The sequence below is a fragment of the Marmota flaviventris genome, chromosome 7, assembly GCF_047511675.1.
Source record: "Marmota flaviventris isolate mMarFla1 chromosome 7, mMarFla1.hap1, whole genome shotgun sequence".
Classification (NCBI taxonomy): domain Eukaryota; kingdom Metazoa; phylum Chordata; class Mammalia; order Rodentia; family Sciuridae; genus Marmota; species Marmota flaviventris.
In genome coordinates this window covers 66,924,864-66,982,233 of record NC_092504.1, presented here as the reverse complement: position 1 = coordinate 66,982,233, position 57,370 = coordinate 66,924,864, and the positions used below count along the sequence as shown (strand labels likewise).

Here is a 57,370-nt window from a genome sequence, read left to right as displayed (position 1 = left end):
AAGAACATCTGAAGCCTACAGAAGGGATGTACCTTGCTGTAGCTGCTCCCACCAATGTCACTGGTAAATGTATTGCTTTATGATTTTTCTCTCTGCTGTGACTATAAGAGTTCATGTAATTTTTTCAAGGGTAAAACATATTCAGGGTAACTTAAATCCATGTTCCTGGGCAAGGTCACTCATATTGGGCTCATAATAAACTATTTTCTTCTGGTGGTGCTGGGGATTGAACTCAGAGCCTTGTGCATTTTAGGCAAGCACTCTACCAACTGAGTTATATCCCCAGCCCAAAACTATTTTCTTGTTTCCTTATTTTACCAGAACAGATACTTTCTCCCATCCCACCACTTCCTTATTTCCAAAGCATTTGCTGGACTTCTTCATTCTCTGCCCCATGTTTGGACTATTTTAACTGTTTGTGTTTATATTGTTTATACTGTTTACAGTTTACTGTTTATTGCTGAAGGTAACAATAATTAATGTACTACTTTACTTTATTATACTTTTGGAATGAGTATAATTAGTTGGGTCTCCAAGGGCCTTTATCATTTCAGAGACATATGACCAAATTTAGGCAACCAGCTTTTCTCAGAGGCCTTTTGAGTAACCTCCCAACTCCATAAATTATCTACCTGGTTATCATGTGTGGCCACTGGAGCACATTTTTTCTTATGATTCTAAGAACAATTCCTGCTTTTCCTGACATCTTCTGGTTCACAGTGCCAGTGCCCAGCTGGCTACAGATACAGAAATACATATTTCATATTGCATAGTATGGTATACATATTTATAGTGATACTCATACATTATATATACATATATATACTCATACATATACACATATTACAAACTAGAAATTCTGTCTGTATCTATAGAAAAATGCACATCCATGTACTATAAATAGTCATCAACCCCAAAGAGGAAACATTTACAGTTTATCTCTCTCTTTTTTTTTTTTTGCTTTTTGCTTTTTTTACAGTGCTATGGGTAGAACCCAGGGCTTCACATGTGCTAGGCAAGCACTCAGTTATACCTCTAGCCCTATAGTTTGCCTTTTAAACATACTAAGCTAATTATATAGCATCCCCCACCCTAGGCTTGAAGCCCTTTCAATGGCTTCCGGTTGCACCAGGGCTACTGTAAGTTTCTGCAGTGTTTGTCCCTGTGTCCCCAACCAACCCCTTGCTCTCTCCAATCCAGCTGCCTCAGCCTTCTCTCAGTCATACCCTCTCCTAAGACTTGAACGAGTTCCCCCATCTTGGACTAGTTGTCTACTCACCTTTCAGGTCTCAACTCAAGTATTACCCCCTCAGGAACCCTTTCCCTCACCCAGATGCAAATCCTCCATCACACATATGTAAAGCACCGCCATCTTTGGAGAACCTACTGCACTTGCAATTTTGCTTCTGTGTGATTTTTAAAAAATACTTTCTATTTCCCTAATAGAAGGGGAAGTCTGGGCCTTCCAGAGCACAGGAACCATTCCTGCTTGTGCTTACTGTTGCTTAGCTCAGTGCTTAGTACATGGTAGTCACTGAATAAATATTTGAATGAATTGATAAAGAAATGAATATGTGAAAACACTTTGAAGAACAGGATGGACTCAATAGATGTTAAATTCCTTTCTTTCAGCATCTAGCAAAGATTTTCTTTTAGTTTGTTTTAGAGGACAGTTTGATCAGCAAATAATTAAAACTTAAAGTTAGCTTTAGTAAGTCACAAACCAATAACTTAGAACAACATAGTATGTAACTATTTACAGAGCTTGGAAGTAATCACAAATGCCTAAACAAGTTTTGCCCCTGAAGAGATTTCTACATTAGGAAAACCTTAATTTTCTAGACAGACAATTGAAAAGATTGATATTTTCTAAAAACACTCTGAAATCAATTTATTGTCTTATAAGTGTTTATATTCATACCAGGCAAATCCCCAAACCAAAACCCTAATGAAACTACTGGAAATCAATCCAAAGTCCACATAGAAAGGATAGTTACTAGAGTCCTAGGACAGAGGGAGGCCTGACTCTGGGAATCCAACAAATCAGGTCCAGCTACTTGCCCCAAAAACCAAACAGAGAAGGTAATAAGGAAAAACATGAAAAGAACTTTCATCCATGTAGCTACATCCAGAAGACAAGGGGACCCCTGCCTTAGAGGGCTCTCAATGACTTTGAGATTTTATAAAAAGGGGAATGAGGGGAAGGGTTAGGGGATTTGCATAACTGGAGGCTTTTCACAGATGCCATAGCAGATGACCTGGACAAAGTGTAGTCTGCTTTATCATTATCTCAGGATTGGTCGGGTGGGCCTTATCAGCATAAGAAAGTTACTGTCTAGGGGGTAGTTTCTACTTATCACAAGATGTTTGTCAGACCTTGTTCCTGGAATCCAAAGTGAGTCAGAGCAAAGGAGAAAGATGCAAAATGAAAGTTGAGATATTGAGTTTTTAAACCTGCTTTTAGCCACCCACCAGACATTTACAGGCAAAAATGAAGAGGCATTGGCACATACCTGTAATCCCAGTAACTCAGGAGGCTGAGGCAGGAGGTTCACAAGTTCAAGGCCAGCCTCAGCAACTTTGTGATCCCCTCATCAACTTAGCAAGACCCTGCCTCAAAATAAAAAGTAAAAAGGGCTGGGGATGTAACTCAATTATAAAATGACCCTGGGTTCAATCCCCAGTACTGAAAAAAAAAATTAAAATAATGTGAAGAGTCTAAGTCTCTGTTACATTACCATATTATAATTATTAAGTGATTCATATACATTGTCCTAGTTTATTTGAAGATTTTTATTTCTAAGTTGTCATCACCACCTAATTTGTGAGTCTCCAAATCTGGGTGCTGCAGAGGAAAAGCTGGACTTGGAATCAGAAAGCTGGGTCTAAATTTAGTTGACAAATTTATTTTGAAGAATAAATTGTGATAATATTTTTTAAAATTCTCTTATCTGCTGAACTTATATTTCATATTGCATCTGAAGCTAGGTGTTTTACATGTACATGTAAGCCAACTAATTCTTTTTAATATTTATTTTTTAGTTATAGGTGGACAAAATACCTTTATTTTATTTTTACGTGGTGCTGAAGATTGAACCCAGTATCTCACACATGCTAGGTGAGCGCTCTACCTCTGAGCCACAACCCCAGCCCCTCAACTAATTTTTAATAAATGACTTTGAGCCCCAGGCTTGGTGGCACACACCCATAATACCAGTGGCTCTGGAGGCTGAGATAGGAGAATCACAAGCTCAAAGCCAGCCTCAGCAACTTATCGAAACCCTAAGCAACTTAGACTCTGTCTCAAAGTAAATTTAAAAGGGCTGGAGATGTTGCTCAGTGGTTAAGCACCCCTGGGTTCAATCCCTGGTTAATAATAATAATAATAATAATAATACATATTTCAAAGTCTTCCTTTTTAAAATTTTTTTTCTCCATATCAAGGAATGAACCCAGGAGCGCTTAACCACTGAACCACATCCCCAGCCCTTTTCATATTTTATTTTGACAGGGTCTCACTAAGTTGCTTAAGGCCTTGCTAAATTGCTGAGGCTGGCTTTGAAACTTCAACCCTCCTGACTCAGCTTCCAGAGCCCCTGGGATTATAGGCATGTGCCACAGTGCCCAGCATGAAATATATATAATTATTCCCACTTTACAGATGAGGAAAGTGAAGCCCTTGGATGTTGAAAAATTGTTCCAAGCACCATTTGATGAAGAGATTATCTTTTCTCCAATGCATGTTTTCGGTGCCTTTGTCTAATATAAGATAATTGTAATTTTGTGGGTTAGTCTTTGTGTGCTCTATTCTGTACCATTGTTCTACCAGTCTGTTTTGGTGCCAATACCATGCTGCCTTTGTTACTATTGCTCTGTAGTATAGTTTAAGGTCTGGTATAGTGATGCCATCTGTTCCAATCTTCCTGCTAAGGATTGCTTTATTCTGGGTCTCTTATTTTCCAGATGAATTTCATGACTGCTTTTTTTATTTCTATGAGGAATGTCATTGGGATTTTGATCAGAATTACATTAAATCTGTATAGTGCTTTTGGTAGTATGGTAATTTTGATAATATTAATTCTGCCTATCCAAGAGCAAGGTAGATCTTTCCATCTTCTAAGGTCTTTTTTGATTTCTTTCTTTAGGGTTCTGTAATTTTCATTGTAAGATCTTTCACCTTTTTCGTTAAGTCGATTCCCAAGTATTTTATTGTTTTTGAGGCTATTGTAAATGGAGTAGTTTTCCTCGTTTCCCTTTCTGAGGATTTTTCACTGATATACAGAAATGCATTTGATTTATGGGTGTTGGTTTTATATCCTACTACTTTGCTGAATTCACTTACTAGTTCTAGAAGTTTTCTGGTGGAACTTTTACATCATCTACAGGGACACAGCCACATCAATGTTTATAGCAGCACAATTCACAGTAGCTGAACTGTGGAACCAACCTGGATGCCCTTCAATAGCTGAATGGATTAAAAAAAAATGTGGCATATATACACAATGGAATATTACTCAGCAATAGAAGAGAATAAAATCATGGCATTTGCAGGTAAATGGATGAAGTTAGAGAAGATAACGCTAAGTGAAGTTAGCCAACCCCCCCCCCCAAAAAAAAAAAACAAATGCTGAATGTTTTCTCTGATATAAGGAGACTGATTCATAATGGGGTAGGGAGAGGGGAGCATGGGAGGAATAGACAAACTCTAGACAGGGCAGAGTGGTGGGAGGGGAGGGGTGGGAGTGGGGTTAGAAATGATGGTGGAATACGATGGACATTATTATCCAAAGTACATGTATGAAGAAACAAATTGGTGTGAATATACTTTGTATACAATCAGAGATATGAAAAATTGTGTCTTATATGTGTAATAAGAATTGTAATGCATTCCACTGTCATATAAATTTAAAAATTTTTTTTAAATGTAAGGTGTTGTTTTAGTCAGCTTTCTTGCTGCTGTGACTAAAAGATCTGACCAGAACAATTGTAGAGGAGAAAAAGTTTATTTGAGGGCTCATGGTTTCAGAGTCTTAGTCCATAGAAGGCTGGTTCCATTTCTTGGGGCTTAAGGTGAGGCAGAACATCATGGCAGAAGAGTGTGGCGTAGGAAAGCAGCTCACATGATGGTCAAGAAGCAGAGAAAGACCCTGGTAGACCCAGCCTGATTTTCTCTTAAAATTGGGAGCCATCTTACCCCAAAGCCATGAAACTATAATTTCGGTTTTACTATAAATTACTGAAAATTCTGAACTAGCTTAGAATGCCTGCCCGTGCCTTGAACTTACCCATGCCTGGCTCTCTGACCAGATAGCAGCCCTCTCTGAAACTTTAGTGACGCCTCACAAATCTTGGCCTTTCCTGGCCAGATAACAACTCTCTCTGAGGCTCTAATGACCTTCATAAATTCTGATGTCAGGGCCAGCAAAAATGTAAACTAGCCTTCATGTTATGCTCGTCAGAGTTTTGTTATCTGTAACCCCCCCCTTTGTGTAACTTTCTGGGCTATAAAGCTGGGCAGCAAGAAAGCTGCAGTGCTGTCTTGTTCCTGCAGTATTTGGTGGGAGAGGCAGCCCAGCCGGTCAAAATAATAAGCTTGCTTTAATTTGATTTTAATTGGAGTCAGTGGTCTTTTCTTTGCATCCTGGTCTAACAACCCCACTCTCCAGATACAAAATATTTACCCTAAAGCCACACTCCCAATGAACCATTTCCTCCAGCCATACCCCACCTGCCTCTAGTTACCACTCAGTTAATCCCATCAGGGATTAATTCACTGATTAGGTTAAGGCTATAACCCAATCCCAATTTCTCCAAATTTTCTTGCATTGTCTCACACGTTGTCTTATTATAAAATATCTTTGAAATTACAATTCTCTACTAATATTCCCATATATTCTTCCCTCCTATCTGCCTATATAAACTTCTTACCCAGCATAGTGGATCAAACCAACTAACCTAGCAGAGTCAAGAGCCAGAAACTTCTGATCTCAGCCAATGAATCATCATGTGAGCACGTTACTTCTCTTTGCTTCCTCATTTATGTTTTCTCAGTTACGAAATCAGTAACTTGCATGTGGATTACACTGACCCACATCTCAGAATGTCATGAGTGAATACTGAAAACTTAGAAAACTTTCAATGATCCACTTTTCAAATCACCCAAATATTCCAAAGAAATTGGTAAGATTTGTGCCCCATGACAACAAGAGGCAGGGATGTTGAGTGGAATGTAGGATCAATGTCATGACAAAGGTAGAAAAAAGAATCTAGTCTGCTTTTCCAACTCCACATCTGCTGTCATAGAATTGTACCCCCTGAACAGCTTGGTGATTATATATGAATTTTTTCATATGTACACTGTCATTGTAGAATATGAACCTGATTCAGATTGCAAAATTAGCTATGCATAACTTTAAAGTTGCTTAAGAAATAGGTTGATGTAAATCTGATATACACTACAAAACAATCCCTTTTTTTTTATTGCTAAGGGTTTTCTCAGCAGATATTTATTGGATGCTTACAAAGTGCCAAGCAGGGTGCCATGCAGGGGCTGTGGCTAGCACAGTAGACAAGACAAACCTTAACTTTGCCTTCAAGGAGTTTATAACCCAGTAGATGAGGTCAATGCTGAGCAAAATCACAGTACTAACAAATTGGTAGGTTCTCAAAAGCTCAGTATGCTATGAGAAAGTATTACAGGGGGACTCCAGCTTGCCTGAAGACTCAGGGAGAGCTTCCTTGAGGAAATTACATTTCAGCAGATAGGCGGCTGTCATCCAGGGTGTGTAACTACATTCACATCTCAGCTCTGACACTTGGACAAGTTGCTGTCTCAGAGCTTGAGGCCTCATGTGTAAAATGAGAAAAAAAAATGTGCTTTTAGCAAGGTTGTGAGAATGAGAGGTAACACAGGTAAAGCACCTCTCCCACAATCAGGCATATAGTAAGCACTAAGTGCTTGTTGCTTGCTATAATTATATATCAACATAAACATCAAAGGAAAACTAAAGAAAGTTTGGATAAAATTGAAAGATATATGCATAGAGGGGAAATTTGGCATAGTCTCCAAATCCAAGGGGTAGTCAGTACATCACAATTATATGGGGGCTTCTTTCCTCCGTTTCAGATCTCTGAGCCAATAATAATAATAAGTAATTATAATTATACTACTAATAATAAATAATCATAATTACTATTATTATTAGTAGTAGTATTTAGTGGATCTCTAAGATTTCACCAAATACTATTTACCTAAGTTGATAAAGAATTGTTGAGAGTTGATCTCTTTCTGGGTACAGTTTAGCCAAAGCAAACTTGGTCAGGTTTTTCAAGCAAAAAGTAAGATACCTGAGAAATAGCTTCCTGGCCCGAGAACACAGGGTTAATCCTATTTGGTAAGCTCAAGTGACAAGCCAGTGTTTAAACCAAATGGGAGGGAAAATGACGAATGCTCAACTGAAGGTTCGTTCAGAAGAAGTAGCGCCATCTGGATGGGACCTGGAAGAGGGAAACGACCCTGTTTCCCCCACAGGGCGCAGAATATTGTCCCTAAGGGAGTTCAGCTCCAGATGCTCAGCACTCCTTCCCGGGCGCTCCCTCCTAGCCATCTAGGCGCTTGGATCCTAGCCATCTGCGCACCCTTCAGGATGAGTGTGGGTGATTTCGTAAGTGGACGTGACCGCCACCGAGGGGAGAGCCTGCAAGGAAATGGGAGTGACCGGGGATGGCAGGGCGGAGAGAAGAGGGAGCAGTGGGAGGGATGCAGGGGAGGAGTGGGAGGGATGTAGGGCGCAGTGGGAGGGGTGAGGGCGTGAGACGGTGGAGAAAAGAAGAAAAGGGTGCGGTGGCCAGGCGGGAGGAAGTGCGCGAGCTGTCGACTCTCGCTGCGCAGCCGCTTGCGGGTGGAGCACCCAGGTGAGCCCGAGATGCTGCTGCGCTCCCAGCAGGGGCTGCTCCTGCTGCTCCTGGGGCCGCTCGGTCCTCTCTCCCAGGGCGCCCTGGCGGGACCCTGGCAGGCCAAGGACATCGTGGAGCTGGACTTCTCCACTGAGCGGCCACTGCACCTGGTGAGTCCAGCGTTCCTGTCCTTCACCATCGACGCCAACCTGGCCACCGACCCGCGGTTCCTCACCTTCCTGGGGTAAGCGCCAGCCTCCTGGTCCTGTCCCCTCTCCTGGCCTCCCGACACACCCGCCAGTCGGGCCAGCCACTCTCCTCTCTTCTGCGGTGAAACAACTTTACATTTGGTCTTGAGAACACCCTCCCCCACGACACACACACACCCCCTCTCCAGCCGGTTGCAGACAGCTTTCGCATTTTTACTTCATTCATTCAGCACGTGTTGGCTGAACGCCAACCAAGCACAAGTATTATGGAAATTTTTTGGAAAAGAAACTACCCACCTGCCTTAGCACCCCGCTAGCTGGAGGGGACAGAGACAAGTGCCCCTGGAGGGCTGTTTGAATTTTTTGTGCAGTATACAAAAAATAAATAAATAAATAATAAGCTCGTGGATCAGGTTTTGTGGTCCTTTAAAAGCTGTTAGGAAGATTTTGTTTTTAAAAAATAAATTAAAAAAAAAATCAGACGGAAAAGACCTCAAAGGAGAAGAATATGTGTTACTTATTTCTTTTAAAAATTTAAATGTTAGATAAGTGAGTCCTTGGAGACTACCGCAGCGACTCAGAGCCCTAATAAAAAGATGTCTCTCCAAAATGAAACTGCAAAATGTGGTGCTGCTTTAACAGTTTTAAATGGTTTGTTTGTTTATTTCCTCCTCACCTGTGGAAATGCACCTGTTGCAGGTTTATTGCTTTTGCCTCAGTCTGATCACAAGATGAACAGCTACAAGGACAGTCCTAGGTCATCTAGGCCATAGGAGCTTCCAGAGATGACCACATCTTGACCAGTCCATCATCTCACCATGGTCAAAGGCCTAGACTTGCCCTTCCTGAGCCCACACTGTTAGGCCATTGCTAATTTCACAGGTGGTCTAGTTAGTGGTTAAAAGATTGACAGGCAGAACACCTTGTCTCGACTCCCAACTGTGTAAAACAAGGAGACTCGGTTTTTATGGGCAGCTTGGCCACTCCAAGTCTTTGCTTCTTTATCTGTAGAATAGATTTTCTAGAGCCTGCCTCATAGAATTATTATGAAAATTTGATAATATGATAAGTAATTGGCACAATGTTTGACTTGGAGTATTTAAGTTCCTTGTTTCTTCCTGGGAAATAGTGTTCGCTTAGCCATTCAGCAGTTTTCTGTGTCTCTTTTCCCCTTTGTGGGGAGGAGGGGCCCCGCTTTTTGCCCTTCCCCTTAAGGATAGAAAGTTGACACCTGGCTGCAGCTGGATGGAGGATGGGAAGAATACTCTGGAGAAATGCTGAACGCAGGCCTCTGGATCTGAGGACCCCAAGCCTGACGGGGGGATGGGGGAGCTCACTGAAAACATGATGAAGTAGGTGTCCATTTACTTAAATGTGAGGACTGAAGTCCTCTTCTGCCACAGCTAGCAGATACCACGCTCCCTCTCCAGGAATGGGCAGGTGGGGATCCCCTTTGGAGAAACAGGTCCAAAAAAAAACATGGTATAACTTTTAGGATCCAGGGTCAAACACTCTGCAGTAAAGTTCACCTCAGTGAACTAGCATTTCCACCCCGAACACAGAACTTCCAGGTTACAATTTAGTAAGAGTGATACCTTTACTCTTCTTAACACATCTCTTAGCTTCCCATAACACTCTTTCTTCCCTCTTACCCCAAACCCTTTTTGTTGGAGATTAGAGGATAATGAAAATCCAAGAAACAACCTGGTTTGGTGTTTTTATGTTTTGTTTTACATTTTGATTTTGGGTTGTGTTTGTGTGCATTTATAAAAACAATTCCTCTCCATACAAGCTTCTTTCCAGGTTACTCATCTGCTTGCACTGTTCTCAGTTGATTAGTAGAGGTAGGAGCGCCTTCTCCTGAGCTCAGTCTTCGCTGCTAAATCTCCCCAGGGTTGTTAGCATAGGGCCTGGGGTGGCGGACAGTCATCTCAGAAGGTGACACTAAACTTATTGTCTGTTTACAGTTGTAGAGAAGGTTGAGCTGGTTGTTATTTTATTCCAATTCCTTAAAAGTAAAGATGCATGGGCAAGACTGGCAAGAGTTGAACAGCTGAAAACTAAGTAAGGAAGGAGGACAGTACAAGAGCTGACCCCTCCTGAGCGCTGATCAGTTTCCCAGGCCCTGTTCTAGGCCCTTCCTAATCTGAATTCATTTAGTCTTTCCTGCAGCACTATGAGATGAGTATGATTATCATTCCCATTTTAAGAGTGAAGAATTTCTGATTCGGGGAGATTAAATAATTTGGCCATGATCAGCCAGATAGCAAATGAAAGCAGAGTTTGAAAGTAGACTTTGATCACAGAGACAACAGTACACAAAAAGAAAGCAAAGCAATTTTTATTTTTTAAAGGAAATGGGACAGAACATGTTAGAAAAAGATTGTCCAGAAACAAATTGAGAGACGGAAAAGAAGCACTGACACAAAGATGCTGGGGAATCAGGACCGAAAAACCTCTAAGGTCCTGGAAAGCAGAACTAAGTAAATTTCATCAGATGTTGCAGTTCTGGCTTCCCACAATGGCAAACAGGTTCATCTGTGTTCTGATACATAAAACCAAAAAGCTAATGATAGAAACAATTTAGAATTGAAAAATAGAAGTTGTAATTTCTCCTCCTAGAGGCAATTAATCAACAAACCAGAATATTTCCTCAGCCTGACTTGGCGCAGAACTCCAAAAAGGACCTGGCCTTAGAAATAGTATGTGGAATAGAAATCTCATGTGAGCTTCGTGTTGCAAGGCATTTATGGAATTTTAAATTTTCTAGTAGTTATATTTTAAAAAGTAAGAAGAGGTCTGGGATGTAGCTGCGATGTAAAACACTTGCCTCGCATATGAAATGCCTTGGGTTTGATTCCCCAGTTCCAAAAAAAAAAAAAAAAAAAAAGGAAAAGACAAAAATAAATGAAGTAAAAAGAAACAGGTGAAATTAATTTTAATAATTATGTTATTGATTTGATTATTTTTAACATCATAACTGTAATTGATATAAAATTATTAATGAGGTATTTGACATTTCTTTTCTCAAACCACATCTCCAAAATCTACATTTTATATGCTTACAGCACTTCTCAATTTAGACTGCTAACATATGTAAAGTGGCTACTGTATTAGAGAGTGCTTACATTTGAGTCAAGACACATACAGAAGCATAATCCCCTCATGCAAGATAAAACAATGCATAGCTGAGTACTGTGCTTCATAAGAAATCATAAGTATTACAAAGCAAAAGTGCTGTTGAATAGGAATAATATTAACATTGCAGGTGTGCTCGCTTGTCATAGTAATCTGTTCTTTTTCTTCAGCAAAGTTCATCTTTTTTGTTTTTTGCCAGTTTAATAAATATTCATTAATAATAACTTTCAACAATTAGATTTCTGCCGGGCATGGTTATCCACACCTGTAATTCCAGTGGCTCTAGAGGCTGAGACAGGAGGATTCTGAGTTCAAAGCCACCCTCAGCACCTTAGCAAGGCACTAAGCAACTCAGTGAGACGTGTTTCTAAACAAAATATTAAAAAAGGGCTGGGGATGTGGCTCAGTGGTTAAGCACTCCCAGATTTAATCGCTGGTATCAAAAAAATAAAATAAAAACAATTAGATTCCCACATCATTAACAAAGTTGCTTTTTCATATTTGGAAAAATACTTATCACCGTGAAATGCACGTTTTTATAACTGATGTATAAAGAGCCACAGATCCTCCATGTGCCAGTTGCTGGTGGAAATGACTATGGAAAGAGAGACAGAGCTAAGAACAATGACAGTTCTGATCCCTGAGAAGCGCTGTCCCCCTGAGTGAGCTCTTAGTGTTCCCCTCCCTCCTGAACCTTTCCACTGTGTTCCTTTGCACAGTGACCCCTTTCTGTCCTCAGAATATTCCCTCCACCCCCTTGCCCAACTAAAAACATGGCACTTCCCTGAAGACATTCTCTTCCCCTGTAACCCTTTAGAATTCAGGTTGCACATTCTCCCACACTCCAGTCCTTTTCCTGTTCCCCCACACAGCTTCTAGGTAACAGCCCACTCGTTTGAACGCAGACTGCTGTAGTTCAAATTCCTTTTGACTTACTCCCTTGGACAAGTTAACTTCATTTCCTTTTGTTCAGGTTCTATATCTACAAAATAAGGATAATAATGACACCCACCTCATTGGGTTATTTTGAGACTAAGTGAAAAAAAAAATCTATGCAACATGCTTAAAACACTCAGCTTGGACTAAGCTGACACATATTAGAGATGATTGTCATGACACCAGTGTGAGGTTCTAGTTCTCATGCAATGCTCCTTGTCATAACACTCTGCTCCCCTCTTATTTCTCCTTATTGATTAAAGACTGGCACTGATCTCCCAGCTTCCTCTCTAACATCAAGTCCCGTCATCATCCTGGATGCCTTTAAATCCATCTGAATACACTTCTCCCTTGATTTCTTCACCCTACACATTATTTGATACTCTTCATTCAGTGTGGTAAGCAGCTTGCACCAGCTCACAAAATGAGTTCATTTCTTCTCAACTCTGCATTCAGTGACATCATACTGCTGTCTTGAAATGGTGGGGATTTTTACATCACTGTGGCATAAACGTCATGGTGGAAATTGCAAACAGTGAAAATCAGGGCACTTTCCTGAGAGCTGGCCTGGCAGCACACACTAATTCACACCACTTCATCTAGTGAATTCCATGAGCACACCTCAGTGCTCTTCATCACTAGTGATCTTCCAACATCCAGAAACTTCAATTCAGATTTCTCAGCTCCATATCCTCTCAGCCCCTTTATTCTATGGTAAGAGTAAGGAAGTACCTCCACTGAACAATTTCCTCCTCTCTCTACTTCTTCCATATTTGATTTGGGCTTCTTTTTTTAAATATTTATTTTTTTTTAGTTGTAGTTGGACACAATACCTTTATTTTATTTATTTATTTTTATGTGGTGCTGAGGATCGAACCCAGGGTCTTGCACATGTAAGGTGAGCATTCTACTGCTGAACCACAACCCCAGCCCATGATTTGGGCTTCTTTTTTACTTTTTTTTTTTTTTTTGTGTGTGTGTGTGTGTGTATACCAGGGACGGAACCCAGGGCCTTAATCACTGAATCACATCCCCAGCCCTTTTTGTTGTTGTTTGTTTTTTATTTGAGGCAGGTTCTCACTAAGTTGCTTAGGGCCTCACTAAGTAACTGGCTCCTGCTTCAGCCTCCCCAGTCTCTGGGATTACAGGCATGCACCACAGCACCTGGCATAGTCCTTCTTGATTTATCACTCAAACTCCTCTTGTGATAGTAATCTCAAATCCTGAGCCATTGTTCTTCCTGATAAAACTCCCAAATCTGACTTGTTCCAACTATATTTTCTCTCTTTGGAATCTACAGTGTGGCCCCTAAATCTGGAAATGGAAAAATATTGCTTAATGTTTGGTGCATATTAATAAACCATCTCTGCTCTTTGTGTCAAAGATATACAACTTATATTTGCACAAAAGCTAAAATAAAAACAACTGCAGACTCTTGGGTTTTCCCCCTAACAAACTGCTCTGGAAACGAAATAGCTGCAGCTGTTTTTATATATTCTTTCATTATTTCCATATCATTGTAGTAGGAGCTATTTTTCCCTTTCCTTTTTTCTACATATGATTGAAATACTGTACCTTTGATCAATTTTGTTTTTATGGAAAAGTTCTGCAGCTGTATTAAATATGTTTTTGTCAGAAGGCATCAATATTGTATTCTCAAAACATGGAAATATTCCAGTGCAAAGGAGACTTAATACCAAAACTTTGAAACGTGATTTCCTTTATGTAGCAACAGCCAAAGCATTGGGTTTTAATTTCATTTTGTTCAGAATATAATATTTGTTTGGTCTCCTTCCTCTTTCATCAGACTAGCCTCCCTTGTTCTTTCACTTACCACATATTTATTAAGTAGCAGCTGTGTGCCAGACATTTGTCTAAATACTGGGGAGAGTCTGATAAACCAGGCAAACAAGGTCCCCTGCTGTCAGGGAGCTTGCATCAGAAGTGAGGCTGGGCTAGATAGGAAACCAAGGAAATACATGAGGCTGATTTGAGAGAGTGGTGAATGCTGTGAAGGAAATAAGGCAGGGTGATGTGGCGAAGAGCTCCCCAAGGTGATATAGTTCGAACCTTTGTGCACCAGCTCTGGCATTTAGGTATCTGACCCAGACTATCTTTCAATGCCTGGGCTCCTTTCCCAGATGCTAGTTTTTCCTTCCATTTCCCAAAGAGGACCAATCTCTTGTCAAATCTCAATTGCTTACAGATATTAGCTACATGAATCTAAATGAGTTTTTCTATCACCAAATAATCACAATACCAAGAGCTAGAGTCAATGCCTAGCTAAAGGCAGTAATGGTGTCAGTCTTGAGTGACTCTCTCAGAGCAGGTTCCTCACATTGGTTTTAAGGCCATGTCTTGGGACCTGTGCCCTAGGGGTTACTAGTCACTGATCTTTATACTCACCAATCTGTATCCCTAGCCTAGATGTGTCGCTTGAATTCCAGACACACTTGGTCAAGGGCTAGATGGAAATAAGGTTTTTGGTGTTACTTCAGCATTTCAAATTCTACAAAACTAAACCTTCTCTCTGTTTTCTCCTTCATCCTTATCACCAATCTATTACCAATTCTTTATCTCAACAAATGATATTACCATCTTCCAACTCATTTCCCAAGATAAACCCTTGCCTCCTCCTCAACATTGAATTAATAACTAAACTTATAATTTCTGTGTGTAAATATGTCCTAAATGTATCCACTGCTCTCTATCCCTGAGGCAAGTTACCAAGTTAGAAGTCCAGAAATAAGTCTTTCAAAAGAAAATGAAGTAAAAACATTTGACTAGGTTGTCTTGGAAAAAAATAATTATACTTTCTTGCTTGTCTTCATAACAGTTCTCCAAAGCTTCGTACTTTGGCCAGGGGTTTGTCTCCTGCATACCTGAGATTTGGTGGCACCAAGACAGACTTCCTAATTTTTGATCCCAAGAAGGAACCAACCTTTGAAGAAAGAAGTTACTGGCAATCTCAAGTCAACCAGGGTGAAACTTTTTAAAGATTCTATATTTTAATTAACTTGTGTCTGTCATGAGAATACTGGGAGAAAAGTGTTATTGCTCACATATTATAAATTCACAAGAGATTAAGGACCCCAACTGATCTGTGGAGGTGCCTAAATGACAGGAGCAAGCTATGGACAGGTTTCCTCATTTGATCTTTTCATGACTGTGGAACCTTACAGACAAGGTGTGCTGAGCATAACTGAGAAGGAGTTGTGCTATTAATAGGACAGTGGTTGTAGCCAAAGGACAGGGCTGCTTGGAGGGAGCACATGGGCAAAAAGGTGACAAACTGAAGAGGATATTTCCAGCTTAATATATCCACACAGCAATAGATTTTTTTTAAATTTAGCACATTTATTCTGGAAATAGAATGTGGAAGGAAGATCTAACAAGGGGCACAGAGATACACTCTGCTTCTACAAATGGGTTTCAAAAAACTTGATTTCCTGGGCAATGGTTCTCAACCATTTTTGGCTGTTCATATCACTTGCTATGAATCTGAATATTTGGATCTCTGGGCTCCAGCCTTAGAGTCTGAGTTTAACGAACTAGTTAAGTGATTCTGATATTAGAAGTGTGTGGCTACTATACATACGGTGCAACGCTACATCATTTACAACCATAGAAATGTAAAGTTGTGCTGCAATTGTGTACAATGAATCAAAATGCATTCTGCTGTCATAAATACCTAATTAAAATAAATAAATAAGTTTAAAAAAAAAAAAAGAAGTGTGTGGCTTCACCTGAGAAACCTGCCCAATGGAGTTTTGAAGATTGTCCTGGGTCTTTCAGAAGTGCCACTAGATGTCAAAGGGAAGTTAAATCGCTGTCTGAGCAATTGATAAATATATACATCAACAAATTATGATAATGTGTATCTAATACCAATATTAATGAGTAATATTTAATTATTTTATGTATTACATATTTTCCTTTTGTTTATTTTCTTCAGCTAGGAAGTAGTTAGAACATTTAATCGGACATTGGACCAAAATTAAGTGAGTGGTAATTAGAAAAAATAGAAGAAAGGCAGGGGATTCTCTTTGAATAATGAGTTTTGGAATCGTTTGGATTTGGCCCTTTCCAGCAGTCACATGCCTTCAAAAGCTCTAAACCTTTTTAGGCAGGAAACTGTCCTTTTGTCACCAGTTTTTTTTTTTTTAATCTTTGGGGGGAGGGTTGTCACTGGGATTATCCCAGTTCCTCTGAAACATCCTTTATGAGTGCAGGGATAGAGGAGGCCCAGTTGCCAGCAAGTCACAATGTGCAGGTTCCCAGAAAGGAAGTGGTTGGCCAGTCAAACGCCCTGGCAGCAAGCACCCAGAGGCCCTGCTGCCTTGTGATAAAGAAACACAGGGTCCCCAGCCTAGTAGCAAGGTTTTCCAAGTACATGGGTTGTGGTCCCAGAAGCTTGGATGGTATGAAATGTAGAGGGGGGGAAAGTCAATAATCTCTATCTTCATTTTTTGGTGGGGGGCTGGGTGGGTACCAGAGATTAAATTCAGGGGCACTCAACCACTGAGCCACATCTCCAGCTCTATTTTGCATTTTATTTAGAGACAGGATTTACTGAATTGCCTAGCATGTCGATTTTTCTGAGGCTGGCTTTGAACTCCTGATCCTCCTGCCTCAGCCTCCTGAGCTGCTGGGATTACAGGCATGAGCCACTGCGCCTGGCCAGGCCTATCTTCATTATAGCAAGAAGAAATCACTATGAAGTAGACAGAGGCCGTGTATGATAAATGTCTACTATATATTTTAAAGTGAACCTTAACAGAACTGAACTAGGTTTTCTGTTAGGGTCCCCTGGTAATTTCATACTTCTGAGCTACCTTTTGGTTTTTTTGGGGTTTTTTTATTTTTTTATTTTTTTTATTGGTTGTTCAAAACATTACAAAGCTCATGACATATCATCTTTCATGCATTTGATTCAAGTGGGTTATGAACTCCCATTTTTACCCCAAATACAAGTTGCAGAATCACATCGGTTACACATCCACATTTTTACATAATGCCATATTAGTGACTGTTGTATTCTGCTACCTTTCCTATCCCCTACTATCCCCCCTCCCCTTCCCTCTCATCTTCCCTCTCTACCCCATCTGCTGTTATTCAATTCTCTCCCTTGTTTTTTTTCCCCTTTCCCCTTACAAACTCTTATATGTAATTTTACCTTTTGAATTATTTAAATAACTTGAAGCCATATCCAGTGTTCTATGACCAGTGTATGTCCAGTGTTTCTTAGGAACATTCTTCTTAGAGTTTTTTTTTGTTTGTTTTTTTTTTTTTTGTGGTGGGTGGTAAGCTGGCAAATTTGGCACATATTGTTCTCTGATCTCTTACCCAATAACCTGAAACTTAATTATGCTGCTTTAGTCATGTAATAGCTAACTAAACGTGTGTAGGATTTCAACCTTATTACAACAAACACACATTCTCTAATTCTCTTTTCCACCCACAGATATTTGCAGATCTGGATTGCTCCTTTCTGATGTGGAGAAAAGGTTACAGTTGGAATGGCCCTTCCAGGAGCAGCTGCTACTCAGAGAACAATATCAGAAAAAGTTCAAGAGCAGCACCTACTCAAGTAAGGAACAAAAGTCTCCCGGCAGGTGTACTGGCCACAAAAGTATTTGGTTAGGTTAAATTTGGGTTTGAGTCTGGTAAGCCCCACAACAGTTGTGAAAGCTATACAATATTTAAATGTTATCAAGAGTTCATGGGAGGGGCTGGGGCTGGGAGTGTAGCTCAGTGGTAAAGCACACACTTAACGTGTCGTGTATAAGGCCCCAGCTTCAATAACCAGCACCAAAAAGAAAAAGGAAGAGTTAATGGGAAATCTTGAACCCAAAACTTTATTTCTGGCTTTTTCCTTTTTATCTGACTTTGCCTACTAGCCAAAGATTCATGAACTAATAATGAATGACTGTTACTGCTCTCAAGAACTAGGGAGACAGGCACAGTGCACACTCATGTGATCCCAGTGGCTTGGGAGTCTGAGGCAGGAGGATCACAAGTTCAAAGCCAGTCTCAGCAAAAGTGAGGCACTAAGCAACTCAGTGAGACTCTGTCTGTAAATAAAATACAAAATAGGGCTGGGATGTGACTCAGTGGTCAAGTGCCCCTGAGTTCAATCCCCTTACCCCCCCCCCCCAAAAAAAAAGAACTAAGGAGACAGGAAGACATGGATATATTCCTCATGTAAAATGTGAAAATCATTCACAACTTGTTCATCTGTTTCCCTTGCCAGAAGTAACTCCTATAGGTTGATAATCTCTAATCTGAAAATGCAGACTTCAAACTTTTCCAAAATCCAAAATTTTTTGAGTATCAATCAGATTAAGCATTCTCAACTGGTAAAGCCTATGCGAATATTCCAAAATCCAGAAAACTCTAAAATTTGAAACACTTGGTCCCAGGCATTTCAGATAAGGGAGATTCAGTCCATGGGAAGAGGTGATATACATCATTAGGCAGGCAATCCTGGCTTGTACCGGTGTTGGCCACTAAGCTACTTTCTCATCTAAGCAGGAATTTATTTCCATTCATTGAAACACTTTTTTTAAGTCTTCAAAAGAGGACATCATTACCACACAGGACTTTAAAGCAAATGAAACAAGCTATCTTTAACTATGCAATGTATTTTTATCTGAAATTGATGTTTTCTGATGTCACTCTAAATCTCAATTAAGATAATCATGTGCTCAGATACTCTAAAACTGTCTTCTTTTGGCTTTTAAAAATATATATTATCATAACTTTATTTGGTTAGTTAACATTTCTTAAAATCATAGTCATATTTTATTGCCCTCCACAAATGTCAACTTTAAAAAAAAAAAAGTGAAGGTTTGTGACAATCCTGCATCAAGCAAGTCTATTGGCATCATTTTTTCAATAGCACATGCTGATTTAATATCTCTGTGTCACATTTTGGTAAACTTGAAATATTTTAAAGTTTTATTGTTCTTGCTATGGTGATCTGTGATCAGTGATGTTAGTATTTTAATTGTTTTAGGGTGCCATAAACCATACCCATTTAAGATAGCAAAGTTAATTGATAAGTGTTGTGTATGTTTTGACTGCTCTGCTGACTTGCTGTTCCCCCATCTCTCTCCCTCAGCTCAGGCCTCCCTATTCCCTGAAACACAACTATGTTTAAATTAGGCCAATTAATAACTTTACAGAATCCTCTAAATGTTCAAGTGAAAATAAAGCCAGGCATCTCCTACTTTAAACCAAAAACTAGAAATGATCAAGCTTGGTGAGAAAGATCAAAGCTGAGCTAGGCTGAAAGCAGCCAAATTCTGAATGCAATGGACAACTTACTGTTGGAAATTGAAAGTTCTATTCCAGTGCACACACAAATGATAAGAAAGCAAAACACCTTTATCGCTGATATGAAGAAATGGATAGTTTAGCAGTGTGGGTAGATCAAACCAGCCATAACAGTCCCTTGTGCCAAAGCCTAATCCAGCCTGAACTCTCTTCAGTTTTGTGAAGGCTGAGAGGACTGAGGGAGCTGCAGACAAAAAAAAAAAAATTTGAATCTAGCAGAAATTAATTCATGAGGTTCAAGGAAAGAAGCATCTCCATAGCATTAAAGTGCACAATGATCAGTAAATGCTGATAGAAGCTGCAGCGGGTTATCCAGAATATCTGCCTAAGATCATTGATGAAGGTGGCTTTGCTAAACCTCAGGTTTTCATTGTAGACAAAAGAGCCCCCTGTACTTAAAGAAAATAGTCATCTAGGACTTTCATGGCTAGAGAGGAAAAGTCAATGCTTGGCTTCAAAACTTCAAAGGAGCGTGGCTCTCTTGAAAGAGGGTGATACAAAAAGTGACTTTAAGGTGAAGCCAAGGCTCATTCACTATTTCACAAAATCCTAGGCCCCTGAAGAATTATACTAAATCTATCTTGCTTATGCTCTATAAGTGAAATAGCTCAACATTAGCGCTATTGCTTGACCTATTGCTCAAGAAAAAAAGATTTGTCTTACTGAGTGTGATAGTGCACACCTGTAATCCCAGCTATTTGGGGGGCTTAAGCAGGAGAATCACATGTTCAAGGCAAGCCTAGGCAACTTTGCAAGACTCTGTCTTAAAATAAAGCATAAAGAAGGGCTGGGGATGTATCTCAGTAGAACAGCACCTATGGGTTCAATCCCCAGAGCCATAAAAAAAAAAAGAAGAAGAAGAGATTTCTCCTAAAATATTATGGCTCATTGACAATGCACCTGGTCACCATAGTGCTATCAAACAACATTGTGTGTCTCAAATAAATTTTTCATGCAAGAAAGAGTCATTTGATGGGACAGACTTCACCTGGTCAAGAGCTGTGATGTGGATGTATACATAATGAGATTAATGTTTTCATGCCTGCTAATATAACATCCATTCAAGATACCATTAAGAATATTCATGATTCATGGAAGGAAGTCAAAATAGCAACATAATAGGAGTTTGAAAGAAGTCTATTTCAAACTTCGTGGATGACTTTGAGGGGTTCAAGATTTCAGTGGAGGAAGTAACTGCCAATGTGGTGAAAAGAATTAGAAGTAGAATCAGGAAATGTGATGTGATTTCTGTGATCTCATAATAAAACTTCAACAAATAAAGAATTATTTCTTATGAGCAAAAGAAAGTGATTTCTTAAGATGGAATCTTAATCTTACTAAAGATGATGTTGTTAACATTGTGTTGAACTAAGGATTTCGAATATTACATTAACTTGATTTAAAAGGCAGCAGGAGCCAGGTAGGGTGGCTGGTGGCACATACTGGTAACTCCAGCAATTTGGGAGGCTGAGGCAGGAGGATCATAAGTTCAAGAACAGCCTCAGCAACTAATTGAGACCCTTTCTCAAAAATAAAAGTATAAAAAGGGGCAGGAATGTAGCTCTGTGGTTGAGAGCTCCTGGGTTTAACTTCTAGTAAAACAAACATGAAAACAGCAGGGTGAGAGAGGATTTGACTTCAGTCCTGAAAGAGGGTCCTTCCTGGGTAAAATGCTATCAAACAACATTGTGTATCTCAGATAAATTTTTTATGTAAGGAAGAGTTCATCAATGTGGTAGCCTTCATTTTTGTTTTAGTTTAAGGAATTGTCACAACCACCCCAGCTTTCAGCAACCACCACCCTGACAAGTTAGCAGCCATCAACATCAATGTAAATCCTCCACCTGCAAAAAGGACTTGCTGTTGGCTCAGATGGTCATTAGCATTTTTAACAATTAAGTATTTTTTAGAATATTTTTAGTTGTAGATGAACATCATACCTCTATTTTATGCTTTTTTTTTTTTTAATGTGGTGCTGAGGATCGAACCCAGTGCCTCACATGTGCTAGGCAAGCGCTCTACTACTGAGCACAACTCCAGCCCCAAAATAAAGCATTTTTAATTAAACTATGTACATTTTAATGCTATTGCACACTTAATAGACTACAGCATATCATACACATAATTTCTATATGTACTGGGAGACCCCAAAAATGTGTGTGACTCACTTTATTGTGAAATTTGCTTTATTGCAATAATCCAGAACCAAATGTTCAATATCTTCAAGGTATGCCTGTACCTTACTTAAAATAGATTATTTATGTTTGTCAGATTTACTGTGTACTACATTTAAATACACACATACACACACACACACACACACATCTCAGAAAATAGCTTATGTGCTAATAGCTAGTGTTCTCTAAACATTTTTGTGTGTTCTTAAGAGGAGAGGAAACTACTCTGAAATTTTAATAAGCATGATTTGTTGTTGAATTCAACACAAAGCAGAGCTATCTCAGGTACCATTAAAGGAATAATAAACTACCAGAAATCTACAGTAGTAAGTTCTCTTTTTTATTTTATTTTTTTATTATTAGTAGTTGTTCAAAACATTACAAAGCTCTTGACATATCATATTTCATACATTTGACTCAAGCGGATTATGAACTCCTATTTTTACCCCGTATACAGATTGCAGAATCATATCGGTTACACATCCACGTTTTAATTTTTTTTCTTTTTCTTTTTTTATTGGTTGTTCAAAACATTACAAAGCTCTTGACATATCATATTTCATACATTTGATTCAAGTGGGTTATGAACTCCCATTTTTACCCCGTATACAGATTGTAGAATCACATCGGTTACACATCCACGTTTTTACATACTGCCATACTAGTGACTGTTGTATTCTGCTACCTTTCCTATCCTCTATCCCCCCTCCCCTCCCCTCCCCTCCCATCTTCTCTCTCTACCCCATCTACTGTAATTCATTTCTCTCTCTTGTTTTTTTTCCCCTTTCCCCTCACTTCCTCTTGTATGTAATTTTGTATAACAGTGAGGGTCTCCTTCCTTTACCATGCAATTTCCCTTCTCTCTCCCTTTCCCTCCCCCCTCTCGTCCCTGTTTAATGGTGATCTTCTTCTCATGCTCTTCCTCCCTGCTCTGTTCTTAGTTGCCCTCCTTATATCAAAGAAGACATTTGGCATTTGTTTTTTAGGGATTGGCTAGCTGCACTTAGCATAATCTGCTCTAATGCCATCCATTTCCCTGCAAATGCCATGATTTTGTCATTTTTTAGTGCTGAGTAATACTCCATTGCGTATAAATGCCACATTTTTTTTATCCATTCATCTATTGAAGGGTATCTGGGTTGGTTCCACCGTCTAGCTATTGTGAATTGTGCTGCTATGAACATCGATGTAGCAGTATCCCTATAGTACGCTCTTTTAAGGTCTTCAGGGAATAGTCCGAGAAGGGCAATAGCTGGGTCAAATGGTGGTTCCATTCCCAGCTTTCCCAGGAATCTCCATACTGCTTTCCAAATTGGCCACACCAGTTTGCAGTCCCACCAGCAAAGTACAAGAGTACCCTTTTCCCCACATCCTCGCCAGCACTTGTTGTTGTTTGACTTCATAATGGCTGCCAATCTTACTGGAGTGAGATGGTGTCTTAGGGTGGTTTTGATTTGCATTTCTCTGACTGCTCTTTTTTTGTTGTTGTTTGTTTGTTTAGGGGGAATACTGAGGATTGAACCCAGAGGCACTTGACTATTGAGATACATTCCCAGCCCTTTTTATTTTTTACTTTAAGTCAGGGTCTCACTAAGTTGCTTAGGACCTCACTAAGGCTGGTCTTGAACTTGCAATCCTCCTGGTAAGGTATCATTTGTAATAAATCATGATATAGGCCTGCTAGGAGAAGATCCCATGGTATTAGGTAATTTGGATTCCCAATTGCAGGGAAGTCATATTAAACATTTTACTGGTTTATTTTCATTTTCTAAAAAAGCTTCCTTCACTCCCATGATCTTGTTCTTATCAAGGTGTTAGGTATCTAACATCTTTACCTGCCTTGGTACTTGGACCTTTATAGTTCCTACAGCAACTGAATATACTTCCTTTGCTAACTATGCAGCTGGGTTAGCATAACTCCAGCCATCATGCTGGCAATGCTAAAATGGATAACCAATACAGATATTCCATTTGCATTGAGAAATATTTGACCTCTTTTTGAAATTCTCAATTTTAGTCTTCATGTCATGGAAACATAGATAGAAACCTATCATGTTTAATCTGGGCAGCTACTCATTATAATGACAAATATCTTAGAAGCCAATAAGTGTTTCCACACATTGTTCTGGATCCATGGCTTGGATTGGGAATGGTTAGTGGCTTGGGGGACATCATGCAATGGAAGGGATAGTGCCAGTTTGTTGTGGCAAGGGTGTGTTAATTGTTTGGTTAGTGGCCTACATCCTAAGATAGATGTCCTAGAAGATACAGGTAAGTTTTCTAACACAGGTGGTCTCAGATGGTATGTTCTATTTAAGCAGAAGATGTTGAAAACATTATGATATAATATAGACTCACACTGTAAACCTGTTTGGGCAGGAAAAAGCAGCAGCATTACAGATGTAATTCTAGGTGTGACTACAGAAAAAATTATTACACTCATCATATTTATGATCTCATGCATTGCTTTCCTTTTTCTCCTCCTCTCTTCCTCATCACTCCACTCCTCCACCCCAACGCCCTCTCCCATGCTGGATGTTAGACACCTTCCTGTGAATTTACATGGTACATTGCAAGGGAAAGAGTCAGTTATATTTTTTTAAAGTATTCTTACTGTATTTTCTATTTGGGGGAGGAAGTGAGCTGGGTGTTTTTTCTTTTTCCTTTTTATTTGAAGAATGAATTTGAACCCAGAAATATAGACTTTGTCTTAGAATATGTAACTGTTCGTTATGTTATAGGGAGATGTATAATAGAATTTCACACCACTTAAATTCAAAGTGCATTTAGAAGAATGAAGAAATAGTGAGAGGATAGAGTAGGAGTTGGATAAATTCTCTAAAATGCAAGAATTTCAGACTTTTTGAAATGCCATAATCTTTGGAGGCTAGGCAATAGTGTACTTTATACCTGTAAGGGTATTTTATGATTTAAGAACAATTTTCACATGTGATTCTTCAACCTTGGTTTTATCGGGCAGGCATGAGATGGTGCTTGTTCCAGGATTGTCAAGAGGTTCTGTAGGTTCTGTAGGATAAAAATATTGCCCCAATCATACTATAGTCTATAGGTGGGAGAGCTGGACCTGGGTCTTAGGTCTTACAATTTCTGTAAAAAAATACCTGAGAAAACTAACTTATAAAGAGGAAAGCTTTATTTTGACTCAGGGTTCCAGTCCCTGATTAGGTGGACACATTGCTTTCAGGTTTCTGGTGGGGGTGCCTATGGCAATGTCAAGGAATTTGTGGTAGAGCAAAATTGTTTACCTCATGACCAGGAAGTAAAAAAGAGAAAGAGGAAGAGACTGGGGTCTCACACCTCCCTTCAAGATGTAATGTTAAAGTGTTATGTGTGTTTGCAGCTCCCAAATTTGGCAGGTCAGATCTAATAATTAATAAAGACACTCTCTTTATGCAAGATAGCATTTATTTTAGCAATAACATGAAAGGTAAGAGAGAAAGAGAAGAAAAATATATCATCATATTGGAGAAACACCAACACTTGAAGTCATGTAGCTGGAGAACCCCAGAGCAGTTTTACATAGCCCCAACTATAGTAATAGTTGGCCTGAAGTCTTATTCCAAGTGGGGCTTTTTAAATACAAGTTAGAATGAAGAAATCTCCTTTATAACAGCCTGCATGATCTAGTGATCCCCTCAAGGACACTTCATCCCCCCAAGGGCTGGCCAGATCCCAGAAGGGAAGGAGTGTTTGCCTTGAGATAAGTGAATGTCTCTGAGTTCCTCTGAGTGAGTCAAACTCATCAAGAAGTCTGCATTCTTTAGATTTGCATGGTAGGTACAAGAACTAGGAAGATCTCTTAATATTTTCCTTAGCCCTTTATAAAGAGAATGCACCCAATGACCTAAAGACCTTCTACTTGGTCCCACCTCCTAATAGCACCACCCTAGAGACCAAGTCTTTAATAGAGGAGCCTTTGAGATACATTTAAGATTCAAATGATAGCACGGATCCAGGGCACTTTCTTTTTTTTTTTTATTGGTTGTTCAAAACATTACAAAGCTCTTGACATATCATATTTCATACATTAGATTCAAGTTGGTTATGAACTCCCAATTTTACCCCAAATACAGATTGCAGAATCACATCGGTTACACATCCACATTTTTACATAATGCCCTATTAGTAACTGTTGTATTCTGCTACCTTTCCTATCCTCTACTATCCCCCTCCCCTCCCCTCCCATCTTCTCTCTCTACCCCATCTACTGTAATTCATTTCTCTCCTTGTTTATTTTCCCATTCCCCTCACAACCTCTTATATGTAATTTTGTATAACAATGAGCGTCTCCCTCCATTACCATGCAATTTCCCTTTTCTCTCCCTTTCCCTCCCACCTCATGTATCTGTTTAATGTTAATCTTTTCTTCCTGCTCTTCCTCCCTGCTCTGTTCTTAGTTGCTCTCATTATATCAAAGAAGACATTTGGTATTTGTTTTTTAGGGATTGGCTAGCTGCACTTAGCATAATCTGCTCTAGTGCCATCCATTTCCCTGCAAATTCCATGATTTTGTCATTTTTAGTGCTGAGTAATACTCCATGGTGTATAAATGCCACATTTTTTTTATCCATTCATCTATTGAAGGGCATCTGGGTTGGTTCCACAGTCTAGCAATTGTGAATTGTGCTGCTATGAACATCAATGTGGCAGTATCCCTGTAGCACGCTCTTTTAAGGTCTTCAGGGAATAGTCCGAGAAGGGCAATAGCTGGGTCAAATGGTGGTTCCATTCCCAGCTTTCCCAGGAATCTCCATACTGCTTTCCAAATTGGCCGCACCAGTTTGCAGTCCCACCAGCAATGTACAAGAGTACCCTTTTCCCCACATCCTCGCCAGCACTTGTTGTTGTTTGACTTCATAATGGCTGCCAATCTTACTGGAGTGAGATGGTATCTTAGAGTGGTTTTGATTTGCATTTCTCTGACTGCTAGAGATGGTGAGCATTTTTTCATGTACTTGTTGATTGATTGTATGTCCTCCTCTGAGAAGTGTCTGTTCAGGTCAAGTTTCATGTTGTCTTAAACTATGACCCTAAGATCTAGTAAAGCATTGTGCTACAGGACACGAGAGCGTCTCAAACCCTAATGTCTGGCACCACAGTTCTGTGGAAGTGGGCAACACAGCAAATATCACAACACCTATTATAACTGTGATCTGGAATACCTCCCAAAGTCTCATGTGTTGAAGGCTTGACCCCAGCTGTTGGGGCTGAGAGGTGGTGTAAGCTTTAGAAGGTAGGGCCTCGTTGAACTTGGGGTCACTAAGGTGGACCTTTGAAGAGTGCATCTTGCCCTTGGTCTCTTCCTCTCCTCCCTCCGCTGCCTCTCACTCTTTCTCTCTCTCTCTCTGTTCTCTCTTCCTTTGTCCTCTCTTCCTCCCTTCTGGCACCTTTGCTCTGCCACACCTACCACAATGTTCTGCTTCACTACAGATTGAAACCCCTGAATCTGAGCCAAAATAAGCATTTCCTCCTTTAGGATGTGTTTTCTCAAGTGTTTTCCACAGTGATAGAAAGGTGACACAGCTTGCAGAGTTGTTCCTGCTCAGCAGCCTTTATCAGCAGTATTTTAAATCTAGGATTTCACTGTTGTAGTTATCCAAGTAATTCAGGCCAAAGACTTAGAAACAAAACAAACACAGTGCCCATTTTAAAGAGAAAGGGTATAAATTTGCCAAATAGATAAAAGATATTTTAACTAGGGGGTTCAAAAGTGAATTGCTGTATAACAAATGACTTGAAGTATACATGAAAATCCCAAGGACTTATGCATATCATAATTGTTGCCACTCTCAAAAGGTGATTTATAAACTAGCTAATGGGTTAAAAAAAAAAGCAGAGTATAGAAAATCACAAACTTATGGCGTTTATGACTCTAATTTTTTAACAGCATACCTAAGCCACAGAGAATACCTTTGCACATATCAGGCAAATGTTCTACCATTGAACTATATCCTCAATCCCCTTTTTTTGTTCTTGAGACAGAAACTAAATTGTCCAGGCTGGTTTCGAACTTGTTAACCTCTTGCCTCATCTCCTGAGAAGTTAGAATTTTGTGCATGTATTACTGTGCCCAGCAATATACCTAAGTTTTGATTATTCAATTGCTAGTTCAAAACAACCTGATAGTAATAACTTTTATTATGTTTTGTTATGTTGATGTTTTCCCCTTGTAAGCTTTAGAGATTCTGCAGTTCCCCTGTGAATAGAATAGCCTGGTTAGATTTGAATTTTGAAAAATTAACAATAATTCTTTTTCTTTTTTAGCATGAATTATTTTTTATCTATTATATGGGACATGTAATGAAAACTGTTCATTACTCATCGAAGTTCAAAACTAAACTAGGTGTCCTGTACTTTTATTTGCTACATCTTAGAAGCATACCCATGGATTTGCTATGACTCCTTAGGGCATCTTGACACATAATTTGGAAACCATAGCCCTATAGCCCTAGACCATTTTTTAATGTAAAACTGTATTTATTTTAAATTAATAAGTCATCCAGGAATTTTAAAAATGTTTTAAATATAATTAAAGTACCCAAATATTTTGTATTCAGTTTTGAGTAGAGATGTTCAGATTATGAAAATGGGGTTTATACTAACTGATGATGGTCCAGCCTGTGTACATTGAGCATTGAGCATTGAGCCATAAATTGTGGTGTTCCCAATTTACCTGCTGTCACTTGAGCAAAATCTTACTGCCAGATCAGAACTTCTTGTATCTTCCAAGGACTTCCAAAAGCTGAAGCAAATGAAGTAAGATTTTTTTTTAAATTTTCCTGTCCAATTTTGTTGTAACATAGACAAAATTATAGTCATTTATTGGTAATGGAATTCCTTTGATTTGATAACAAATAATACTCATTATGAAGATCAGATCTGGAGGTATTCTTCATTATGTTGCTGATCTAACCATTAAACCGTAATATTTTTCTTTTAGGAAGCTCAGTGGATATGCTGTATAGTTTTGCAAATTGCTCAGGACTGAACTTGATCTTTGGTCTAAATGCATTACTAAGAACAGCAGATTTGCAGTGGAATAGTTCTAATGCTCAGTTGCTCCTGGACTACTGCTCTTCCAAGAATTACAACATTTCTTGGGAACTAGGCAATGGTGAGTACCCCTGGAAACTTTTAATAAGGAGATTCCCCTTTGGCATTATTTGTTCCTATTTATGACATTCTTTTGAATATTAGCACATTCTTGCAGGTTTTCAACAATGCAACTTTTGGGAGCTGGGCACAATGATGCGTGTCTATAATTCCAGCTGTTTGAGAGGCTGAGGCAGGAGGATTGCGAGTTTTAGGCCAGCCTGGGCAACTTAGTGAGACCCTATCTCAAAATAAAAAATAAGAAGTGCAAGAGATGTAGCTCAGTAGCTCAGTGTTAGTACACCACTGTGGTCAATTCCCAGTATGGGGGGGTCAGGGTGGGCAATGCAACTTGTGAAACTATATATGGAAGAAAAGTCTTATATATTCCAGAATACATTACTAGTCCCAGTTTATGCTATATTTGAGGTGAGGCAAACTATTAAAGCCAGCAACCTTCCCAGCTCCAGGTTCCCTTGAGATTTTCAGAGTCTATTAGACCTATTATGCTTGGCAGGCTGGACTCAGCAAAACTGTGAAGTAGGCCATTTGTTTTCACTCCCCCCGCCCCTCCTTTCTCTGTTTTTCCATTTGTCAGTTAATCTCAGCAACCCTGTCCCAATTTTCATTACTTGCTCAAGATGACTAAAAGTTGCCAGCCATAAAATATTACCCATATCAAGCTCCTGAATGTCTCCTTCTTCACTCTTTTGCAAGGAACTTATAAATTCCAACTAAAGTGTTAATGATTAGTTCTATTTTTTTTTCAAAATCTAGTACTTTTCTATGCATTACCCAATGAAACTGATTATAAAATGGAAAATGAAATGTAACATAGTGAGCACATGCTCCGTGGTAGGCATTGTGCTAAGCATTTGATCTCTTCTCTCTGCCTCAAATTTTCCTCCTCTTCCTCTTCCTCTTCCTTCTTATTTAATACTGGATACAGACTATTTTCCAAATGGTTTAATATTATTAACTTCAAGTTGTTCAATGCCCTCCTCATACTTCATTTATGCAATTAACATTTTATTTTTATGGAAAAAAATCTTTTTTAATAACTGTGATTTTACTTTTCTTCACTTTGAATTGTAAGTTTTTGCAATTTGGAAAATGTTTGTTGCATTTATATGTTGCTGTGTTTTTGCTTTTAAAGCAAATTCTAGCTTTTAAAGCTAGGAAAAAATGTCTAGATAGGTGATTAGTTTGACAATTGCTGTCTTTCAGAACCTAACAGTTTCTGGAAGAAGTCTGGGATTTACATTGATGGATTACAGTTAGGAGAAGATTTTATTGAGCTGCACAAACTTCTTAGAAATTCCACTTTCAAAAATGCAAAACTCTATGGTCCTGATGTGGGTCAGCCTCGAGGAAACACAGTTAAAATGCTAAGGAGGTAAGACTTAGAGAATGCAGAACCACTTTTCTTAACAATATCCAGGTGTGGTGCCACATGCTTGTAATCCCCACAGCTCAGGAGGCTGAGGCAGGAGGATCACAAGTTCAAAGCCAGCCTCAGCAACTTAGTAAAGCCCTAAGTAACTTAGAGAGATCCTGTCTCAAAATAAAACATAAAAAAGGTTGGGGATGTGGCTCAGTTTTTAAGGGCCCCTGGGTTCGATCCCTGATATCTCTCACTTCCCCACACAAAAAATCTTCTGGGGATAATCCCCAACAGACCACCTGTTATTACACAATTTGCTGCCTGCCTACATGGTTTATTAAAAGAGGAAATATTGGCTTAGAATACCAAGAATTCTGGCACCTAGTTGGCACCTATGAAAAAAATTGTTGTCAGAATTAGGTAGTTTTTGTGTTTGTCTGAATCTAACATCATAACAAGCCATTTCTAGGGAATAAAACCCCTATGTAAACATTGTACATCTATATGAGGAAGTGAGAGCATAATAGAATTTTTGTTCTAGTTTCCTGAAGGCTGGTGGAGAAGTGATTGATTCGGTTACGTGGCATCAGTAAGTATATCTTCTATTCTTAATACTAGGAAAATAATGCTACTTTTACTTACTGCCAGTTTTCAAAAAAATTATCTCCACTTAACTGCTAACTAGCTTTATAGTTCAGATAAGAAACAAATAGTATCTCAAGCAGTGTACTAGAATTTTAAGACGAATAAAACAAAAATGTAATGTTATTTTAAATAGTGTGGTATCTTTAAAGATCAAGGTATACTGTCAACCAACACATACAATATAAAAGTAGCTAAAACCAATTGCTTGCCAAAAACCAGGAAATCCAGAAGTGCCTGTACTTGTGACTGTATCCTTTTAAGACAAAGGAACTGATTTCTAGTTTTTTGATAGACTGGTCTCTTCCTCTTGTTCCCTTTTCATCTTGGTCCTTCCTTTATAGCAGCATTTCTGCCTTTTAAAAAAATTTTTTTAACAATGGGGATGAGCAAGATAGGAAGGAGAACAAGGTTGGCAATTGACTTAGAGCAGAAGGTAAAGTTTTTTATTTTTCTTTGAATATTTTCTGAATAATTTAGCTACTATTTGAATGGACGCATTGCTACCGAAGAAGATTTTCTAAACCCTGATGTGCTGGACACTTTTATTTTATCCGTGCAAAAAATTTTCCAGGTAATAGTCTTTTTAAGTTTTTTATATAAAACCAGAGTTCTTCTTTTGTAGTCTAGTTAGTTCTAAATTTCATAGGTATATATATTCACATGTTTTCTTTTCTAATTTTGGAGAATAAGCACTGTTTTATTCAGCCTTTGGTTTCCTCCCCAGCATTGGATCTTACTCATTTATATTTATTAGAAATGAAAAATACTATAACTAAAAAGAACAAATTTAAAAAACACTTCCAATAGTCTAATTAACTACCATAGACTATAATACTGAATATTTATATTCCTTCCATACCCTAGTATTCCAATAAAAGAAAATTGTTTAAGACCTAAATGACCGTGAACTATTTTGTAACTGTGTAGGACAGATGGGTCTGGAAATTCAAGGTTTTGGATGCTGTTAATCTTCAACACCACAATTGGTCAGCTTGTCTGCAATTACCATGGAGACTCTCCTGTTCCCATAGGTGGTTAAGGAGACCAGGCCTAGCAAGAAGGTCTGGTTAGGAGAAACGAGCTCTGCGTATGGGGGAGGCGCACCCTTGCTGTCCAACACCTTTGCAGCTGGCTTTATGTGAGTGAAACTGCACTGGCCTCAGGGATCGGATTGCAGCCATTCTCCATCCTGTTAGTGTCAGCCAAAACCAGAACAAAGACAGTTTTTGTGGCTGAAGCACCAAAATTTGTGCCAGATGGTGCAAGAAAATCACTTGTTAAAGCTTGTTGGACCTCTTTAACAAATGTCCCAAATTAATCATTAAAAGGATGAATGGTTTTAGACATTATATTCCTTAATTGTGGCCTAGAAATATGTCACAGGAGTCCTTCATGTAAAAACACTCCCTGTAAAACAAGCATCGGGAGTGCTGGCTCTGAGAAGCATGCTTAGAGTATCTAGCTGTATTATAGATTCCCAAGAAGTTTAGAGTCTAAAATATAAGGTCACAGCGCAGGGCTGCCAGTGAAGTTAAAGATTTGCTGAATCACCTCACTAGCCAACACCAGAAACTTGATTGCTTTAAACCATGGTGTATTTACATTCAGTATATAACTTCCTGAGTATGCTTATCTATAGTTCTGTGTCCTCATAGAGATTTTTTCTCTTTCCTCTCCTGTCCTACCTCTCCCCACCCACTTCTTTCTTCATGGTTATAATCTTATGATATAATATAAGAATAGAGAGAAGAACAGAGGCATTGGTTTTACCATTAATGAAAGACTTGGGGTGTAGATGGTGGGGGTACAGACAGGGTATGATAGGAGACGTCCTAAGAGTTTAATTGTGATTCTACTTATTCTCCATCTTTATCTCTGCTGGCTACAGCCTTTTCTTCAGCCCTCTCACAGTGTGTATATAGGGGTCAGGCACAGGATGAGGAATTGTCTCTTGGGGTGGGAATTTGTCTCCTCTGCTTTGTAGAAGTTGCCTTGCCCTGAAAGGGACTCCTGGCAAGTTAGTGGCCTTCAAGGATGTGTCATCTTGCTGGTGTGGGGAGACGTGAGGGAGGATGTGCTTCTGCACACAGTGCATTTCATTGGAATGGCTTCTGTATAATTAATGCCACTCATCTAAGTTCCCATTAATTCCTCCCAAATAGACAAATAATAAATCAGGATTGTGTGTAGTTAGAATTGAGGGATTTTGTTTTCAAACCTAAACAAAGCTGAATGTTTCTCTGCCCCAGGTGGCTGGATAAACTGGGCCTGTCAGCCCAGATGGGCATAGAAGTGGTGATGAGGCAGGTTCTCTTTGGAGCTGGAAACTACCACCTAGTAGATGAAAACTTCGAACCTTTGCCTGTAAGTGACCATTATTTTTCTATTTTTATGAGAAGATAAAAGTATGCTCAGAGCCCTTCTTATCTGTTGACAATACTAATCCCTTATATTTATAGACAGTCCTCACAATAAATAGTCAAATTGTGGGATGATGAGTTGGAAGGAAACTAGTGTGACTAGAAAAGAAATCAGGAGCCAGAATTAACTCTTTTTAATGCAGGTCATTTGAAGCATAGAGTAGATGCACTTTTTTTTTTCCTTCAGTACTAGGGATTGGACCCAGGGGTGCTCAACCACTGAGCCATAGCCCCAGTCCTTTTTATTTTTTATTTTGAGACAGGGCCTCACTAAGTTACAGAGACTGGCCTCCTGCCTCGGCTTCCCAAGTTGCTGAGAGTATAGGCGTGTACCACCACACCTGACCAAGGATATGCTTTTTTTTTTAGTTGCAGATAGGCACAATACCTTTATTTTATTTATTTATTTTTATGTGGTACTGAGGATCAAACCCAGTACCTCATATATGCTAGGCAAGCATTCTTACCACTGAGCCACAACCACAGCCCCTGGATATGCTTTTTAAAAAGGGTCATTTGAAAATTTTATGACTCATCTCACAAGATAACAAACTTTTATCTAAAATTGTTTTGCAAGACTGAGGGTGTAGATCAGTAGTAGAGCGCTTGCCATGCATGTAAAAGACCACGGGTTCAAACCCCAGCACTGCCCTCCCCCCCCAAAAAAAAAGTTTGTGAAACAAATCAAAGTTAAAATTTCTATAGTGCCCAAAGCTTCACAAAATTTTTATATCATGAAATCATATTTTATTTAGCTTTAAAATGAGCCAGTGCCATATATTTCTTTTAAAAAACTTACTCTAAGAATTGAATATTTGTTAATCAGCTTCAAGATATTTATGAATGAAGTCTCATTTTCATCCTATCTCTAACTGTATCTGTTGCCAAGTGAGGAAATATAGCTTTGTTTATCCAAAGTGCCACCTGTAAGATATATATATATAGTGCTAATTTATATAGATGCATATTTACCTAATTTATATACATACATATTATCCTAGTTTTTATTTATATACATCTTATACATCTGTTATCCTAATTTATATGTACATATTTATATACATAAATATTAGGATAATAGAAATGTAACCCTGAGAAGTATGACTTTGATTTCTATCATCTAAAATGGATTTGAGGATTTCTGTTTTCTAAGAAAAAATTCTTGAGGGAGTTATTTGAATAGTTCTATTTAATCAGTGTTTCACATTTTCCTTATTGTCTAAAATATTACTAATAGTTTATTATTCAAACCAGAATCCAAACAAGGTCTGCCTAATGCATTTGGTTGATATGTCTCTATGTTTGTTCAACTTTAGGTTCTCTTTTCTCTCTTTTGTCCATGTAATTTATCAATTAAAGAAACTAGGTGGGTTATTTTAAAAGTGTTTCCCACATTCTGGATTTTAATAAATTTATTCCTGTCATATCATTTAGCATGTTTGTTGCTCCCATTTCCTGTAAACTGTTAGCTATACCTAGAAACGTGAACTTACTCAAGCTCTGTTTTGAGGGAGCAAGAATTCCTCACAGATGATGTCGTGTTTTTCTGTCTGGAAGTACTTAATGTTTCTCTCTTCTTTTGATCTTGATAGATAATGATTATTGCTTAACCCATCGTTTTATTAGGAGGGTTATCAGGTTTTAAAGGAAATTACTTTTGTCTTAGAAGTTTTATTTCAAAAAATCTTCTTTGTGTATGTGTGTATTTGTGGATGTGTATGTCTTAAATTTCTGGTTTAAGCTGAGTGTGGTGGTACACACCAGTAATCCCAAAAATTTGAGACGCTGAAGCAGGAAGATTACAAGTTTGAGGCCAGTCTCAGTAACTTAGCTAGACCTTGTCTTGAAATAAAAAATTAAAAGGACTGAGGATATAGCTAAATGGTAAAGCACCCCTGAATTCAATCCCCAGTACACCCCACTACCCCGAAAAAAGTTCTGGTTTGAGCTTTACCTTGAATTCTTGGATGAAAGACAACCAAGAATATTTAAACTTTCTGAGCAATTGATTGCATTCTTGAAATATGTCTTCCTGTGGCTATGACTCTCTGAATTTTGGAAGTCCTCTAGGGACACAAAGCTGCAAATAATGTATTTCCCTCAGATTCAAGGTAATCATATAGAAGGAAAGGGAGGATCACATGGGAGGAAGGGAGGAAAGAAATAATCCTATTTACATATATGCAGGATAACAGTTCTACTCTTTGTAGGATAGCTATTTGCTTGCCACTAGTTTTGTTAATAAAATAAGTAAAGTTCTATTTTTGACCCTGCCCTCCCCAACCACCACAACTAGGATTATTGGCTGTCTCTCCTGTTCAAAAAATTGGTTGGCACCAGTGTGTTCATGGCAAGTGTGAAAGGCCCAGACAGAAGCAAAGTTCGAGTGTACCTTCACTGCACAAACGCCAACCAGTAAGTGTGAAGCATGCTGTTAGCCAACCTACAAGATTTAATCCATAAGCACATAACATCCTATACTAACACCCTGTTGCTATCTGTCTACACAGAGGGTCGAAGCTGTGTCATTGGTCCTTTTCATTCTTTGTATTTTTTTACATTCATGGTGATATGATATCAGAATCTAACTTCAAAAAATTGCTTAAATGTAGGCATTTACAGTCAATAAAAATTTAGATAATGATTTTAATTGTCATAATCTATAATGGAAATATACCAAGTTTTAATATATAAGGATAGTAAAAATATAAGAAAATATAAATACTTTTGTGTAAGCATTAATTCATTAAAAGTGTATGAGTATAAATATAAGTGAGAATTAATATGAATAAACAATTTTAATGTATTTATCTCCTATCATACCTAAGAAACACAAAGGAAGAAGAAGAAAAATAATCAAAAGAAAGGGAACAATAAAAACAACAATCTTAATTTCAAAATTGCCACCATAATTTCTAGAGTTGAGAGGCCCTAGAAAGACTTTTATAGTCCTGCAGTGTGGCTTTAGGTAGCAAACAATATTCCTAAATCCCAGGGATTTTCTCTTCTCAGTTTCAATCTATCATCCTGATAGAAAGGTACTTTAATACTAATTCTAGCAAAAAAATCCACCTCCATTTCCCATTTTCTGTGACTGGAAATACTATGGAGGGTAGAGGCCCCACTAGGAAGTAGTAAGGGAATGGTTTGAATGGATGAATTCTGAAATGTGTCCATAGATTAATTTTTCCTGTTTATTTCATTCTTTTCATAGAGATAGGAAGAGATGCTATTTATATAGTTTGTAATTTGAATTCATATGAACTCATGAAATTTACTTTTTTATCATTTAGCCTTCTTATACTTAAAAATTGGTGGTCTATCTGGCTTTCCAACAACTTAGTCTGACAAATTAGTAAAGATTTTAGAGGTCTGGCTCCAAAAATGGTAGTATGAAGAGCAATATTTTTTCTGTTTTTGTTCTGTCCGAGGGACCAAACCCAATGCCTCACACATGCTACTCCCCCAGCTCCCAAGAGCAATATTTTTAATTATGTTTTCAGAATAGGACCACATGTGTGGTCTAATATTATAAAAAGAAGATACTAATAGTCCCATCATCATTATGGATGCTGATACTTAGTATCCATGATCATATTTGTAATCAAGTTCTTAATTGCTTAAATTAGATAAATATTTTTATTAAATTAACCTATTTGCTTTTTAGCCCAAGATATAAAGAAGGAGATTTAACTCTGTATGCCTTAAACCTCTATAACGTCACCAAGCGCTTGCAGTTACCATATAACTTATTTAACAAGCAAGTGGATAAGTACCTTGTAAAACCTTCAGGACCTGATGGATTACTTTCCAAGTGAGTGATTTTCCTTGTTCATTTCAGACTTTTAATGAACTTGTTGGTGTTTATCAGAATAGAGAGTTTTGAGAGGGGGCAAAAAATAAAAAGTCAACTATTTCAAATTCTAACTGTTCTTAATATTCAGGGATACTTATGAATACAAGCATAACTTACTCAGAGAGTCCAAAGTGAAAGATTTGAACACAAACCAGCAGTTATCTTAGAGGATAGTTTGTGTTTCAGAATAACTGGATAATCATAATCCACTCAATGCATTTAGATTATTTCCTCTGAAATGACATAATTCTTGGTAACACAGTCTCTAAAGCAAAACATACCTATTTATAATTGTCATTAAGTATGTGTGGGTTGCTACAAAATATCATACCATTCCATGTGAGCTGGGTGTGATGCTCTTACAGCATTAAAATAATTTTTTGTTGGTTAGAGTAAGACAAAATGGCTAGAAATGTATTGCTAGTCGGATTATTTGAATTGGTTTTAAAACCCAGTCAATACATCTTATAAAAGCACATATTCAACAGAGTACCAAAGAATGGCTGAGGCTTGCAGAGCTGGGTATACAAACATTTTAAGATTCTGTCTTGTATGTGTTGGAAGGATCTCTTTTCATAGTGACTATTCTCATAGTGGAGAACAAAAAAAAAATGAACAGTTTGTAATATTACCATCATCTCCCATCTTCACACATGCTATCTGTGTGATGTTTTCAGTGAGTATTAGCAATGGAACATGAGAAAGTACAGTAAGCCTACTTTCTCCAAAATCCTATCCTTCACAAACAAGCAATATTTACATTGGGTACCATGCATTCCATTATTTTCCCCAGTGCTTTTTTTTAAAAATATATATTTTTAGTTGTAGGTGGACATGATACTTTTATTTTGTTTATTTATTTTTATGTGGTGCTGGGGATTGAACCCAGTGCCTCACATGTGCTATGCAAGTGCTCTACCGCTGAGCTACAACCCCAGCCTCCCCCACCCGCCCAATGCCTTTGTAAATACTATAATTATATAACCTCTCACAGGAAAAAAGAGGATCTATAAGATCTACAGGTTTTCCCATATCCGTGTGTGTGTGTGTGTGTGTGTGTGTGTGTAGTGTGTGTTTTATACTGGGAATTGAAGCCCTACTACTGAGCTATGTCCCCAGCCCTTTTTATTTTTTATTTGAGCCAAGGCTGGCCTTGAGCTTCCATCCTCTTGAGTTGCTGGGATTATAGGTGCTTATCATTGCACCCAGCTCCCAAGTCTCTTTCTACATGGTTTTTGTAGATATATTTAATGGGTTGCATGTTTTATAAAATACCATGGTTTACTTGACCATTTTCCTACTGTTCAAACCATTTTCCCCCAATAATAAATAATGCATATTTAGATAACAAATACTTTTCTCTATTTTCATTTAGATGCTTTCAAAATGAGTCCTTTTTAGCATATTCATGTCTGATGCTGATAAGGAAAAAGCTTTCTGAAATAACTAATGGTTGTAGAGGTGGAAGTGTCTTAGGAGACTCATCCAAGGCCATTCAGCTCAGTTTGGTTCTTTGAGTTCAGTTGGAACCCACAACCTCCTAAAGGCAGCTGTGTTCTGTATCTTTACTTTGTTCTTAATTCTATTCCCTAGAACAGAGGTTGGAAAATCTACCTTATGCCTGTAGAGGATTCCCACATATGCAACCATTTTCTGGTAGGGGAGGTTGGCATGCACTCTATTAATTTTTGTTTTTAAGTTAATTGCAACATTTATGAATTGACGATTACTAAAATATATCAATTTCTAGTTTGTGTGTGTGTGTGTGTTTGTACGCACACACAAGTATGTGAATGCTGGGGATAGAACCCAGAGCCGTGTGCATGCTAAGCAAGTACTGTACTCCTGAGCTACATTCCCTCTAGCTTTTCTTTTAAAATGGATACTTGTGGGGCACCGTGGTGCACGCCTGTAATCCCAGCAGCTGGGGAGGTTGAGGGAAGAGGATCATGAGTTCAAAGGAAGCCTCAGCAATGGCAAGGCACTAAGCAACTTAGTGAGACCCTGTCTCTAAATAAAATACAAAATAGAGCTGGGGATATGGCTCAGTGGTTGAGTACCTCTGAGTTTAATCCCCGGTACTCCCTACCCCCTAAAAAATGAATACTCCAGCAACCCTGGGTTAGTTTTCTCCCTTAGCTGGAGTTGGATTAGAGTTGTCTATTTAGGTGGATCATTTAGTTGTCTATTTTTGGCTTTTTAGTTCTGCATTATCCCTTCCTGACTCTGTTGCCCTATGCCTGTCCTGCTGGTCTTGAATATATACTCTCCTTGGCCCCGGGCTCATTTGAGTTTGTCAGCCATAATCTGGGGTGATGCTAAATATCTAATGTTCCCCAGGTTAACTCTCACATGTTTGAAGGATGATTGGATTGTCTTCTCTCCAAGCTAAATATGCCCAATTTCTTAAGTGATTTTTTGTTGTTGCTGTTGTATTTAGCAGACTCTGTTGCATTCTGATCACATATTTCATGCTTTTCAATTGGAAAACTGGTAAAATTATGGAAAATTTTTTGTTCTCCTCACTTTTATTTAATGAATACATATTACTTCCACTTTTCTTTGTTTATATTTTACAAGAAGAATCCCAGAGCTGGTGCATTGTGTAATCTCATCTATTTGGGAAACTGAAGCAGGAGGATCACAAGTTTGAGATCAGTCTGGGGAATTTTGCAAGATCCTGACTCAAAATAAAATTTAAAAATGAATGGTAGAGACCCTGGGTTTGACCACAAGTACCACAAAAAGAAAAAGAAAAAACAAAGTATACCCCAGATAAGTTTGATGCGTATGCAGTATATTTGCTCATATTAATGACCTCAGAGAGCTAAGCAATGACAACCCTAAAAAATAATTTTTTTAATTGAACAACCTTTGTATAGTTCCTATTGAGAGTCCTGACTTATAAGTATTTAATTAATATTTGAATGAATATATTTTTAATATAAAAGCAGTATTTTATATTTATCTCATATTTTTTTCCTGTTATCCCCAATTTTGTCAAATCTGTTGCTTGCTCATTCCCTACTTTATTTTTCCTGAAACTTGACAAATATGTCTTCTATTACCTTATCTTCATGTTACCATCCTCAAAATATGAAACAGGAGCTGGGGATGTGGCTCAGTGGTAAAGAGCTTGTCTGGCATGCATGAGGCCCTGGGTTCAAATCCCCAAACACCAAAAACCAAATAAATAAAAATGAATGAGCATATGAAACAAGCTGCTATCCCCAAATAAATACCTATTCTCCTTGCCCAGCCTGATGTGGAAATAATCAGCATACTTTAGGCTTACAGTGAGTATACTTACAGCATCTTTTAGATATATGTATAATTAATTAAACAATATAACCTGATGGTATAAGTATCTTGCTATGTTCCTCAACTTATAGCAGTATTAATTCACAATGATCAGGTTAACCTTTAAGCCGAGGTAGTAAACTACCTTCACCAAAAGCACGTCTAGAATAACCAAAAGCATTTCTGGAACATTTGTGAGTAGGCATGCCAGGACCTTCATTTCATGCAGAACAGACTCTTAACTTCTATCATTTAGAAATATTTTTTAAGACCTATTTTTATCTGTGGTTTCCTGATGATGGTCATGAAATTTCCTCTCCTACCCCCATCTAAAAATTGTTATGATATAGATGTTAAAAAACAAAAACTGACACCTGTGAACTGACTTCAACTACAATGCAGGCTTGTTAGTCTTGGGCACAATCCTGAGTGTGTTACTGATATGTCTTAAATTACTGAATCCAGAGCTAAGCATCTAACCAGGTTATATAGAGACCATTTTTTCTTCTCCTTGATCCTTAGTAATGACAGGGAGTGAGAGATCGTTAATAATGAAAAATATATAGTAATACTACTTGGAAACAGGAAAATATATATCAGTGGAGGATTAAATAAATAAATTAATGTACCAATATCATGGAATCCTGTGTATCCAATAAAATGAGTGAATGAATGTTAAAATTTTCAACAAATATGAGGATGGATGAAGGGGAAAAGAATCAAGTTTTAAGAAAATATGTATACTATATCATTTTTATTTATGTAAAATATGTGAGAATATACAAACAGAAATATGGAATAAATATACATCAAAATATTAAAAGTACATTTTAGCAAGTTACTTTTGTTATATTTATTTATCTGAATAATGATCATATATAATAATTTTATAGTGCTCATTGTATACAAGATATAAGTGTTCTAGGTACATTACATACATTACATTTATGATATAAATGTAATTCTGACATTAGTCTTCTAAGTTTTCAACAATAAAAAGTGCTAACTTGAGCTAGAATGTGACTCAGTGATACAGTGCTTGCCTAGCATGACCCTGTGTTCAATCCTCAGCACAGCAAAAAATAAATAAATAAATAGTGCTAATTTTTTTCTAATAAAAAAGCATTTAAAAAAGATACAGATATAAGCATAATTTAGAATTATGAAAGTAACTATAAGTAGAACTAAAATAGACTAAATTTTATTCATTAATACTGTATGGCCAGGTGCCATGGTGCATGCCTGAAATTGCAGTGGCTAGGCGGGGGAGGCTAATGCAGGAGGATCTCAAGTTCAAAGCCAGCCTCATCAATTTAACAATGCACTAAGCAACTTAGAGAGACCCTGTCTCAAAATTAAAAAATACAAAGTGCTGGAGATGTGGCTCAGTTTTAAATTTTAATTCCAATAGTAAAAAACACAGAAAACATAAATTTTACTGTGAGTTAGCCAAATAAAATTGATTTTGTTCCACTATAGCAGAATACATTCTACCTAAATACCTAAGAAAATGAATGTATCCTTCCTGGGGAGAAAAGGGAATTATACAGTTAAATGAAAGTTACAAGTAGGAAATTTTATTGACTGTCATTTTTTATGTGGCTCACCCCTGCAATCCCAGTGGTCCAGGAGGCTGAGGCAAGAGGATGGTGAGTTCAAAGCCAGCCTCAGCAATGGTGAGGCACTAAGCAACTCAGTGAGACCCTGTCTCTAAATAAAATACAAAATAGGGCTGGGGATGTGGCTCAGTAATTAAGTACTCTGAGTTCAATTCCTGGTACCTAAAATATGTGTGTGTGTGTGTGTGTGTGTGTAAATATATACATATGTATATATAAGAAATATCATATATGTATACATATGTAAAGTATACACACACACACATATATATATATATAAAAAATCAATTATTTTCCATCAGATACAATTGCTACAACTCCAGAAATGATGTCATATTTTTTCTTTTATCCCTCCATTATATTGCCTAGTATAGATTTGTATGTTTCATTTTCTGGAAAGGGACAGATGGCATTTCAGGCTTTATAGGTCATATGGTCTTTGTTCCAACTACTCTTCTCTACCACTGTGATTAAAAGATAGATCACACCTCACTGACATAGTGTTGAAATACAAGTTATATAACATAAGCTGCCACAAACAAAAAAAAAATTGTCTAAAAAGGATTGCACAAGTTTTGAAGGGGGTTATAGGGCATGCACAGCTTGGGTAACTCAGGTATATCTTTCCTCTTTGCAGAACTGTTGAACTCAATGGTCAAACTCTGAAGATGGTGGATGCGCAAACACTGCCAGCTTTGACAGAAAAACCTCTCCGCCCAGGAAGTTCCCTAGGCTTGCCACCTTTCTCATATGGGTTTTTTGTGATAAGAAATGCTAAAGTGGCTGCTTGTATATAAAAAAGAAAAGCTGGTTCTAGGCCTGAGGTTAAATATTTCAAGTGTAATTGATAAGGGCTGGGGGTGTAGCTCAGTAGTAGCTCAGTAGAGCACTTGCCTAGCATGCACAAGTCCCAGCACCAAAAACCAAAACAACAAACAAAAAATCAAGTGCATTGATGAATAAAGCGAAGCTCAAACTGTAGGAAGCAAGAAGATTCATTACAAATCAAGTAATTTGGAGTGGGAGCTCCAAAGACACTGGGACACTATGCTACATTTAGCATAGTATTTTGATCGCTAAGTAGAGCACTGCTAATAATAATAGCTAATAATACCATGTGCCAAACACTATATTTAGCACACTGCATGCACTATTTTTAAGTTTATTAAAAAAATATAGCCAGGTGTGGTGGCACACACCTATAACTTTAGCTGTGCAGTAGGATCACAAGTTCAAAGCCAACCTCAGCAAAAGCAAGGCAGTAAGCAACTCAGTGAGACCCTGTCTCTAAATAAAATTCAAAATAGGTCTGGTGATGTGGCTCAGTGGTCGAGTGCCTCCTGAGTTCAATCCCTTTTAACCCCCAACCCCAATGTATATGAATGTTCCTAATATGGCCAAGAGGCAAATAAGTGAAGGATGTATTATTCATTTTAAGAAAGTGTTAACTTGTTTTTATTTTTAAAGACTGTTAAAAGATTGTCACATTCTTTCCTTCATGTGCCATCTCTGTGGGCTCCCATGGGGAAGAGTTTCCTGCCACAACCTTGCAGTCATCTGTAAAATAGAAACTATCTATTTGCACCTTAACAAGAGATAGATTCAGCTGCTACTCTTTTTCTCTTCTGTTTGCCTTTGTCAGCAATCATTTGTGAGAGGACAGATTGTCAGATATGAGTGTCAAAGTATTGAACAATACAGAGGTTAAGGGGTTATGTAAACTTCCAATGAAGTTTTAAAATGACTGTAAATGAGATTGATTTTCTAAAAGGAAAAATTTTAGATAACATCCAGTACATCATAACCATTTGTTAATTTTTATTTTTTCTCAGCTGTTTTTGTTTCAGTTGGGAGACTTTGAGCTCCAAGTAACAGAGAAACCATGATTCAAATGGCTTAGATAATAAGGAAATTGACAATTCCATACAACAGCAAGTTCAAGTAGGGAAGAGTCTGTCAGGAATCCAGGTCCTTTCCCTCTCTCTGTTGTGCCATCTTTAGTGTTAGCTTTGTTCCTGGGCTTATAGCACGATGTCTCTAGCTCCTCCATGGATCCATTCAGATCTGGTAGCAACCAGAGGAAGAAAAACAGTTTTTTTTTTTTCTGTAAAGAGTTGAAGAACTCTTTCTCAGAGGTTCTCCCAGTAAACTTTTCCTTGTGTCTGCTAATGTCTTATTGGTCAGGAATAGGTCATGTAGCCATTTCTCCAGTCACTGGCAATAACCATGAATTGACTCTGCATGGTCCTCTTTGCAGTGGAGAAGGTTGTAAGAGTCCACAGCACTGCACAAAATAGTTCTGTGCTTTTTATCAATGGCAAAATGTATTATTTCCCCCTGTATTTTAATCCTCTTAAGGATTACTATTCTTTATATTTATGTCTATGAATGTTGCCTCAATAAAGTTTAAGTAAATTTATAAAGCTAGAACTTAAAAAGTTTGGATGCTTCAGTACTCTTAAATTTTATATGTAAGTGGTTTTTATATTTTCACCTTTGAAATAAAGTAATTTTTATAATCTTAATATTCTTTAAATAAAGCTAAAGCCTACAGATTCCTATATTTGAAAATCTTGTTTTCTTCATCATTGTCTTTATAACTCCTGCCTTTATTAGTCATTTCACATTTCCCAACACCAAAGTACTTGACTTTGAAAAGAAGGGCCCATCATATCTCATCATATGTATTTAATCATGATCAAAGCCCGGTCTTGTCTCTTTTTTTATTTTTATTTTTTTTCCACTAATGATTGAACCCTAGGGCTCTCTATCACTGAGTTACATCCCCAGTCATTTTTATTTTTTGTTTTGAGGCAGAGTCTTGTTTCTTTTCCTTGTCCCCTCTTCCACTTCATAATACAAGTGAAAAATTAGGCCTTGAATTTATTCTAGGAATTACCTAGTTATTCACCCTGACCTAAAATTGTTAAATGGCTCCCTATTTCTTACACGCACATAAGATACTCCATAACCTGGCACCTGCCTATTTCTTCAGTCCTAACACTTGTCACTCTCCTCATGAATTCTGTTCTCCAAGCAGATATGAGTTGAGAAGTCTGAACCCACATACTCTTGCATATTTGCTCCCAGATCATTTATGCTGTTCTTTCTCTCTTCCTAACTATTCTAATGTCCTCTCCAGGTAGCGAACATTCATGTTTATGAAGACCAGCTCAGACATCAATTTCAATACCTCAGTCATTCAGGTAGCTTTCATTTTTCTTTGCTTTCACAGCATTTATGGCACTTATGATGCATTTTAATTGTATCCATAAGTCTGTCTCATTTGACTTGAAGCTTACAAGAAACAGTTATAGTATCTTCATCATCTTTGCATTTCCTGTTCTTAGCACATTTTCCACCACACAGTAACCAATCAGATGACTTCTTCATGACATAAAAGAGCATTCAAGTTTGAAACGAAGCTATGGTATTTTGATTTGGAATATTCAGGAAAATTTAACATTTCAAACCTAAGAAGGTGGTGTTTACTACTTCTTTAAAATTCTTTTAAGGATATGTTTGTTAGCTTATTTCTGCCCAGGGATGACGCCAAGCCTCATTAAAGTCTCATATCTAAATCAGAGTCACCTAAAGAGCCTGAACAGCTGCAGGTGCTATTCATCAGAGGGCAGAGCTTCAAAACAACTGATGAGAACTGAGAAGCCATTTTGAGCCATGGGGAACACTCAGGGACTATGTGGTAATGAGACCCAAACACTAGTGCTCCAGGGGCTTTGGGTTTGTCACTGTGGAGGAAATGCATGCAGCCATGAATGCAGGACCACACAAGGTGATGGAAGAGTTGTAAAGTCAAAGAGAGCTGTCTCGAGATTTCCAAAGACTGGGGCCCACTTAACTGTGAAAAAGATCTTTTTGTTGGTGGCATTAAAGAAGACACTGAAAAACATCACTACGAGATTCTTTTGAACAGCTTGGTAAAATAGAAGTTACTGAAATCATGACTTACCAAGGCAGCGGAAAGAAGCGGGGCTTTGCTTTAGTAACTTTTGATGACCATGGCTCTGTGGATGAGATTGTCATTCGGAAATACCATACTGTGAATGGCCACGACTGTGAAGTGAGGAAAGCCCTGTCAAAGTAAGACATGGCTAGTGTTTCATCTAGCCAAAGAGATCAAAGTGGTTCTGAAAACTTTGGTGGTGGTCTTGGAGGTGGTTTTGGTGGAAATGATAATTTTGGTTATGGAGTAAACTTTAGTGGTCATGGTAGATATGGTGGCAGTAGCAATGGCTACAATGGATTTGGTAAAGATGGAAGCAATTTTGGAGGTGGTAGAAGCAACAAAGATTTTGACAATTACACCAGTCATAAAATTTTGGACCCAAGAAGGGTGGAAACTTTGGAGGCAGAAACTCTGGACCTTATGGTGGTGGAGTCCAATACTTTGCTAAATTACAAAACCAACGTGGCTATGCAGATTCCAGCAGCAGCAGTAGCTGTAGCAGTGGCAGAAGGTTTTAATACTGCCAGGAAACAAAGATTAGCAAGAGAGAAGAGCCCGGTAAATGACAGGGAAGATATAGGTTACAACAGATTTGTGAACTCAGCCAAGCATAGTGATGTCAGGGATTCTGTGCTACAAAGAAGACATGAGTTAGACAATGCTCATGTGTATGGGCAAAAAACTCGAGGACTGTATTTGTAACTAATTGTATAGCAGGTTATTTCAGTTTCTGTTCTGTGGAAAGTGTAGTATTCCAACAAAAGGTTTTAATGTAGACTTCATTTTTTTTTTGCACCCATACTGTTGATTGCTAAATGTAATAGTCTAATTATGATGTTGAATAAATGTGTCTATTTTAAAAATAAAATAAATAAAAGTTATAAGATTATTGTTGAGCAAGCTATTACCAATGGTGGATAGTTTTTTTTTTTTTTAAACTCTATCAAATCCTTTTTTTTTTTTTATTGGTTGTTCAAAACATTATAAAGTTCATGACATATCATCTTCCGTACATTTGATTCAAGTGGGTTATGAACTCCCATTTTTTACCCCAAATACAAGTTGCAGAATCACATCGGTTACACATCCACATTCTTACATAATACCATATTAATGACTGTTGTATTCTGCTACCTTTCCTATCCCCTACTATCCCCCCTCCCCTTCCCTCTCATCTTCCCTCTCTACCCCATCTGCTGTTGTTTAATTCTCTCCCTTGGTTTTTTTTTCCCCTTTCCCCTCACAAACTCTTATATGTAATTTTGTGTAACAATGAGGGTCTCCTTCCATTTCCATATAGTTTCCCTTCTCTCTCTCTCCCTTTCTCTCCCCCCACTAGTCTCTGTTTAATGTTAATCTTTTCCTCGTGCTCTTCTTCCCTGTTCTGATCTTAGTTGCTCTCTTTATATCAAAGAAGACATTTGGCATTTGTTTTTTAAGGATTGGCTATCTTCACTTAGCATAATCTGCTCTAATGCCATCCATTTCCCTGCAAAATCCATGATTTTATCGTTTTATAGTGCTGCGTAATACTCCATTGTGTATAAATGCCACGGTTTTTTAATCCATTCATCTATTGAAGGGCATCTAGGTTGATTCCAAAGTCTAGCTATTGTGAATTGTGCTGCTATGATCATTGATGTGGCAGTATCCCTATAGTATGCTCTTTTAAGGTCCTCAGGGAATAGACCGAGAAGGGCAATAGCTGGGTCAAATGGTGGTTCCATTCCCAGCTTTCCTAGGAATCTCCATACTGCTTTCCATATTGGCCGCACCAATTTGCAGTTCCACCAGCAATGTACAAGTGTACCCTTTTCCCCACATCCTCTCCAGCACTTATTGTTGCTTGACTTCATAATGGCTGCCAATCTTACTGGAGTGAGATGGTATCTTAGGGTGGTTTTGATTTGCATTTCTCTGACTGCTAGAGATGGTGAGCATTTTTTCATGTACTTATTGATTGATTGTATGTCCTCCTCTGAGAAGTGTCTGTTCAGGTCCTTGGCCCATTTGTTGATAGGGTTATTTGTTATCTTATTGTTTAATTTTTTGAGTTCTTTGTATATTCTGGATATTAGGGCTCTATCTGAAGTGTGAGGAGTAAAAATTTGTTCCCAGGATGTAGGTTCCCTATTTACCTCTCTTATTGTTTCTCTTGCTGAGAAAAAACTTTTTAGTTTAAGTAAGTCCCATTTGTTTATTCTTGTATTTAACTCTTGGGCTATGGGCGTCCTATTCAGGAATTTGGAGCCCGACCCCACAATATGTAGGTCGGAGCCAACTTTTTCTTCTATCAGGTGCAGAGTCTCTGATTTGATATCTAGCTCCTTGAATGGTGGATAGTTTTATGAATAAATAAATTCTTACAGTTATTAATGAATATTAAATGTAATGATATTAAAGTTTCCTTAAACTTTAATGGTTCCTCAGGGGAACCATTTGTCTCATGTCAGTGAGACTTTTTTTTTTTTTTTGGTAGTTGTAGATGGACAGCATACCTTTATTTAATTTTTATATGGTGCTGAGGATTGAACCCAGTGCTTCACACATGGTAGGCAAGCGCTCTGCCACTGAGCTATAGCCCCAGCCCCTCAGTAAGACTTTTTGAGCCTATACCCTTCTGTTTCTGTTTAACCAATCCTATACATTTATTTTCTACAAAATATCATATAGGCTCAAAATTATTCTGTCTTTTAGCGTGGCTTTTGTGGCTCCGTGAAAATGAGAATTCCCAAATCCAGTTATGAAATTTTGTGTGTTTAGAGCTTGTCAATTTTGTAGTTGCACTCATTTTTCTTTTTTAAAAAATTACCTGACCAGTCCTGTCTTTGGATGCTGTCTACACAGTGAGTTACTGGACCTTTGTGTCTGTGGTTCACATCCAGCCAGTGTACCCAGCATCTATTTGCTCTGCCAGATTTACCTCTGACTTCATGCTCTGTCAGTTTTTTAAACATCTCTGTGGCTTTCTTATGGCGCTTTGAACTCTTTTACCAAGGCACTGTAGTTTAGGGCATTCTTAAAGCTTTTATGAAAGTCAGCCATACAATTGAGTAGAAACAAATATTTGATGCTATATTTAGGAATATAGCCCAAGGCAATAGTGTGATTGGATAGTTACTTATGAAAATAATCAGAGGGAAAAGTTATCTATAGTAGTAAAAGATGAAAATCATCTAAATGTCTGAGTATTAAGGAAAAAATGGTTAAATAATCATGGTACATTCAAATAAAGGACTATTTTGCAGCCAATAACATCCATTTTTTGGAAGAAAACATAGTGACAGAGAAAATGTTCATAATATATCAAGAGAAGATTGCTGGGAAAGCTTCCTATATAAAGGCTCTACTCAGTAGTCATGGGAAAAATTCAGGTTCATAGAATATGTAATACATATTTACAATGGTGTTGATAACAATTAAAATTCAGAAGTTCATAATTCTGGCCTTGTTCTCTCAACTTGAATAAATGAATCGACTCTTACCTTGTGAAAGGCCCTGTGCCAGCTGCTGCTAGACATCCCAGTGCAGATATGCTCTGTGGTTACTTTTCAATTCTTATCTTTGACACTGTTGACCACTTTCCCTTCTTGAAATCATCTTCTCACTTGGCTTCCTTGATACAGCCTCTCCCAGTTTTCTACTTCTCTCTCTGGCTGTCCCTTCTCTGTATTTCTCTGCCTATCCTTATATGATGGATTTCTTGTGAGACACTCACAATCTTCCTGTGCCTTGCTCCTCAACACTCTTCTTGAAATATATCTACAGGATGGGCATGGTGGTGCACACCTGTAATCCCAGTGGCTCTGGAGGCAGGAGGATTGTGAGTTCAAAGCCATCCTCAGCAATTTAGCGAGGCCCTAAGCATCTCAGTGAGATATCCTATCTCTAAATAAAATATAAAAACGGGCTGGGAATGTGGCTCAGTGGTTAAATGCCCCTGGTTCAATCCCCACTACAAAAAAAGGAAAAAACATCATTGTGGGAAGCCACCTGTGAATTACTCAAGGGTCTTCTCTTCATGGCAGCCAGGGAGATTTTAGGGATAACTTTGGTAATTATTCATGATTCTCCCATGCAAGAGATTGCCGAAGGCACATGATCTTTATCTTCACTCTACTAGGAAGATCCTTCATAGTAGCTCCGGAGATGTTGGGAACTGGACAGCCCATCTTTAACCTTTTTTGGTGAAGAACATTCTATGGGAGGGCTTTGATATTCCCTGACATAAATAAAGCAAGCACAGGCTCCATTTTGCCATTTATTCTAGAAGTTCAATTGGTGTGGTCGGCTTGCCCGACCTGCCCCCACTTTTTGAAAATATTTTCTGTGTGCTGTGGTTTTTTTCATTGTTCCATTTTTCTTATCTTTTATTTCGCAGCCAACTCATTCCACTGAGGGGAACCCCATTCTCACCGCCTGCGCAGGACGTGGGCGAGAGGTCATAACTATGGGTCTAAGAATAGGCCATGCTTTTGTTCTCTCTTATATTTTAAACATTTATTAATTTTAGCCTGAGTGTAAATATGACATGTTTAGATGAGACAGATTTATTATTCACATTAGAAAGCAAATACTGCTTGTATGATTCCCCATACCATATTTCTCACTCCTGGGGCAATGCAGTCAAAACCAGGTTGAATGTTGTATCTGTACAAATTTGAAAGTCTTTTCCAAAGGTGAGGAGAGAAGAAATATGATGTTCTCTGCTTGCATGCAGGAAAAAGAGGTAGCTTTCTTCTCACACCTCACAAAAAGGGAAAGTCCTTTGCTTGTTGGAGATGCGATCCAAAGAATTCTGGGCTCTCAAAGCTAACTTTTTAGGAATAAAAATAAAATCTCTTTAGGGCAAGATAGACTTCCATTTGTGTCCAGCTTTTGTGATCTAGAGATACTTGCATGCTTCTGAGTCTCACCCCTCCTTGAAATGTCAATACTTACGGAGCTATGCTCCAGTCTTCCTGGTACCTTGGGAGTTGTGGATGAATGAATGAATGGATAGATGGAAATATTCAAAACACACACACACACACGTATATATATTTGGGTTAGGAGCAGTATTTGTCTCTTATTCCTAGCTTAGAGCTTTAGAAATCCTTGGAATATCCCCAGCGATCAGAAAGTCTTTATTATTTATAAGGAGCTCTTTCTACCATACCTGAGTTTATGCGAATAAGGTTATCCAAGATGCATCCTGCCTGGTCATCCTCAAAATTAGAGGCTTAAAAATTTCAATCCCACCCCTCATTCTCAAGGTGGAGATTAGAAATTGAATTCAATCACCAGTGGCTATTGGTTTAATCAATCATGCCTATATAATATAGCGCCAATAAAAAATGTTTGAATAATGAGGCTAGAACTTCATGGATGGTGACCATATTTATGTACCAGGAAGCTTGTATACTCTGATTTCTTGGGGACAGAAGTTCCTGTGCTTGGGTCCTTCTGAACCTTTCCCTATGTACTTCTTTATCTGTCTGTTAATTTGTATCCTTCATAGTAAACTATAATCATAAATGTACTTTCTACATAAATGTAGTACTTTCTAGAGAATTATCAAACCTTGAGTGAGGGTCACAGGAACCCCAAATTTGTAGTTGGCCAGGCAGAAGTGCAGGTAACATAGGGACCCATTTGTGGCTGGGGTCTGAAGTAAGGGATGGTCTTGTAGAATTGAACCTTAATAACTCCGGGCAGTTAGTGTCCAAATTAAATTGTAGGACAGCCAGCTGGTAACAGATAATCAAAGAATTGAGAATATTGTTGGCAAAACAATGTTTTCCTCTCTAGTCTTTGTGCTCCTTGAGACTCATTCTCTATATAATAAACACAGTGCTTTCATAAAATAAGAATGCTCTGAATATTTTATTATATTTAGTTATTTACAGTCCCTGGCTTTAAGAATTTTTCAATCAAAATGAGAAAAACATATTATAAATTACGAAAATACAAAAGGAAAATTACTTAAAAATTCCATTAAATAAAGTTTTATAAGTATTTTGAGAAAAAATGTTTTATAGTTGAAGGGCTTTATTTACAATCTCAAAGGCCCATGAAGTGGGAATGGGAAGATGCTGCTCTTGCATGTAAATTTCAGTGGTACAGTGTAATCACACAAAATAGCAAACTCAGAAACTCAACCACCACCTCAATCCTCCAAGATCATCCAACTCTAGGGGCTTACCAAACACAGAAGCCACTCTGATGGCAAGTGTAAAGACTGTGCTAAAGATAAGGCAGTCTCTCTCTCTCTCTCTCTCTCTCTCTCTCTCTCTCTCTCACACACACACACACACACACACACAAGTTAGGTCAGTGGTGGCGACTTAGTGTCGATTCAGTGGTGACTTAGAACAAAGCAGCCCCCCGCAGGAAAAGAACATCAATCAGATCAATCAGGTGCCGGCAGAACGCCTGTCAATCACCAGGACCCCCTGGCCAATCCTGGAGTTCAGCCAACTCCCCTGACCAACTCCAATGGGACAAAGGACCCTAAAAACACCTTTTCCTGTCCCAAGCCCTTCCCTTCCTGCAGTAAGCCCCATAAAAGTCCAGTCTGGTCGAGCTTCCACGCGGTTTCTCCTCAGACCCTTCCCCTGTCCACTCTGTGGGTCTGATGAAGTTCCGCAGGGAAGTGAGTCTCAATAAAGCCTGTTCAGCGGCCCTTTTAAATCTGCCTCCTTTGGTCGCTGCCCGCCTCTCCTGATCTGACAACACACACACACACACACACACACACACACACACACACACAATAAAGCAGTCACTTAGGCTGGATATGGTGGTACCGCCTATAATCCCAGTGACTCAGGGGGCTGAGGCAGGAGGATTTCAAGTTCAAAGCCAATCTAAGCAATTTAGTGAGGCCCTAAGCAACTTAGTGAGACCCTGTCTCTAAATAAATACAAAAAAGGGCTGGGATGTGGCTCAGTAGTTAAGTGCCCCTCAGTTCAACCCCTGGTACCCCACAAAAATAAGATAAAATAAGGCAGTCACCAAGGAAACCAAAGAGGCTTAGCCCCATGTAAGGGCATTCCTGTTGACTGGAACTGGGACCAGCATTTCTGCATCAAGCTGAAGGACAAAGCCTAGCCACTCTAGAAGTCCTTATTTCCTCCTATCTTCTCCAGTTTCAACTCACCAGTGACAGGACAACAGACAGCAACCTCATTCCAAATATCAGTTGCCTAAAAATGATGAAAAAGAAAGGGAAAGGTGAACCCTTTGCCCTAAATCTGTGAAAATGGGAGGCTTTGAAGAAGCTTAACTAGAATCACATTACATGGATATTTCCCACATTTGGGGATCATCTAAGTGCTGCTGGACTAACAGAAAGAATGTGTTACCAAAGGCCAAGAATTACCAAAGGCAAGAATGTTTCCAAAGGCCAAGGCAACATCTTCATTGAGTTTGAGAAGCCATTTGAAGAAGGCACTGGGGATATATCTTAGTTGATAGAATGCTTGTCTTGCATGTACAAGGCCCTGGGTTCAAACCCCAGCACCAAAAAAAAAAAAAAAAAAAAAAAAAGGAGGAGGAGGAGGAGGAATTGAAACACATGGATAAGAGTGGATGGCTAGTCAGGTGGTATCCCCCAGCACTGCTGGTCCTTGTCCCCCAAGCCCACAGGATTCCCCATGAAGACTCAAATCCCCAAAGAATACTCTCATCTCAGGGCCAGTGCAGCCTCAGGAGCTCCAGATTGTTTCCTAGTAAGATAGGGCTACAGAAACTCCTGTGCCTCTATGGCAAAGACTGTCCAGCAAAACACTGATTTTTACGTGGTGCAGGAGAGGTAGAAAAGGCCTACACCCTGTGTCTGCAGTCAGCAAGGGCTGACATTTTAGAGCTTTCCTCGTTCCTGGAGTTTGGCATTTTAGGATTGACGGTATTATAAAAATATAACTGTTTTATCACATTTTCCCCCAAAAGATGGAAAGAGCATTCATGACGCTTCTTGAATTTTAAATCAAGAGAGACCCTGGTGCAAATTCCAGACAATGGGAAATTCCAGATAAGTGACTTGCCTAGGGTCACTCAATGAGAGATTAAATGGGATCACACGTAAACTGTCTTGCATCCATCAGTGTAGAAGACTACACAATTAAGTGTGCCGACCAGATGTTCTAGCTTCAGGGTCTTGGAATTACACACTTTCACTACTTCCCCATTATAGGAGTTCTTTCGGACGACTGTCAAATTTAAGGTTTTCGCTGTTGGAATGAACGTCCCTTGACCTTGACTACAGTTTCAATTTACATTCTTGGATTTATTTGGCTACTTGGTGCTCATTTAGATTTAAAAGGGAAGAACCTGGATGCAAATTAAAATTTCAAGCTTGGTAAGTTTTTCTCAACTTTTCTCTGGGTACAACTGTTCCATGTGAATGAACATTTTCCTTTCACATCCATTGAGAAAACTGATAACAGGAATGTACTACCACACACCCCTTCACAAGGTAAAGCGACCCTGAAGGCCACCCACCTGCTTCAGGAGGGACGGTCGTTTTCCCTGACGCCACCGCGCATGCCTGCCCACGAGCCGACGCTGGAAGATGACGTCGCCCGGCGTCGCGGCCTCCCTAGCGCCATGCTGGGCTTTCGGGGAGCAGTGCTTGCACGGGGCCTGCGGGTCGTGGCGTCGGCATGGCTGCGGGACTCGAGTTGCCGTGCGCTGGCCGTGGCGCACACAGCAGGCGCGCCCCGCGCAGGGGACTGGCTGTCCCCAGCCCCACCGCAGCTACACCGGCGCCCGCTCAGCCTTTCGGCCGCGGCGGTCGTGAGCTCGGCGCCCCGCCCTGTGCAGCCCTATCTGCGCCTCATGCGGTTGGACAAGCCCATTGGTGAGTGCTGCCGGGCGCGCGCAAGAGCGGCCCGGGGCTCTGCGGGCCGCGGGTCTCCGAGTGTACCCCTCGGAACTATCCGCGGTGGCCCGCCCGGGCGTATTGAAAATGAGCACCAGAAAGCCGGCTTGGCGCCTCGGTGTCGTGTGTTCTAGGACGGGTCACCTCGTTATAGGATCGGGACGGTCCCCGGAGGGACCAGCCGACTTTCACCCTGAGTCCCAGAGGCAGGCAAGAAGAAAAAAAATCCCACTGGTGTAAATGGTGAATCTACCAAAGCATTGCGTTCTCGTGGCCCCGCATTTGCAACTTTTCAGTGTTGAAGCACTTCTGCAGTTACTAGAGAGATGGATCCTCTCCACAATCCTGTGAGGCAAATACTAAAGACACTGAAGAAACTAAGGGTCCTCATCAGACCCAGACCAGAACCTAGCGGTTCAGTGCTGAACTTCCTCCCCCCGCCCAGTCATCCGTAACAAAAGATTTAGTACATTTGAAGGCAGTTGGTACATCCCTTCTGGACCTTATAATCGCCCGCTGAGAGGATTTCCCAGACCTCCTATTCAACACCTACCACCTCACTCTCTACCTCTTTTTTTTTTTTTTCCAATAGCATTCACCATTAACTATCTCTATGCACTTATTTTATTGACTCCTCTAATGTAATATAAGCTCCGTATACCTGGGACTTAACTCTTGTCTACTCTCTAGAACATTTTTGGCAATAGTATTAACTGAATTAATAAGTTCTTATCACATCGCCCTAGCCATAGGGATAGAAAGAGCTATGGAAACTCCCTGCTTTCGAGGATATCTGGTATGTTTGGAAAAGATACTTGATGAAATGGGAAGTATGGGATCAAATAGGTGTAGTACAGTGCTGCAGAAAAAAATAGAGAAATTACTTTGGGTCTCGAAAAAAAAAAAGAAATTTCAAAAAGTTTTAAGAAGAAATTGTACTCCAAAGAATATTTTGATTTTGCAGAGGAGGAAAGAGGTCTTGGTAGGGGAAATATTTTTGCAAAGATCCAGGGGTGGAGTGTTGGAGCAATAAGAGTATGAGCCTCACCTGCAACTCCCAAGAGGGTATAGAAAATTGCAGGAGACAAGGCTGGACTAAAGAAGATGAATAACAAGGAGAAAGAGGATAAGGCTGTATTCTAGCTAATGTGGATGTTGACATTTGCCATATCAGGGTATGGAAACACATTTGAATGCCTACATGTATTCACTTGGCCTTTGTCCATTCAAGACCCCCAATTAGGGCTTGTTTTGTCTAGATTTGTACTCCTATTTGGAATCAGATAACTGAATCATAACAGTTAGCAATTAAAGTAAAAAATATATTAAATAATAGGTATAGCCCTGTCATTGTTGGAATGACCCCCTTGCATTTGGGGGCCAGATTCAGGTTTATAGGCATAAATTTCTAAGCCCAGTTCTAATCTAAAGCTTCACTGTTAGTTCTGTTCTTGGATTCTGCATCACAGAACTATATGAGAGATTTACAGACATTCTAAAAAGACCAATAGCTGCCATTATTACTATTTCCATAATTAAACCTCTGGCTTCTATCTTACTGACTGAACATTTTGCCATGTAACCGGAGTCTATAAACAATTTATGAGCAAGTTTTGGAGCCAGATCTCTTAGATTTGGATCTCTACATCACACATTTGAGAGACCTTAGTTAAACTACTTTACCTCTTTGGGCTAGATTTCTTAACTATAAAGTGAAGATACTAACAACAATTTCATAAGGTTATCAGGAAGTGCCTGGCATATAACAAGGACTCAAGAAATATAAGCCAGAAGTAATTATTAGAGAAAGTTGTGTTTATGGTCATGTACGTTAAGATACCATCCTTACGATACATCTTTTGAGTCTAAATAAAATGATTACAGAATTTTTCAGGAAACTTAAAAAGAGTTTAGTCAACAAACATTTTTGAGCCCTTACATATGCCAGGGACAATAATTGAAAGAATTCCTGGTTTAATATTTATTTATTTAAGTTATCCTGTAAGGCAATTTTGTATGCATTATTTTACTTTTTAGAGCTACATTTTGATACTTTCATAAAGCAGTAGATTTCATTGTTTTTGAAGATATAATAACTTCTTTAAAATGGGTCAATCAACATTTTTCAGTTGGTGGCGCTCTTTCAACAGAAGTTTCAGTAGGTGGCGCTCTTTCCACTAAATTGGCAGTATAATTTTTTGTTTTACTGCATTTATGGGTGATTATGTTTTCTTAAAGTTAACCCACAAGTAGTGAATGAATATTAGGCTCTCTTTTTACAAGCACTTTGGTCTGCCCATCTCTTCTCAGACCTGATCTCGATTTTTTTTTCTTTTTATTAGAAACTTCAGTTCTACTTGCACCAGTAAATAATAGCTGTGAAGTAATTATTTCTTCTCTAGGCTAGGATGATAGTGTCAGCAATATCTCTGTTCCTTGCAAATTCTACTGGCGGCTCCAAGGTAAAGGAAGTAGTCAAACCTATTATCTTTTACTTAACCTCTGTTTT

General features: G+C 38.7%; 2 protein-coding genes and 1 pseudogene across 2 annotated transcripts in view; all 3 read left to right on the top strand.

Annotated features, from left to right (window-relative positions):
- The first annotated feature begins 7,867 nt into the window (after positions 1-7,867).
- On the top strand, positions 7,868-44,472 carry Hpse (heparanase). Its single transcript, XM_027939804.3, has 12 exons — positions 7,868-8,140; positions 15,016-15,161; positions 17,644-17,769; positions 28,656-28,829; positions 30,035-30,203; positions 30,733-30,780; positions 31,314-31,407; positions 31,868-31,974; positions 33,086-33,200; positions 35,553-35,671; positions 36,924-37,070; positions 42,669-44,472. The coding sequence occupies exons 1-12, from the start codon at positions 7,926-7,928 to the stop codon at positions 42,826-42,828; spliced, it is 1,620 nt and encodes a 539-aa protein (XP_027795605.1). The 5' UTR covers positions 7,868-7,925; the 3' UTR covers positions 42,829-44,472.
- LOC114096302 (heterogeneous nuclear ribonucleoprotein A1-like) lies at positions 44,273-46,840 on the top strand (annotated as a pseudogene).
- A 7,735-nt stretch (positions 46,841-54,575) lies between these two features.
- The window catches only part of Coq2 (coenzyme Q2, polyprenyltransferase), a 20,899-nt gene continuing 18,104 nt past the window's right edge, over positions 54,576-57,370 (top strand). The window contains exon 1 of the mRNA XM_027939725.3: positions 54,576-54,840. Coding sequence (XP_027795526.1) covers positions 54,588-54,840 — 253 coding nt within the window. The 5' untranslated portion in view covers positions 54,576-54,587. The remainder of the gene's footprint in view (positions 54,841-57,370) is intronic.

Excerpts from the sequence above, each read along its gene's own strand:
- Hpse (XM_027939804.3), top strand. The coding sequence starts at position 7,926 with ATGCTGCTGCGCTCCCAGCAGGGGCTGCTCCTGCTGCTCCTGGGGCCG. Across the intron at positions 8,141-15,015 it reads CGGTTCCTCACCTTCCTGGG|TTCTCCAAAGCTTCGTACTT; the intron begins GTAAGCGCCAGC and ends TCTTCATAACAG. Across the intron at positions 28,830-30,034 it reads TTCTTGGGAACTAGGCAATG|AACCTAACAGTTTCTGGAAG; the intron begins GTGAGTACCCCT and ends GCTGTCTTTCAG.